Genomic DNA, 70883 nt, shown 5'->3' with positions numbered 1-70883 from the left:
GGTACAACAGCTTTTAAATATGGTTCTCAGTTCAGTCAAATGCTTTTTGTTTTATGGTTTGTAATGCTTGACCATTTTCTTCGCCTAAAGCAAGCTGATAAATTTTTTTAATGAGGTTATCCTACAGTGCTCTCTTTACAGTCACTTCTAGGAGATTGTGCACCAGAGATTGCACGAATGCAAATGACATCAGTTTAAGTTTTATAATATTTAGCATTGACGTAAAACATTCCGCTGGTTTTATTGCAACGATTCTCAAAATCCTTTTTAAGGAGTTCAGGTGGAAAGGAGAAGCTGTTGTTTTTGCTGAAAATCAGGCTGGCTCGAGTGAGTGAACAGAAACATATCTCCATGTCTTGATTTTTCAGTCTGTGTTCTTTGGAATGCATTGGCTGTCACATCAGTCCCATCAGTCCTTCATTGAGATTCTTGTGTTGAATCTATTTTCCAATGGGATGGTGCAGGACTTTGGTGAACTGAATTATCTCAATCTATCGACCAGAGAATTATTTTGTCACACAGTAGGTTAATTTCATCCGTTGTCTTCTAAGAGAAACTTCTAGATTTACGTGTGCATATGTAACAATAGCATCCTTATAAATTCCATTACTAGTCTTTCAATTCTCTCCCAATAATAGTGATCTCTGCTGCTGACAGCCTGATAATCGTATACTGCAGTTGACTGTTGGTGGTGATATATGGTTGACAAGGCATGAACTAAGCTAACCTTAAAGTCATGTGTCTTTACATGAATTCTGGATTGTGATTTTCTTTATCCACCATTCAGAGTCTAATGGTAACCAAAGATTTTTACGAAACATAGTCTGTTCTATATCCTCTAATTAGTTTGGTTATGACAGTTCCGGGTGTGTACTGCCATGTTATTAGTTATCCTTTCTTTATTAAATTTTGTTATACTCAACATCAGTAACTATGTCAGGGCACACATCAGCAGTCAAAATCAAAAGAAGGAGCCACTTGAAAAATATTTAGATTTGAAAATGTGTAGCCAATAGCTGGATCATTATCCAGGCGAGCATAGACTCCGAAATAGCATTATCCCCAGCAACTGAAGCTAGCTTTGTGACTTCACCGTATTGTGATGGTTCTTTTGTTCAATTGTGTTTCACTTGTTTACAGAAGACTCTTACATGAAACTGCATGCAGGTACATCCAAGGGGCTCGAATCTTTGGAGGCTCAAGTATGAATGTTATGTCCGCTGTACCAGTTGATGGGGATCAAATGATCTCTGAGGTTGCAATTGTGGATGATGCCAATAATTCGACGCCAAGTTCTCCCACTTGGCGTGCTCGCGTTGTTGGTCAAGGTTACAAGCAGGTGAAACTTCCTTATAACATCCGTTGTCGTAAGACCTTTGCTGCTCAGTGAAAATTTATTTTCTAATGTTGAAGTAAATGTATTACGGTTCTTTTGTTTTCTCCCTTTGGCTATTTCTGGGTCAGGTATGTGGGCAGGCAGATGTGTGGGGAGATGGAGTCGTACCCGAAGTTGCAGCTCATTTGGAGGGTGCCTTGAACCTCAGTTTTGAGGGCGTTTACCATTCACCAGTGGGATCCGATGATGTCTCGAGACCGTGGTATGGTTCTCCAGCAGTCTTAGAGCAATGGGTAACTCATCTCCTTGACTAATCAATTCATGTGCAGTGAGTAATTCTTGTTCATGTAATGATGAAACGAATTCAGGAGGAAAACAGACCAGAAATCAGCCTTCAGATTATAAAAATCGTCTCTCATTTCGTAATGATTTGTTGTTTGAAAGAGCTGAGTAAAGAAGAATTGGTCAGAAAGCATTTCCAACATCAGCAAATCCAAACATGTAATACGTGAACCTTTGGTACGCTTTGCTCTGGTGTTGATCTTAAGAATTATAACATTCGAACAAGTATGGCATATAGTCCGAAGGCGTGTAAGATAGACTAAAACTGCTCGTCAATTTTAGCCTATCGGAGTCAATGACTTGCGGTCAAAAAGGAGTGACCCCTTCGATCATCTGAAGACGCTGTGGGTTATCAAACTGCACAAAAGTTGAGTACTAAAGTTAACTCAGACTTCGCTGATGACAATGAGACCACTATCCCAATGGAAGTTACTGGGCCAATTTCTCCGAGTTGCTAAGCAAGCGAACATGACTTCCTAGGTATATGGAGGATCTATGGTGTTGGAGTGGAGCACACACTTAAATCAAGCCAAGTACTGATGCTCTTAACCTTATGAAAATTCATTAGGAAAAATAAAATATATATATATATATATATATATATATATTAGAGGTTTTAGAAAAAAAAACCTGTACAAACCCTCAAACCTCAAGCGTTAAAAAAAGAAAAAAAGGTAAAAAAAAATACTAAAATGGGCCCTTATGTATGGGATTATTCTCGCTAAGGCCATAGCGTTTACTTGTCTGTAAATGAGACCATCAAATTTTGGAAAAAAATTTCCTTTCAACCCTCTAAACTAATTGCAGCGGATCACTGGAAACTCTTAATCTTTTTTTTTTCCCCCGGCACAGTTATCCCTTCAACTATTTTTGGCGGAAAATGTTCGCTTTTCTACCACCTGGGGTGGTCGAAATAGGTGGCCGGCCCGGCGGCAATTCTCATTTTTCATTTTTCTTTAATTCATTTCTTATTGATTTTAGTTAATTTAATTTTTATATTGTTCTATTAAATTTACTAGAAGTATTAATGGGAGGGAGGAGATTTTCCTAATTTTATAGTTGAGGGGAAAAATGTTCTCAAAAATTTGTTCATGGGTAAAACTTCTCAAAACTAGGGGTGTAAACGAGTCGAGTCAAGCCTAAGCCTGGCAAGCTCAAGCTCAGCTCGTTTAGTAATCCGTGAGCTGAGACTCGGGCATAGGCCTAAACTTTCGAGCTCGGGCTCAGCCCGCTCCAATAAATGAAGGCTCGAGCTTGTCTCGTTTAGTCTCGTTTGTGGAGCAATAGTTGTCCCATGGGCCTCATATATAATCGTTGAACTATGGGCCTATTATACACACATATACAATAATAAAAAAGCTTGTTTAGTCTCGCAAGCTTTTCGAGCCGAATACCATTAAGCTCAACTCAGCTCGTTTAACTTGTGAGCTCGAGCTCGAGCTTTTCTCAAGCCAAACCTGAACTGTTCGCAAATAGTCTTGTCTCACTTACACTCCTACCCGTAGCCAACAATTTAGGAAGTAAAAGACTATTTTTCCCTTATATTTTGAGAATTTTTTTAATAAGGGCACCAACTATATTTAATAAGTCGGCAACCAATGCCCCGGGAGAGGTCGCTAAAGGCCTTATGACCATCAATGACCTACCGGTGGTTCACCACCGTCCCCTTCCTCAAACCTTTCTAGTGCATTTGGTTTCAGAGTTAAAGTAACTTTGATTTTAATTGTGGAAAATGACAAATGTTATTTAGTGTGTTGAGTTAAAGTTAAAAGTTAAAATTTCTGACTTGAGAAATGTGTATTTTTGTTGTGTAGTGGGTTGAGTTAAAGTTAAAATTAAAATTTTTGTGATTTTAACGCTGTAAACAAACGGGCCATTCATGTCTCTCTTTTTAGAACATAGAAGAAAATGGGAGAAAAAGGGGATGGTGGGTTGCCTTTAACCCTTCACAACGCACCACCCCTCAAGGTGGAATATAGATCTCGATCATACCCAACTTGTTATAAATATAGTAGGTATACTACACAAAAAAAACACAAGTTTTTAATTTTGTCTCAATTTTGGCACAAGTTTTTCATTTTTGCCATAAAAAATCATGGCGTTTCGTTCTTATCTCCATTATGGTACGCCATTAGGCAACCACCATGGTTGCCATCAAATTGCCGACGTGGAGATAATAGAGTTACACAGACTCCACCCAATCAATGAAAAAGTTACATATGTACGAGTATTATTTTTAAAAATGAAAAATTGTCCATCTAGCTTGTTTCTTTTATAAATTTGCCCCGAGTAAATTTCCTCCCTCCTCAACTGCTTGTCTCTCTTATGCCCCCTCTCTCTCTCCCCACTTTTTCCATCCATTCTCTCCCTTCAACCACCCTACTCCACCATACCCACTCCTTAGTGTCCTCTGGCACTACCCGAGTAGAAAGCAGAGCTCCAAATTTTGTGGGTGAGCAGAACTATTGATAGTTTATTCAATCATCATCATAAGATCTTAAAGTTGCAAAGAACCCCAAGAGCCCGAATACTAGCCCTGTTTTGACCAATGTCTTTGGGTCAAATCGAAAATAACAACTAAATTCTCACACCAAGACAGATATTACTTAACCAACCTAAGCAGTTTCTCTTGGTCCTATAGCTTCGAGAAAATCTCATGCACACAAAACAAATCCTTCTTGGGCTCATTGTGCCCTTGATAGAGGAGTGAGTAGTGGTGGAGTTAGGAGGTTATAGGGAGAGAATGGACGGAGAAGGAGGAGAAGAGAGAGAGAGTGGAAGAAGAGAGAGAAGCAATTGAGGAGGGAGGAGATTTAACAAGGGCAAAGTGAATGAAGATGAGTTGACGATCACTAGAATTGGATCCTGAAAATCTAAACAAGGACATGTGAATGAAGATGAATTCGCAATCATCAGAATACTCAAGGTTTTCAAAAAGTATACCTGCATTTCTAGTCATGTGATTAGTGGCAGCTGAATTTAATGATCAAGTTGCATGTGCCATATTTATTATTAAAGTAAATCTGACTCGCGCTACAAATTGTCCTACACCATTTCAAAAAGGAGGCTCACGCTGAACTTTTCATAAAAGTTATTGGAATGAACATTTTTGTGTCTTTGAATTAGTCATGCAAAAACTCAACGTAGATAACATCGGGCACAAAGTCAAGACATATGAGCCTTGCTCCATTACATAGTCCTGACTGTGGCTATAAATTCCAAGTAACATTATAAGTGCACCTATTTTAAACGTCAAGCAAAGGCATGCCTTTTACATATATAGAATTTAAGAAATCTTAATAATATAGATCACTAGTCGCGGTTAATGTTGTCAGATCAACGGGTTGTATAGTCTTAGCTTGAGAGCTTCTATATTATCCTCCCACTCAACTTTTGAATTACACCATTAGTTGGTGCCAATATTGCCCTACTTGCAATGTGTCATGCTTCATATCGCTTCGCAAAAATGTCAAGAAATATCTCATTTATTAACGTATCAATTAATTGCTCTCTTTCCCATGATATAGACATTTCCCCTAGGATCTTTATGAAGTCCCCAGATTCAATGGTCTCAACAATCATCACCCATACGCAATAAAAAATCACAAAATTCACCATCAAATTAAGATTCAGAACAACTTGTCAGTTTCTTATTTCTATTGGTAAGAAGTTTATACATGATTGTAAAATTCATTAGAATATGACTTATTTGATGTTATAAACAACCACAAATTATAAAAATGTGTTTTTGCGCTTGAAGCAACAAGATGCCAAGTGTAAACGTGTGCTTATTGAACTTGATTGGAGTATGAGTAGGGAGATTTGTGCTATGCTAAAGTTATTTTATATTGCAATTGAGCTTTCTCTGGCACCAAGTACCTACTACAAATTTGTATGATCATGGCGGCCTTGGATCAATGGCTTACTTGCGGTATTGATGTTATTGAGTCGATGACTTCCAATATGATGAAGAAATTTGACAAGTATTGGTGTCCTGTGCATGGTGTGTCATGGGGGACGCTATTATTCTCTATCGAAGGTATAAAAGTTAGGGGAATTTACCTAAAATGGCCAATGGTTTACCCGTTTTGTCAAATCTATCATATGTTTTTTTTGTCAAATTTATCCCATGGTTTACTTTTTGCATCAAATCTATCCCGGCGTTATCTTTTTCGTCGACATCTAACGACCGTGCTGACGTGGTGCCCACGTGGCAAGAGTGGCCCACTATCTCTCCACGTGCCACGTCAGCACGACCGTTAGATGTTGACGGAAAAAATAACGCCGGGATAGATTTGATGCAAAAAGTAAACCATGTGATAGATTTGACAAAAAAAGAATATAATAGATTTGGCAAAACGGGTAAACCATGGGCCATTTTAGATAAAAACCCCTAAAAGTTATACCGTTGGATTTCTACTTTTAATAAGCTTTGCCAAGATGAGACTCAATTTGAGGTGGAGAAGATCAAAATTTTGTGTTGTAAGTTAGTCAAGCAATATGAAGAGAAAGAACAATTGAAGGGATGGAAAGACGATCTTGTGAGTTGCGCGATGGAGATTAATGCTGCTGAAGAATCATCATACTCAATTGAATTTGAGCAATTTGCTTCTCAAAGAGGAAAGCTATTAGGCCAGAGTTGGATCAATATCTGAAAGAGGATATCTCACCTCGATCTTCTGATTTTGATGTTTTATTGTAGAAATTGAACAAGGGTAGATATCCTATCTTCATATGATCATAAGCATATTTTAGCTATTTTAATTTCTATGTTTTGCTTCACAGTCTACTTTTAGTACAAGTGGAAGGATTATTGGCTCTTATCGCAGTAAACATCTACAGGCTAAAGCAGGCATCTCGTCAATGTTTATCATAAATTTCATCAAATTATGTTTAGTTTGGTTTTGAGATGAATACGATTGATGGAATGCATATATTATAAGTTCAATGGGAGTAAGTAAATTTGTACGAAAGATTAGAAATAAGAAGATACCCCTATTGCTAAAGGGGACAACTTCAGTTTCAACTAGTGCCCCGAGAATAAAGTTGAACACAAAGAGATGCAGAAAAGTCCCTATGCATCTATAGTAGGGAGTCTGATGTATGCACATGTATGTATGCGTCCAAATATTATGTACATCATTGCTACTTTGAGAGATACCTAAGTAATCCAACATCGAAAAACAACCAAACAGGTTTTACGATATTCACATAGAACAAAGCATTTCATGCTCACTTATAAGAAATAATATAAGCTGGATATCATTAAGTATTTGTGACGCAGCATACACGCAAAAAATCTGTCACAAACTCATTGATTCCGCAGAATACTGAAACTACGACCTTCAATCCCTATTAATTTTTCGAATTCCTAGGAAATTAGCATCCAACTCGAATCGAATTTGAGAATGGACAAAGAGCACGGTAGCTGAAAAATGGGGTATTTACCTAAAATGGCCCATGGTTTGCCCGTTTTGTCAAATCTATCATATGCTTTTTTTTTGTCAAATCTATCCAAAGGTTTACTTTTTGCATCAAATCTATCCCGGCGTTATCTTTTCCATCGACATTTAACGGCTGTGCTGACGTAGCGCCTATGTGGCAAGTGTGGCTCACTATCTCTCCACGTGCCATGTCAGCACGGCCGTTAGATGTTGACGGAAAAGATAACGCCGGGATAGATTTGATACAAAAAGTAAACCATGGGATAAATTTGACAAAAAAAAGCATAGGATAGATTTAACAAAACGGACAAACCATGGGCCATTTTAGGTAAAAACCCCTAAAATTTATTAAGAAAACAACAATTGTTAAACCCTAGGGTTTTACAATGCTTAAATAGGAATTAAAACGCCTAAATTACACGAAAGACATAAACTTTTTCTAAAATTGCAAAAACGCCCAAATAACATAAAAATGCCCGTTTGAGACCCTAAACGATGGAATTCGACCTAAATCTCATCTTTTCACAGCCAAACGTAGTGAGTCGTGCTCCGAAGGCCATTTCCCTCTAAACAAAGTCGTCAGAACATGTTTTTCTCGAGATACCGATTTGCCACGTCTTCTGCCGCATCAATTCGGATTTTGATTTCGCTAAATGCCATGACAATCTAAGATCCATGTCTAGCTATCTGCTGGCTGGGGGAGCCATCTCTTGGAAGAGTACTAAGCGGACGCTTACCACTACTTCAATGATGGAGACAGAGTTCAAAGTTTGTTATTAGGCATCTAACCATGGATTATGACTTTTACATTTCATCATTGGGCTACAAATTATGGATAATGTTGAAAGACTACTAAATTTGTATTGTGACAATAGATCGAAGGTCTTATATTCCAATAACAACTTGAGCTTTTCAGAGTCTAAGTACATAGACATCAAGTTCCTTGTTGGTAAAGAAAGAATTCAAAGTGGTTAGTTATCTATAAAACATATCGGTACAACTTCCATGAGTGCGGATCCGCTCACTAATGGTTTACCTCCCTTGGTCTTTCATAAGCACGTTGTTCATATAAATATTAGCCTTGTGAGGATGTTACAGTTTAGTGGGAGGCTGTACTTTGATGCTATTTAGTTGCAATACTATATTATGGATATTTTCTACTGAATAAAGTTTATACATAATATAATTTATGATTCATTTTACTATGAATTAGTACATTTAATCTCACTAAGGAATATAGAAGGATAGTTGGAAATGGGCATGTTCATATCACATTACATGTAATTTCCATATTGCGTACCCATACTTGATTTATGTCGTTAAATATATTAATATATGTGATCATTGCTGAGTTTAGTTACAATACATGTGTGATGAAGATCGATTGGACTTGTGCTGACACATTCAATGGACTGGATTGTTAGAAATATTCATAAGATAACAATTAAGAGAGCTCAAAAGATAATTTTGTAATATATAACTCCGCGGTGATATATATGTTGGCTCAAGCAGGAGATTATTGAATTTTATTCAATTATATAACCCAACATATCTATTAATAAGTTATGTATTACGTGTTATCCTATTTATTTGTTGACCCAAGTAAGTGATCTATTTAAATTTCAAGTAATGAGCCTTAACGACATCTCACTGGTGTAAGAAGTTGAATGTGCAGATATAGGTAGTTTTTTATTTTATCATGGTCATAATTGAAAATTATACTAATCTCGGGGACTTAAACGCAAATGAGTGGTTATGGTTCGTAAATCAAATGATATATATATATATATATATTAATTGAGGCCCCATCATTCGACACGCTCAAGTCACCTTGCCCCAAGATTTTTGTCTAGGGTTTCAATGTATCGTCTTGGAAGACCACCGACCTGACCATCAATTTCTGCATTGGATTCAAGTACGCTTCCAATTACGTTCTCAACTCGACAATTTTAGTATGTGAGATTCTTGAGTTTTATAATCGTAAAACTTCAGTTAAGAAGTGATTCTCTCCATACAATACAAATGAACAGGCAACTCCACAAATGTGCAAACTCATTGGAGCTTGATCGACAAAGAGGACAAGGGTCATCTTCGCTAGCAAACTTGTGGAGACATTAGCATGTGATTCTCCACTAGTGGATTTTGAGTCTCTCCTGAACTTCAAGGCAACATAATGACTTCCACAATAATGCAGTGTGAGAAGTATCAAATATGTTCCTTGAATCCTACAAATAAAAATGTTTCACGGGATGTTGACCCTAGGTAGTATGAGTCCGCACAAACACATTAGCATTATCGTCCTCATTCGTCAAGTTGAGTCTACCTGGGCCTTTCAATTATTCATTTATTTTTCTTCTATCTCCTTAGTCTCAAACCCTTACTTCGAGGAAATTGCCAGAAGAAGAAGAGGAACAAGATGATGACAACGATGATGAAGAACGAGAAGATTGAGAGGTGTAAAATGGTAGAAGGTAATAAGAGAGGGTCTAAGAGCTTATGTCATTAAAAGCCAAAAATCGACATGAAGAAAGGGAGTGACTTCTTGGACAGTTTTTATGACTTTTTGATTCAGGATTAATTGGAGATTTTTTCGTCATGAGAAAATCTTAAGTAGTCCTTTTTCATAGTAACGTGGCCAGAAGATCAATAAAATTGTTTCATTGAACAAATTCATGGCTCACTACCCATGTGTTTATAAGCCCAATTATATGTTTGTTGCAATTTAAATTGCATTATTTTGACCATTAGCATTTCAAAAGTGTGGCGGATTAACCATTAATGATTATGTCTAGTGCACTTTTGATCAATAACGTCCAACACCAGTTGACCCGACACTATGGTCATATTCTATGGCTCTATAGGCCGAAGGATTAGATTAGCTTAACAATATTAGATAAGGCCGAAAGATGCTACATGATAAATTCTAAACTCTTTTTCTACAGAAATTACATTTAGGGGACCAATCCAACATTGGGTTATTGTAAGGGAGTATGCTCATCTAAAAGTTGAAAGGGGAAGGAAGAGAAATTCAAGAGAGTGCATTGAAGCAAAAGAAAATGAGGTCTTATTTTGAACCGAGAACGACTTCAAGAGCTCAACCAACAATCAAGAGTGTCCTACAAAGCAAGCAAGTCATGGAGAAATGTGATCGTGCTATCTCTAAATGCTTGATTGATGCATCCATACAATTTAATGTTGTCAACTCCATATGTTATTAACAAGTAATTGACGTTATTGTTAGCATGCGCATGGTCTATAGAGGTCAAAATTTGCATGATTTCCGTGATTATCTACTTTCAAAAAATGTTGATATGCTGATTAAATATGTGGAGACTTTTTCATGCCATTTGGAAAGAGACTAGTTGTACCATTATGGCTGATGGATGAACCGATCAGTGTAGAAGGACGTTGATGAACTTTTTGGTTTATTACCCAAAGGGAGGACATTTTCGAAGTCAAATGATGCTTTTGGTGCTTCAAAGACAACGGAGATGTTATACAAAGTGTTTAGAGAAGAGGTCTTGTTCGTGGATTCAAAGAATGTAGCTCACATTGTGACCAATAATGTTGTTAATTATGTAGCTATTGGAGGATATTGTACCAAGAGTTCAAAACTTTTTTTTTTTTGTATCCTTGTGCGGCATATTGCATCATTCTGATTTTCAAGACATCGACATGTTGGATGAGGTAAATGGTGTTGTGACTCATGCTTCCAAGATAATGAAATACATCTTTAACCATTGTTATGCATTGCATTTGATAAGGAAACACACTAATAGAAGAGAGATACTTCGTTCTGCCCCGACTTGATTTGCCACGAATTTTATTACCATACAAAGCATTTTGGCTCAAAAGAATGCTTTAATAGCTATGGTACCATATAAAGAGTGGACCACATCTGCCTATGCAAGGGATTCTAGGAAAAAAAATATGCCGAGCTTATTATTGACTTGACTCTGGGAAAGAATGAGCTTTTGGTTCGTGTCTTGTGCATAGTGGAAAGTGATGATAAGCCTATGGTGGGTTATTTTGATGTAATGCATAAAGGCCGAGCTAAAATTTTGAGAAGATTCCACAGAAGAAAGAAGAGAGTTGAGCCTTATATTCGAATTATTGATTCTCTATAGGATAGGCTTTTTCATAAGAATTTCCGTGCTACAGGTTATTGGATGAATCCGTGGTATCAATATAACTCGGACGAGATAAAGAAGAATAGGCTCACTATTTCTAGTTTATTAGATAAGATAGGAATGTTTGCTTTTGAAAATTCAGAGTAGCTATTCAAGTTAAACAATAAGATGAAGTATTTTAGAAATGTTGAAGGTGATTTTGATTGAGTAAGTGTTGTAGCCAATTGCACTGTAATGGCACTAGGTACATATTTATTATCTCATATTATTTAATGTCTTATTTTATTGAATTTTATGTTAGTTACTCTATCTTAATTAAATTAAATTTCATAATTTCAATTGAATGGTAAATATGCTTTGGAAGTATTGTTCCAAATTTAGAAAAGTTAGCAATTCATGTGTTGAGGCAAACTTATAGTACTTCGGGATGTGAGCGCAATTGGAGCATCTTCAAACGTATGCATTCCAAAAAGAGGAACATATTAGAGCATCAAATGTTGAATAATCTAGTATATGTCCATTATAATTTGAAGTTGCGGAGAAAATATAATTAACTTTCTCTTGTGAATTGTCTTATGGTTTTCTTTATTTTGTTTCTTTAAGTTTTACTATTTCAAGAGGACATTTTTCGATAATACAAAAATTATATGAAAGGTTGAAACTACTATCCCATTGATCATAAAATGTTTGATACTAGCGCTGCTTGGGCGTTTCAGGATGAGCCTCTAGCTTTGTAAAAGTAGTAGTTTGGGAAGATGCGTAATCCAAGTTAGTCAAGTAGAATGTAATATCATTTCAACATAATTATTTGTTATGCTTTACTTTATTTTATCTAAGTAAACACGTTTTTGTGATACAAAGGACTGAATTTGGATGAACTTGATGTTAATAATGATGATGAAATAAATGAGGGTTAAGGAATAAGTATAGACGAAACCCCTACAGATTCTTGCAATGAGAGATCTCTATTCTTGAAGGAGAGCATGCCACGTCATCATTTTTCACAAACCCTCGACTCAATATTGAAGAGTGCCTTTGTGTCCCTACATTAAAAGTACATAATGTTTTTTTTCCAAATATCTATCATTATATTCATGCTCATAAAAAAATAAAAACATTATGGAGGTGTCAACTAAGGTACGAAATTACATGAATGTGCATATAAAAAAGAGCATATTTGGGACATCTACACCTGCCACATCCGAAATAACATTGAATGCTTTTAGTACATAAATTACATTTATTATATTGCGTTTGCTTAAGGAAAATAATTATGAGATACCTTCATAACTAAAATGAAACGTCACAACAAAAGCCCAAATATATCCGATATATAAATTCAAAAATTCAATTTGCAAAATACCCGTGCAATGCGTGGGGAAAATGACTGTAAGTACAAATTAATTTCTAAACAATAAATCACATTCCATCTCATGAGCCCCGGGTGGCTCGGTAGCTCAATATGCTCGGAGAGCTCAGACCCTTTGTGATCCTCTCGGCATCATATCTAAGCTGATGATGCTAGATTTGGCCTCAATGTGGTCGGATTCAGTTTTGCCGGCTCAAAAAGCGGCGGGGAGAGAGTCGTGGTATCATTGAAGGTTGAAGTCTCGTGACAGGGACAGTGGAGGAGTGGCAGTTTGGGTGCCTATTACTTATTAGCAATTCCAATTACATATGCGTAGTAAAGCATGGCCATTCATATCCTATTACAGATGATAAACTCCGTCCGTAATTGCTATAATAATTATGAATAAAAACAAACACTTTAATAAGAATTAACTTAGGGTGTATTCAGTTCTTACGAATAGGTATTACATTACGGACGTATTACATACGTAATATCTATTACTTGTTTATTTTGACCCGTAATCATAATCGCAATTACAGATGGACTTACTTATTCATAATAGACCCCGAAATGTAATGCCCCATCGGCACCTCCCTATATGTAATAGGTTCTATGCATACGTAATAGGAATGAAATGACCATGAACTATCATTCAAAATTTTCAAACAAACCACCTCTCCGCCACCAATCTTCACCGCCGCGACCCCTCATCCATTGATGCCGCAACCAGATTTTCATCTCTAAGGATGGTTGCCCTTGAGCCGATGAAGCCAGATCTAGCATCGGTGAGGCATGATCTGGCCTTCTCGAGCTAGATCAAGCTCGAGAGGCTCATGGAAGGTTTGAACGCCCGGAGACATGCCCAGGGCTACAAGCCCCATGGCTAGGATCGAGCTTGAGTCGCGAACCCAGTCACGAGGCTTGCGAGCCCTTGGTTCGATGAACTTGGGCTCAGGGGCTAGAGAGAGCTCTGGCAAAACTAGTGTCCGTCTCCTTTTTTAATTATGTTGTTAAATTTCAGTTTTTATATTTTTAATAAATATTATATAATTTTTACTTTTAATAAATAAACTGTTAATATTTATTGGGCATTTCCATTTTTTTATTCAAAACCTCTTCGTCAATTCTTTGAACCCAAATTTGAGAATTGTAATAGACATTTCTCATATTACATCCAACCAAACAAATAAGTTTAAATGCAATTTTTATTCTTTTATTTAATAATTTATATTTATATTCTCTAATTATTACATTCACCGTTAATTTCATTACAGTATAAACTTAGCATTAGTAATTGATCGGTAATGGAATTTCCAATACACCCTGGCAGAGAGGATTCTTTAAACAAAGCATCCTTTTGCGCCGAAAATGGGAATCGGAAGTCGGTTGGTCTGGGAAAAGAACACAGGCAGACCGTCCGAGGCTTCAAACTACGGAAGTAAAACCGGTTGGGCCTCCGTTCCCTTATCTTCTTCGTCCTTCCTCCTTTCACCACCACCACCTCTTATCTCTTTCGCCCTGTCTCTCTCCATCATCAATCCCCTCTCTTCATCCTTCTCTCCCCCACCCCCCTCCGTTCCTTTCCTCCCGTTAAAGGGCAACCCTCCTCCGGCCTTCTGGATGAACTGAACATTGCAGCAGCTGCTGCTTCCATTTGCAGAATCGGATGAGAGCAAGCCGGGATTTGTCGTATTAGTGTCGGTCGGTGCTTCCGGGCAAGCAGGAAGATGTCCTGTCTGCTACCGCAGTTCAAGTGTCAACCCGGCACTTTCTGTATCCACTTCAAGGGTGCCCTCTCTACTGCTCCCCATATCACCATCCGTAAGCACTATCTTCTTCTTCTCCTTCTTCATTTGCTGAACCGTCCGTGCCTAGTCTTGCTATGCAATTGAATTAGCTTTCAATTTGAGTTCATCGTTATCGGGTTCTTCCAATTCATTCGGCTTCTGGGTTAGAGTCATTTCTATTCAAGTTGGCTGATAGCGTCCTCTGGCAATGCAAGATAGGGATGGGGGAAAAATTCTCCCTTTTAGAGTGGCATTTGAATTGTAAGGGGCTAGTGGGTCCTCTCTCCATATGGGCAAAGTTTCTGTGTCATACTTGGCTTGTGTGTCATGCTAAAATTACTAATCGTGGTTGCCAGTTCTTCTTATGTTGCCACAGTCGAACTCCAACTGACTTGTTGAGTGTCATTGTTACTGGAGAAGCAAATTTTGCCAATCAATTTGTTAGGTTATGTATGATCTTGCAACTCTCATTTTTCGGATACTAAAAGCAGAAACTGCAGCTTGAAGGGTGACAAATTCATTTTACTCCTGGTGTCGTTCTCACTGCAATTGCCTTTGCTGTCAAGTCCATTAGGTTTTACATCAACTCAAGGCATCGACCTGAATTTGCATATGATCGGTTTATTCTGTCTAAATCTAGTGGCTGCTGTGCATAGACAACATGCGTTGTAAATGCAGTTATCATGGAGACTACCCATTGACCTTAGTATAACATCACAGTCACACTTGCAGGAATTCTTAAATTAATCCACGCATTAGGGAACATTTGTCAAGAGTTTGTTCGTGGTTGCTGGTATTGATGTTGTTTTTCTATTTTCGTCTGGGTTCTAATGAATTTTCCTGAAGAAAAAATGAGGTTCTGTTTAGCGAAAGACCATTATTCTTGGACATTTAAGCTGTGTTAAGAAGGGTACATTGATAATGTCAACAAATATGTTTGTTGCAACTGTTGTATTTTCTATTGTGGGCTTGGAATTTTGCTACATCTGTTTTTCAGTAATTTGGTTGGTGCAATTCTGCAGAGAGAAATAGAGAGCACACTCACTTCCATGCGCAATGTGCTTTGTCCACTTCATCAACAGGCTCATCAACTGTTGTCCTTGATATGGAGAAGTTGAGATTGCCTTCTTTAGAAGTTAATTCAGATCCTTTTGCTTCAAACAGAGCCTGGACATATACTGGAGCAGTTGGCCTACCCCCTGAGGTAAGAGCTTGCTACGCTTTGTTAGAGCAAGTCTGTTGTTCTCTGCCGGAGATGTTTATATGCTATCATTTCAGCCAAAAATCGTTTTTGAGTTGTGGGTCTATTGCTGTTTAGCTGTAGCGATCGTTTGTACAAACTTGAGGAAAATATTCATGCTTGGTTTCTTGTGTCTCTTAGGAAGTACTTTCAATACTCTCTAGCCAACTTGAGGTTGAGAACATGAAATTGGTGTAGCTCTTTAGCTATTATGGCCATCATGACTCTTTCTGCTGATCTAGTCGCAACTTTCTATCAAAACAATCTGCTCGTTGTTAAAAACAAGCTCTTTAGTCTCTGCAGTTATTGAAGTATTTTCTGACTTTATTTAGAAAACATTAAGCTGTGCGCTTTAGCTTAGTTTTTAGGTGTATTCACTTCGAGTGTCCATTTTATTCAGAACTCTTTCTGCAGGCAAATATTGGAGCAGCTTTAGCTACAGAAACACTCTTCGCGAGTGATGAAGCAGTAATAGCAGCAGCTGCTGAAGAAGCAGTTACTCTTGCAAAGGCAGCTTTAAAGTCTGCAAAGGATGCTGCACTGATGGTTAAAAGCATTAGTTCCTCAAAATCTAGAAATGTACTAACAAGTTCATCCAAGTTGGATACTGGTCTATCAAAACGGGCTGAGCTTCAAGAACTAGACCAAGCCCGTTTAGTAAAAGAACTAGTGGAATCTGAAGGTGGTCTTTTTCAGGGTGAAGATCTCGGCAAGTACTCTGTGAAAGAATGTGATGATTTGGAGCCAACAAATGAAGAGCTTGAAGATCTGCAAGAAGAGCTTTTGAAAAGCATAACTGTGAGATCGCATCGCCAAACAGAACGAAAAGCCAGAAGAGCGAGAGCTGCTGAGAAGTCTGCTGCTAATGTTGTTTCTGTAAAAAGTGGTTCTACTAGTAGGAAAAAGCGTGCTTCTTTACAGGATGTTGACTATTTCGATCCACTGCGTTACTTGAGAGGAACCACAAGTAGCTCCAGACTTCTTACTGCCTCAGAAGAACTGGAGCTGTCTGCTGGAATACAGGTATCCTAGTGGCATTTTCGAGAATGTAAAAATCTTAATCTCGTAACTGAAACCCTTGGTCCAAAAAGTAACGAAAATACAAATCTACAAGATGAACTACTGGATTATCTAGAAACAGAATTCCAAAAACTTATGTTTGGACTTGTTTGTGATCCAATGTTTTCAGAAGTGAGCTGCTCTTGTCCTCAATTCTTCATTCAGTTTGTGAGAAAAATGCAATTGGAAGTATGTTTTAGATCGAAGAATATCTATTGGATTTTCTAATCTGGTGCTAGCAATTGTTAATTTCTCACTTATATTTTATCATGTGCATGAAGTAAACCTTAGACAAATGAGAGATTATTTTGGCTTTTGGTGTGTTTAGTAGAATCTTAATTTTCAACAGGACCTGTTGAAGCTAGAGAGGCTGCAGGAGGAGCTTGTAGACCGATGCGGTGGTCAACCCACATTTGCACAGTGGGCCGCTGCAGCAGGGGTTGATCAGAAGACCCTAAGACATCGACTAAATTATGGTGTACTTTGTAAAGATAAAATGATTAAAAGCAACATAAGGCTAGTTATTTCTATTGCAAAAAATTATCAAGGAGCTGGGATGAATCTCCAAGATCTCGTGCAGGTAGAGATTTACATGTTATTGTTTGTTTATTGATTTCTAAGAGCAACCTGTGCAAGATGAGATATTGTTATTGTTGAATTATGGCTTAACTATAGACGTGGAAGGAAAATTTAAGCTGTCAGGGTTTCTTCACTGACTCACAGGAAGGATGTCGTGGTCTTGTGAGAGGTGCAGAAAAATTTGATGCTTTAAAGGGTTTCAAGTTTTCAACCTACGCTCATTGGTGGATCAAGCAAGCAGTTCGAAAATCTCTCTCCGATCAATCCAGGACAATTCGTTTACCAGTGAGTTTTAATTGTATCTTGTTACTCATTTCCTCAATTTCTTATGCCATGTTTGATACGTTGGGACAGTAAAAAATGGAATGGAATCATTATAGAATATTGTCATGGAAATTCAATTCCTCTACCCCTTCATTCATAATCTGACATTGGTGTTGATCACTTCAACTAGAAAGCAAAATAGGTTTACCTAATATTCTTCTTGCATAAATAGGAAACAATAATTTTCGTGATGCTTATTTCACTTTTCATGATGTTTACCCCACTTTTTTGGACCATCAACTATTACATTCTCACATATAATATTCTCCTGGTAACAGTTTCACATGGTCGAAGCAACTTATAAGGTAAAGGAGGCGAGGAAACAATTGTACAGTGAAAATGGAAAACAGCCGGATAATGAGGAAGTTGCTGAGGCAGCAGGGCTCTCTATGAAGAGGCTTAATGCTGTATTGATGACTCCTAAAGCTCCAAGATCTCTTGACCAGAAGATCGGGATTAATCAGAACCTAAAACCATCTGTAAGTTTTCCACATTTGATTTGGTGTTTGGACTGCAACGTCAATTAGCCAAAAAGCATCAGCAGTGCTTGGTCTATTATTTGATCGAATATCTCTCTCATCAGTTTTCAGTCATATGCTTGTCAATTTATGTCTTCACCTTTTGCTGCAACTTAAATTGCAAATATTCCTTTTGACACCTGGTTCTAACCCTCTGCCCCAGGAAGTAATAGCTGATCCCGATGCTGAAACAGCAGAAGATCTGCTGATCAAGCAGTTCATGAGGCAGGACCTTGAGAAGGTCCTCAACAGTCTCAACCCGAGAGAGAAGCAGGTTGTGAGGTGGAGATTCGGCCTTGAGGATGGCAGGATGAAGACTCTGCAAGAGATCGGTGAGATTATGGGTGTAAGCAGAGAGAGGATAAGGCAGATCGAGTCTTGCGCGTTTCGGAAGCTTAAGAACAAGAAGAGGAATAAACATTTGCAGCAATATTTGATTGCACAGTAGGCCCAAGATTCATCCGATTATAGAGGGGTTCGAGAATCAGATAAAGCTTTTCGTTTCATCAGATCCAAAAAGCTTTCTTTGTCCATATTTTGTTGTACACATTTTACGTATTATTAATATCAATGATAACCTTTTCTTTTCCTTTTCGGTGGCAAAATAGGTGCAGTCTGTGTATCCTTGAAGTGACGATTAGCTGGGGAGCGAGAAAATTTATTCAATTAAAGCATAATAATCTATATATTCACCAGCATCTATATTATATATAAATATATATTAACAAAGTCTCGAGCTGGTTGCTAACACTGGCAGCACATGTTTAAGGACTTAAACCGAGCCCTCATGTTGTCACATTATCATTTATATAGTTTAAAGACATTTATATATATATATTTATTAAAAAAATTCTCATATAGAATATATGATGCGTGTGGAATGCAACACATTGATTTTTAGACTCCAAATTAACTCAACTAACTAGTAGATAGGGTAAGTAGAGGTCAATCCACGAGGACTAAGCATGTGAACTGTCTAAATTCGCACTTCTAACTAAAGGGGGAAAATATGCCGAGATCAATTAAGAAGAAAAAACTAATAGGAATAATAAAGCAAATATTCAAACTTTTGGATAAACAATAGATGAGAAACATTCAGTAGAGTTGAGAAATCCACCATATATTTGAGATCAATTATTGACAAAATTCAATTTGCTAGTTTAAAGAAGTTGATTGTGGAATTCACTCAAGCGGCCTAATTCCCTATCTTTCCTTAGTTATTAACTTAATTCGGTTAGCCTTGCAATCAAATCCCAACTAATAAATCAACTCCGGACTGCTCACAAATCCGATTCAATGGAGAAGATCTTGGGTGATCCTACTTCGTCAAGTGGCATAGGGAAGCACCAATTAAATTGCATGAAACAAAAAAATTGGTGTTAATCACTCAAACAATTGCTATAATTATTTTTTTTAAAATAATCTTATTGGTTCTTCCTCACCACGTCAATATGAGATAAGACCATTTAAGATTTTATCTATTCAATATACTATGATGAATTAGAAAGACATTATCAATCCTAACCAACAAACATACTTGGTGTAGTTCATTAAACCTAGATCGTGTATCACCATAATAAAAGACACTAACTTAATCATTCATATCTATATTATTTACTACTTGCGTTAATGCAATTATGGACTTAGAATCATTAACTAGCTTTAGACATCAAATTAAGCTGAATAGTTGGCCATTTACACAATAAAGCCGTCAATCATAAACTTTAAGAATAGCTAAATCATGAATAATCAAACATAACAAATATGAAATTTATTTAGCCCAAATCGAGTCTCATAATCAGAAATTCATGGCTTCAATCAAATTTCTACCTAATAGACGAATTACACACTCATACTCTAGAATGATAACACAAAGAAACTAAAGATAACGAAAAATCCATGCTTGCTCTCTTGTTGATGATGAACAGACTTGAAAGCTCGAGTCTTAGAGTGCGTTTGGATTTAGAGTTGAGTTGAGTTAAGTTTTGGTTTTAATTGGTTTATAATGATTAAGTAATGATTGTGTTGTTGAATTATGAAAAAGTAATGAATAGTTGAGAGAATTTAATATTAAAAAATAAATTAAATGGTTAAAAAAATTTTAAAAATGAAAAAAGTAATGATTGTGATGTTAAATTTAAGATAAGTGGAGTTGAGTTAAAAAATTTTCAAAAAACAAACACACCCTAACTAATCTTCTTCAACTTCGAATTCCATGTAGAAAACCTAGAATGCAGCAATACACTTCTTTTCTCCTTTCCCCTTCTCTCTTCTGATCAACCCCTATTCTCCTACATATATAGTAGCCCAAGAATCCGAAAATCTCTCAAAAATGAAGAGATATGTTTCCGATGTAAGATTCATAGATTCTTCTCTAGAAAGTCGAGATATCTTCAAGATTTCCAAAAATATTATCATCAAATATTCTAAATATCTCTCCTAAACCACGTGGATTAGTTCAAGCGATTCGACAATTAATCCGCTTAGGGAAGGTCTCGGGTTCAAATCTTTGTGAATCCAAAAAATCCACGTTGGGAGAGCTTTATCTCTTAGTGGACTGACCCGGCTTGACTCAATTAGTCGGGGCTCAATTGGGTTTCCGAATATCAGGGTTCACATTGAAAAAGTAAATATCTCTCCTAAAGCTAAAGAGATATCTTCCAAGTATTTTGGCCGAAATAACTGATCTGGGACAGTCTAAACTCAAATTCGTGGATCAGAAAAACTACTCCATAATTAAACTTCAACTTGTCGTATCTTCCACATCCAAACTCCAATCGACGAATTGTTTGAACCGTTGTGCTCTTAACTAAACAAACTTTCTAACCATATGTAATTTGCACCACTTGGTCGAGTTTAACCTGTCCAAAAGCACTAAGAATTTGGAAGCTGCAAAAGATCAATCAAAATGAATCAAAAACTAAAAGCTCTCAAATCCTACCAAAATGCAAATGAACGAGAATTAAACAAAACTAACCAAAAACAAATCATAATCTAACTGTAAATAGAGTAGAACGCAATCAAAAGTGAAAGTTGAGATAATAGATATATGAAATTTCTAGCACTTATCATTACCCTAATTGAATATATTCGTAATTTTTCCTATTTAATTATTAAGGAAAATAGATATATAGTGAAATATACAGCGTATATAGATGCCATTTTATATAGTGGAATACAATATATATATATATATATATATATATATATAGATAGATAGATAGATAGATAGATAGATAGATAGCGTTTGTTATTACATATATTATAGTGGAATATTTTAATGAATAGGAATGGATTTTTTTTGTATTTAGTGGAATAAAATAAATATATATATATATATATATATAGATAGATAGATAGCGTTTGTTATTACATATATTATAGTGTATTTAGTTATTCAGAAAACAATTTGCATGATTTACTAGTATCAAAGAGAACTATTCCGAGGATAAAGGCCAAAGAGTGATCTTTGAACGCAACTACGCATCACCTAATAGTGGTTGGTAGGTTTGGGTATAGCAGGACTTGAACCTGCGACCATTAGGTTAAAAGCCCAATGCTCTACCAACTGAGCTATACACCCAAAAAAAGATTTAGTATTAAATAAGGATTGGTGCGGAAAAGAGGGGGGCCCTCTTCTTCTCATCATATTAAAAGGGCGCGGCTCTGTATGAGGCTCGTACTGCAGAGCAAGCGAAGAAAACTACAGGGCGCGCGTTAGCGCAGCCGTTTTCTTGCAGGAGTGCTAACGCGTGCCTTATTGAAAACTCAAGGAAAGCCTTGATCGATATGATAAAGATGCGCTCAAGCACCCAACCTTTCTCTAAGTTGTTGGTAAGCTTCCAAAGCTCCTTCCTTCAGCTGGTGCGCAGGAGCGCACTTCCCTTTTCCCCAACCTAGGTTAGGGGGTGTAATGAATAGAGATCTCCCGCCAGAAGTCTTCTCTTCCTATCACTTCACTTCGTTCGAGAGATCTGATCTCATCGGACCTCACCGGGCCGCGCGAAGGGGAAGGAAGGGATGGGTAGTCCGGGAACAGCAACGGGAGAGGGCTCGTAGCCCCCCTCTCCCTCTTCCCCACGCCTATTTGTTCCCCGGGCCCCGGAAAGATGCGGAACTCTTTTTTTTTTTAAGAAAAAGATGAATGGATAGGGCCATGATACATTCCGGAATATTGTAAAGGTTAATAGACTCTTTTCGTCCCCTTTTCGATGCCTGCCTTTCTTTCCCATGACGACTAGGAACAGGCAAATCAAAAATTTCACTTCGAATTTCGGACCTCAACATCCTGCTGCTCATGGTGTTTCACGATCAATATTGGAAATGAACGGAGACGAATCTTTGCCATTGGAAATGAAATTAAGCAAAGACTCTTATATCCATACCATAAGGAGTTGATGAGTGTTTTAGCTCGGATCCCTATGGATGGGACCTTTGATCAAGTTGCGCCCTTAGGCTCAAAGGCCACTTTTCTCGGAGGTAGATTGCTTCAATGAATCCCTTGTGTATTAGAATAGAAGGCTAATTGATGTCTCACACTTGCTTGGCAAAGGACCGAGAGATGAGGGCATGAACGAAGCTGCATAGAATAAGAAGACGCTTTGGGACATGGGAAGGGGCAAAGCATTGGCTTTGTTAGTGCCTCTCTTTCTGTATTGGCCTTGGCGCTCCTTCCTTGATGACATCACCCAGCCCCCTTTCGGGCGATTGTAAGCGCCGATGCCTCGCTGCTTTCTGCGCCTCGTTGAGGGCTCTATCGAAGGTATCGATCCCGAGCATAGCATCCGCTTAACGATTCTTGCACCCTTAATTTCTCTGCCATTAGCTAAGGTACTTTGCATTAGACTCTTCTCGAGTTCTATTTGCTTCTCGAAGAGCGTTCCTTCTTTCCCGAAATTACTTCTTTTTTGTGCGGCATACCTTTTTTTTTATTTTATTTAACATGAATACTTTCTTTCAGCATCATTAGCTTAGCGGGTGGCATTTGCCTGCTGAGGCTGGGCGGATTCCATGGCTGCTTATCACTTGATTGAGCTGCTTTTCCTTTTACTATCATCTTAACCTGGTTGGTTAGTTGGAACCAAGTGAATCGCTTTTGTGGTTTAAATGCTGCTAGCCCCAATGCTGCTCGCTTTTATTCCGGTGGATCAATGGGTTGCCGCACCAGCCTCAGATCTCGACCCGGCAGAGATACTGCCTTCTATGTATGCCTTTGCGGGTGATACTAATGATCCTACAGCTCGTATAGTATAGAAAGAGTTTCAATAGCAAAGGCTGGTAGCATAAAGGTCCAACCAATGAATGCTCTTATTTTTTCCTCTTCTCCATAGGGGAATCGATGAGAGATGTGAACAAAGGCTGCGTAGGCACGAGTATCAAAGCTTCAGTCCCAGCCTAAACGCCCCTTATGGTTTCGATACTAGTACCAGCAGCTTCCCTACCACCACCCCATCCTGAAAGAAAGGCTTGCACTAATTATGGTCTACCTTGGTAGATCAGGTCTGCGATCGAAGAGCTCAAGCTCACTCAGTACGTCACAAGATCGGTTCGTTCATCCATTCAAACACGTGAGTGCCTGCCCTCATACCTGCGAATACGAGACAGAACTATAGCAAGCAGCAGGGCAATGCTAATTCTTTCATTGTTGAATAAAATCACCTCTTCTCGTAGATTTTCAGCAACTACCGAAATAGGATAGGGCGAGACCTTAGGCCATAGGATCTGTCTCATCGAAGAAGTTGTCGACCAACTTAGTCTGACTATTCTTCTTTATTTCGCAAGACTCTTACAAGACAAGCCGAAGCTCAAGAAGTAGGGCTATCACAACAAAATCCAATGGCTATGGGGATATTGGTAGAAGCCTTACGCCAACTAAGGACCTCTTCTTTTACTATATATAGATTATCTTTATTTTTCTGCTAGATCCCATAACGCATAAGGCTCCAAAGCGCCTGTCGATAAGCGCAAAGCTGCTCGGGAAGAGCCGCTCACGAGTAGGAAAAGGTTCTCAATCATAGAGCTATCATCGACCAAGTGTTGTCACAAGCCATTGAGAGAATTCATTCACCATTACTCAACTCGGCATTAGCCGCCAAGACTCCTAGGCTATCGCGGAACAATGGACAATGGGAACTCTTATTCGCCGAGACCTGTATGAAGGTCTACCAAACCCAAGGATCCTAAAGTCATGCTAATCCCATTGGGCAGGATCTATGGAAAGGGGAGGAGTCGGTCAATGGAGATCCTATGCTGTTGAGCCCAGTCTGAGCGTATCAGTACCAATCTAGCAACAGTTACTTAGGGCTTTTGAATTAGCTCATGATTAGACTTTTGATGAGCTTTCTATCTAACTTAGATTCAATGATTTCCATCTGTAACTTATCATTTATTCGATGATGCAAAAATTCCTTAAAATCATAGAGCAAGTACATGTATACATCTTGTATTTTCCCATCAGGGTGGGGAATAAGATTCGTTCTCCTAGCCATTTCTTCGTTAAGCAATAAATAACTCATGATCTGATAAGCACTGACAGCAGCATCTTGAGTTATTGGTATCCTATTATATTCTTGAACTCTATCGTAACACAGGACCTTGGCTATGAACTGAAATGGATCACTAGCACCCTTTGCGAAGCTTATTAAACTCTCATCAGAAGCATAGATCAAACTCTGTTTTTCCTTATACCATTGAAGAGCATCATCATAAAGATAGAATTTCTTATACTTATATATATATATATAGATAGATAGATAGATAGCGTTTGTTATTACTTCTAGCGCTTGGACTTGCAAGCGGTAGAAGTTAGTCGCCAGAAACGAACTTCCGGACCGACTACAAGACTACGACTACTATACAAGTCATGAGCGATAGCGAAGCCAAGCCGGATAGGCTTTTTTATGTCGAAAGCCCCAAAACTAGCTATTAACTAGCAGACAACTAACGCAAGCCTACTCAACTAATCTCATAAGTAAAGGCCTGTTCGCATCGCAACTAATAGAAAAAAACAACTACTAGACTAGTAGTTGAATGCTCCTTCTTGTTCGGATCTTAACCGGGTCCGAGCTTGGAAAGCTCTATGCTGTTGGGGAACTCTGCAAGGGTTTTACCACCTTCTGGATTTACTATATTTGAGTCTTTGGAGTACTTTAGGATTATATTCCGATCTAGAGACTATAGTAGTGAATAATGTTCATGTTCCTTATGCTGCAGGTTACTTAGTGGTGAAGCCAGGTGATGATCTAACATCCCTACCTTCCTATTCTATTCAAACCTTTTTCAGTGAAAACAACATTACTTTTTATCCTACCTTTGAAGATAGGAGTGAAAGAATGTTATTTGAATTTTTATCCCATTTGGAAGAATCTGTGAAACAATATAGTAGTTTTCGTCTTCGAACAGTTTATTTCCATAATTTTGCCCGATTTGATGGTATTTTAATTCTTAGGTATTATGTTGATCGTGGTAATAAGTATAAAATCAAAACATTGTTGAGGAATCATAAACTTTACGAGTTGAAAGTTTATCTTGGCGATAAGTTATTATTACGTTTCAGAGATTCTTGCACATTACTGCCTAGCTCTCTTGAAACATTGGGAAAGACATTATGCCCTGAATTAGGATCCAAAGGTTCTATCCCACATGCGGATTTGTCTGTGTCTAATCTTCTGTATCTCGAAATTATTAAATTATGAGAAAAATTTTAAATATACTTGACCTAAATAATTCGGTGTTGGCCTTTATGATTCAATATTAGAGATAAAGCTAATTATAAAATATGTGGTTAAGGTATGTAATCGTTCTATTTTTTTTTTGCTCGTTATACCTCTTCTATTGAGCGTACTTTTGTTAACTAATTAATATATATATATATATATATATATACACAAGAGCCGCATCCGTGTTACTTGCCCGTTATATAAAAAATTATATATATTTTTATATAAGTCATTTAAAAATTTTAATTAAAAAATAATGCAATATAATTAATAAAAAAGGATTAACTTCACCATACAGCATGATATTTTGAAAATCTTCACCAAATAGCACATATCGTCATAATTTTATCAAATCGCATGATATTTTGAAATTTTTACGCGGCATAGCACAAAATGAAATAATTTTACCGCATGGCACAAAATTTCAAAAAAATTTCATGGCATAGCATTCAATGGAAATTTAATATAGTATCAGAGTGGGACTCACACTACGTCAAGTCAAATGTCTCTTTGTTTTGTGACGATAGTCAAAAGTGTACCCGGCTGGCCCGAGTGTGGCCCTAGTGTGGAATTCATGGCTAGTTTAGTTTGTCCTTCCTCGAAAAAGGATGCATGGTTCGTGATCAGTTATTGATGGCGGGTGTTTAAGAACACATGGCATATGAGGGCAGATGTTGAGAGTTATTATCCCGCATTTGGATAATTAAAGAGAAAACCATGGGTTTATACATGGATTGGGTTCACCACTTAACAACTTAAACTTTTAAAGGGAGATGGACTTAAAACCATATAAGTCTAATGAAAATTCAATCGAGCAACCAAGGGTCCTTAAAATCAAATTATCATTATTATTTAGTAGAACTTGAGGACATAAATAACGCATTATGTAACCCCGAGGGGTTTGACCTATTGATTAAGGAGGAGTTCATGTATCCACTCGATCCAAGTCGAAATCCCTTGAAATCACCAGAGGAATTCCTTGGTCTTATAGGGGCACCCGGGGCCACAAGCCGGAATCGTAAACGAAACCAAAACCTTTATTACTGCCTCCTTTCACCCCACCACAAGAAAATTGGCCGAAAGAGGAGCTGGCAACACGGCGCGCCACTGGAACCCAATGGCTCGACTCGAGCCACGCCGGTACAAGCGATCCTGTGGGGGCCAGTTGGTAACCGAATCATTATGCACGAGATACATATTTATCTTTGAATGTAATAAGTGACAGACTGTCATGAAACTAACCGTTTGAAATTTAAACATCAGTAATTACTTTCATTACAATGCAAAATCAGTCACATCTTCGTTGTCCTTTCTTAATTATGTAAACTAATAAATTTTCAATCCTTAAACTACAGTCGGCACTCTAGCGACTCCGCCATCAACCGAGTCATATGCACCTATACTCGTGCCATATTCACCGTCTAGCAGCCAACCATGTTGGTCGACCCAGAGTTGCAGCTCCGGATGATACGATAGTACGTGTGAAGTATTCACTATTCAGTACCCATACGGCCTGCCGCATCCCGAGACGCCAATAAGATCTCGACAAGTGGCACATGAGTGTGGGCCCAGATGGAGGGAGGAAAGAAAAAAGGCCAATGAGAGCTATTCAAGTGGTGGTGAATCAGCGGGGAGTGAATCTTGGGATTTTAGTTGCCGGTCACGTGACCCCAAGATACCCGGCCCAGTAAAAACCAATTAACTACTCGGTCAAATTAATTAAATTTTTCATTAACAAACAAAATCACCTTCCCTTTCTACCACACATAAAAATGAAAATAATTTTTTTTTTCATGAATACCATGAGTTATCCCAATTTATTAGTAAAATTCGTTCAGAGATTTAATGGAGATGTAAAGCATTTACTCAATTATGCCCGTCGGTGCCACGAGTTTCACCTCTTGCCTAATATCTTCCAATACGTGCTGTGGTCAACAGTAATTGATCGGTGTTATATTGGGTAAAATATTAAATTACCTGCTGTCGACTAGTGCTAGTCTCGCGCTTTGTCACACCCCATTTGGATTGTGACCAGTCTAACTCACCGTGACAATACATAGTCAACCTATTGATGAAACCACGCCCTGTGCTGGCCCCTTTGTCGGTTAATAATTCCCAATTTTTAATAATGATAATTATTTTTTGCTAATTAAAATAATATTATTGTTTTACTTGGTAAAAGAAAAAGGAAATTACATTTTTTTTTACAGCACGAAGTAACATGGCAAGCAACATTGAATTTGCCGCCATATTCAATCGGCTTTTGTACGGTCTCCTGGTCTTTTCTGCTCTCCCGGTTCCGAACACCAATAAGTGCGAATCTCACGCTCCCCCACCATGCCCGTCCCCTCTACGCGCCCCCCAAAACTTAACGGCTCTCTTTGTTAAACGGTAATTAAAATAAATCAATCGATCAATTCCCTTTTCTGTTTTACGATGGTGAAACCGCGAGTAAAGCCGAGATCAATTCTCACTCGAACATTAACACGACATAAGCTATAGCACTACACGTACACGTACGGTCTCTCCAAATGACATGCAATTTATCATTGTACACATCTCATAGTTAACTAATTTTCTTGATATACTGTGAAATACTGAATTATGTACTCCTTTGCTAGAAGACCCTATGACCTCATGGCAACAATCAAATATCTATGAAGCATTTTACTTAATTCGATATATATTATTGAATGCATCATACCTGTTAATTTTTTTTAAAGGATTGGTTATTCATCTTAATTTTTGTGCAATTATTAATAGAAAGAACAGTGAAATTCGGTTTACTGCCTCTCGTACGTAACGTTATTTTATTAGTTTTCGTAGTTTTCAGGGAAAAAACGCAGAGGAGAACTAGCCTATATATATATGGATCAGTGAATGACAAATATTAAAAACGTTGCTGCAAATTTCTTGGACCCTGCCCCATAGAGCCCAACACCAACACAAGATTATCTTAAATTATAATTGTATAGCAATAATATAGACGCATACGTATAATGCAACAAAAAATTTAATAAACCTGAAAAAGGTATATCAACTTGTTGAGATAAATATCAAATACATCTCCCAATTTGACCTGCCTATACGTCTTTCTACATATACAAATATGATGTGTGCGTGTGTTTGCATGTTTTGATAATTGTGTCTGCGCTTTTAATTTCAAAAATGTCCATGAGAAAAGATACATCATTTAATTGATTTCCCATTAGTGCCATATGTTATTCTTTTTTTTCGGTGGATTAATTTGATATTATTTTCTTATGTGCTATATAATTATATATTACCAATTAGACATTCAAATCCATGCATAAAAAGCAATTTATTTATGTTAATCAGAAGCCACACTTTTGGTAATTTATTTGTGTTTATACCAAACTATTTGTTTTTGGTTACCAAGGAGACCATGAGATTGATAAAAAGAAATTAAAAATTTAATAAAGGTACCCAAAACCTCTAAAATTATTAGCAAAATGGAACAAAAAAAATTTATTAAGCAAAAACGCTAGCACTACACCTCTTTTTGTTATATGTTTAGTTTTAACTAGTTAATATCCGCGGATTGCACGGAAAACTTTTGTCAATCTTCGCATGACGAAAAATAAATACTTACACATATGGCATATAAACAAATGCAGATAGAAAGAAAAGACATATTCAAAACATATCGAGGAGATTTTTTCAATTACCAAAAAAATTTTAAAATTTTCAAAAAATTTAATAATATATTATTACATGATATATAATATGAATAAATAATCAAAGTACATTGAATATAATACAATCAAAATATTGTAAATGTTCATTGAATTGAAATTAAAAAGTCAATTCAACGTCGAATCGAGAGTTTTGTATTTGGGTTCCATGGTGCATTCTCTTTTCACTTGTCGGCGATTTATTTTCCTTTTTGTAAAATACATACCTCTTTTTCAGTAATTTATCATAAACTAATATTCAGGTTTAATATAAAATAATAACAACAAAATTTTTGACCTGAAATAAGCCAGAGGGGCTTCATGTAGAAGCAAGAGATGTTTGTTCGATCCATCTTCTCTTCTCTGCCATGCATGCACGTGTAATTAAAGTTTCATTGATCTTTTTGGTTCCATTCAAAAGGCCAAATTAATTCCTTTTGAATCGATAAAGTTTATTTAAAACAGTCTTCCTCTGCAAGCAATAACACTTGTGCACATATCTGCGCAGCTTTTTTTTTTTTTTTTTTCCAGCTAGTTTCTTCATCACGCCTAGTGCTGCCATTGATAAATCGATTTACTGTCGTTCATTAACGACTTACTAACTCAGAGAAATTAAGAAAAGTATCATCAACCGGTTCATATGTACGCCGACTTGATTTACAGTTCACTTCATATATATTTTTTATGCATTGTTTTCTCATCAGAAGATAAAAGTTATACCGTACAAAGCAAGCGGACATGGATTTATCTTAGTAGTTATCATCCTAAGCAAGTGGTAGGTCGTTAACAGGCCAGGCCAACTTGTGAATATATATTTTTGTGAATCGAACGTGTGCATGGTGTAATTGATGGTCGTACTAGCTAGATGCTTAGTAGATGATCTATAAAATTCAGAGCTAGCTAAAATTTAACATTATCAAGTTACATATATATACGAACCAAACAGCTTTATCACAGGTATGTGTATATATATATATATATATATATATTTGTATATGTATATGTATGTTTGTGTTGTACAAACGGTATCTGGAGCATACATGAAAATGCGCAATTATGTTAACCCTTTACGTCTCGAACAGAGCATGCAGATATATATAATTAATTATAACTTGATTAATTAATTAGATTATTTATATTTATTTAGCTTTGAACATAAGTCTGAGCTGATAAAAATAAAACCGGCGGTAGAGTTAAAAGGGCTGTTTAAAAAACCGGCCCGTGTGGAGTTTTGTCCGGAGACTCGACGACAGCCGGTCACCGATCTCAGCCGTTGCGGGCCCCCACCCCGCCCGCTCACTGACACTCCACTGTACCGGTCACCGGCGCCGTTCACTCCCATTCACTGATTAACATGAAAATATCTTCCATGAAATTAAAAAAATCTGGTGCAACTTCGATTCTCGTACATATCATATATTTAGCCGGTCTTATTATTATTATTATTATTATTATTATTATCTTATTATTATTGTTTTCATCAATGGATATAACCACGTATAATAATGGTTTTTATTTGGGAATAGAATAATTGAACATTCAATAAATAAAATTTTCACTGAGTCTATTAGCCGTTTTCGACGTCTCTGTCCAACCAAAATATGTTTTAAGTTGATGTGCATTGAAATACAACTATATATCATGTCAAAAATATTATTCTTTCAATATAATACAGAAAAAAAGGTATTTCAGTAATTGAATTGGCATTGCCCATTCTCGATACTTTAATAGTTCGATGAATTGTTTGCTAATTAATGGTCGATTGTGTACTAAGTTGGGCTATGATTCCGACCTTAATCGAATAGCTATGATGGAAGAATTTCTAAATGAGGTTTGAGAAATAAAAATCCCAATACGTATAACAATAATAATATTAATAGAACATCTTTCGATTGTCTTGCTGTGTTGCAATAGCATCATGCCCCAAGGCATCTCATGGGCCGGGCCCTTAGGAGTCCAAGCCCACGACAGGATTGATAAGACCCGAACCATTTTCTCGGACCCGACTCCGCTTCTATTTTGGGCACGTTTCCCGTCATCGAAGAGTCTCATTCATCGTCATCGCCCCGAGTTCCAACTCGCCCTGTCAGACCACCGTCGTTTGTTTTGAGCTCCGAACTCGCTCCGTCACCGGCGATGGACTACCGGTTCAGATCGCAGAGGCGAGTCCAGATCGACGAGCCCCAGGCTCCTCCCAAGTTCGACGACGCCGGAGACGAGCCCCCGGAGGACGATGAGGAGGAGCACAGCCTTAGGTTAAGGCCGTCAGATAGCAATGTCAGCGATGATCAGGAGCCTTTCATGGGTTTCAAGGTCCGCAGGAAGGCGTCCCTTCACCGGGAATACAGGGGAGACTACCTTGACGTGCCCTCGCATCCGTCCCTGATGAAAATTCTGCAGAAACAAGGTTCGGTTTGAGCTTCTTGGTTCGATTTAATGGCGGCTTTTAGGAATTGATCGTTTGCTTTTCCATTTATGTGTGGCATTTAGCTGTAGTTGACGAATCAATTTCAGAAATTCAGGCTGTGAATGTTTAGGTCAATTATGCTCCTATGATTTCTATTCAGCTAGTTTAGTGTCTGGATTTGGAGGATGAGTGATTGCCACATTAATGAAACTTTCGCAAAGCCTTGATCCTGAATTGTCGATGTGTGTAGCATTTGTGAACAACATCTGCTTCTTCAATATCATCTCAATTTCGTATCAGTGACATTCTTATTATTGATGCAAAATCCTCTTCCAGAACGATGAAATTCCGCCCTCTGAGCTACTAAAAGGCGGCATTTTTCCAATTTCTATTGCCAATTCATCCTTGATAGATGCATTTGTCATATGCTGTTGAACCTCTATCTTGTTCGACCAAGAGTTTCCTTCACATCTCCAGTTTAGACTGGTAGCATGAGTTGAATTCTTATAATAATTTTCTTTATTTTGGGGTTCTTTGTATGACAAAATATGAGCATCAACAGCTCTTTACTCAATCTGTCAACTTTATCGCTTTATGTTCTTTTCGAGGTTGGATCGTACGCTTATGTTTGTAGATGGCAACAGCTTTTATGATATATTAGATTTAGATGGCAAACTGGTTTCCACGAGATTTGGATGCATCTAGTTTTCTTCTTAAAAATTTATGCACTAGCTCTAAGTTTCTTTTTTTATTGCCAATGTTACCTCAAGCAAAAAAACGGGTTGGTAGTTGCTACTTTGACCTTTCTTTCAGCATAGGTAACCCACAGGATAAATCATATGAATAAGATGAGTTGTAAACATTATCTTCTTAGAGTTGCTTGTGGGTATAGTAATCCAGATAATTTTTGCATTTGATTTGATTGAGTACATATGCTGTAATGTCGATTTATCCAATGCGTCTTCTGCTGAATTGGCTTTTAACTTGAATATCATGTGGACATACTTAATTTTGACTCCACCTGCATATCCTATATGTAATGCTTATATATATTCCATTTCCTGGACTCTGCAGGAGATAAGCAAGTTCTCTTTGCTGACAAAGTCCTGAAGTTCACTGGTTCTGGGAAAATGAAATGGCGTATCCTACTCATTACCGATTTTGCAATTTATATTATTGACCCCGAGACTGATGCCCTCAAGCGGCGAATAGCTCTGGCAGCTGTAGAGAAGATGTGTTTGAGTGAATTAAGTGACAACTTCTTTGCAATCATAGTCCCCACGGAGTACGACTTACTCATGGCAAGTACTCGAAAGACAGAGATTGTAACTGTATTGGTCGAGGCCACAAAATCCGACTACGAACTCGAGGTGAACTTTTCCAAAAGGTACAAGAACTCGGACCTATTTCTCTTTTACATAATGTTTCTTCTGTTCATATGCCCAAGTACTGCTCTTACTGGATCGAGTTCCTTTCCAGGTTTGAGTATAATGCAGCTGCTGAATTGGTCAAGGAAGTCCAGTTCGAGGAGGTCGAAGGTATTTAATTATGTTCATTGATTGTCAAGACGAACTGGAGTTTCAGTATTCACTATTGTTACTCACACTATTTATCCATTCATATTCAGGAGGCGTGAAGACAAGAATCTTGAGGAAGTAAATCTCTTTGTATACTTGGATACTGTTTACGTCTATACCCTACTGGGAATTCGATGATCTATAGATGATTGGGAACACACTTTCAGTGACCATATTTCGAATATGCCCATTTCATTATTGTGTCTAGACTTGTGGATTCGCTTCCTTTGTCTTTACTTTTCATTTTTTGAGGGGAGAGTGTATTTAAAGGTGTGAGAGGTAGATTTTCGTAGTATTGTCGACCAACTGTTCCACGAAATACATTTCGTGATAATTTGATTTACATAATCGATGTAAATTGTTTCTGAGCAGCTGATTCTTCCTTTGTTGTTTGGAATGTTGAGCGAAAGTTATAGAACTTTTGTAAGTAAAGGAGAATGGGAATCATGTTACTTTATCGATACAATCAGCCACGGGGAATGAGATTAGATCATTGTCGAGCAAGGGAGAACTTTGCTCGAGGATTTTAAAACTAACGGTAGAGAATATGCTTTCAGTTTTTATGCCTGCGGGAAATGAAATGGACTTTTCTGATCGACAGACGGCTGATCTTTACTTTTCGCTTGATAAACGGTCTCCACCATTTCAAGGACTTCTGCCATTTTCGGTCTCTCCTCTGGTGTGGTAGCAACACAAGCCAACCCTATCTTGAGCATCCCTATCATTTCGTCCTCTATGTTAGGGCACCTCAGAAGCTCCAGATCGAAGACCTCCGCACTCCACTCCTCTCGAACCACCGACTGCACCCATCTAACCAGGTGGACCTTTGCGGCGTGTGTCGGCGACTTTCCAGTCAGAAGCTCCAGCAGAAGAACCCCGAAGCTGTACACATCCGATTCCTGGCATGCATTTTGAGCATCTAACATTTCAGGAGCTCGATACCCTGCTGCTCGCAGTGATGCTGGCATCATCGGGTTCATCAATGTTGTAAGCCCTATGTCTGAAACACACCCGAATCCTTGGGTGTTTAAGAAGATGTTAGAAGCCTTCAGGTTACCGTGCACCAGTCTTTTGCCATTGTGTGCGTGGATATATGCTAAACCTCTGGCTGCACCAACTGCTATCTTTACTCGGCGTTCCCAACTCAGCCGGCTTTGTCGACCTGCTATTTTGCCTGCAATGGTAGACCTTACTGACTGAATGAAAGCAAGACCAGAAAGCAAAAATGGACTAAAAGAGCGGGAGATGAGATTATGTATACCGTGTAGAATTGAAGATACGCTTCCTTCGCTGAAATAATCATAAACTAACATCTTCTCATCCCTGGAGCAGTAGTAAGCCCTCAAGGGGGCAATATTCTCATGACGGAGCGTTCCAACTGTCTCCATGAGCAGCTCGAACTTGGCTGCAGCGACACTGAGTTCCGCCACCCACTTAATCGCTACCTCATTCCCGTCCTTGAGAACTGCCTTATATGTATGTCCAAATGTGCCTTTCCCGAGCACCTCGGCCGGCAGCTTCAGCAGGTGCTTGAAGCGCAAGGAATAACTGAAACCGGCAAAAGACATGATCTTGTCATCCCTTGTTGGATTCTGCTTAATCGGCTTCTTCCCAGAAGAGCCTCCCTTTGAATCCAATGAGGTTTCATAGTCAACCCCGTTGCTTGAGCAACAAGTAATCACCAAGAGGGAGGTTACAGCAAATCCAACCGCACAAGCACCCAGAGCAATCCCTAACAGTGCCGGTTCACCAAGTTCTTCGATCTTTATGCGATGGTCAGAATCTGATGCCTCCAATGCCAGATTGTTTCCCAGAAATGCCCAGCTCGGGAACCTCTGGAGCGACTTTGGCATGGTTCCATTGAGCTTATTGTTGGCTAAACTTATCCACTTCAAGTTAGGCAGGTTGAGATCAGGAATCTCACCTGAGAGTGAGTTGTTGGCTAGATTCAGAGCCGCGATATGAGTCAACTTCGAAATAGAATCGGGAATGCTCCCACTGAATCCATTATTGGATAGATCGAGAACCGTGAGGTTCTCCCAGACAGAGAAGTCTGAGGGCAGCGGGCCTGACAAGAAATTAAACCGGAGGCTCAGGACCTGAATGCTGAAGAGGCGGGTGAGTGTGTTGGGCGGGATTGGTCCACGGAGTCCTCTTCCAGGAAGTCGTAGAGATACTACCCGAGACCGGTCATCTGAGCAGGTCACCCCGGTCCAAGCCTCGCAGACGGGAGTGTCCTGTCTCCAGTTAAGGGCACGGGCGTGACGCGTTCCCAAAAGGAAGTCGAGCAGGGCACGCTTGTCTTCATCCAGGTCGGCGAGAACCGGAGGGAAAGCCAGTTCTCGGGACAGGAACAGAATCGCAGAAATGATCAATAGGAGGTTCTTGCCTCTAGTTCTTCCCATGTCCCGTGCTTCCAAATGCTGATGAAACTGATAACCCCTTCAATGTCGAAGAGTAAAAAGCTGTTGGTGGGAATGTAAGCGTTGAATTGAAGTGAGGAAAAGATGAGCTGTTGTTCCTTGCAGAAGCAGCATCAAAAGTTCAAACTTTACATGGCGAAGCGAAAGCTGCTTTAAATATATATCTTAAGAAAACTTTAATAGCAAGATCAGAGTGGCGCAGCGGAAGCGTGGTGGGCCCATAACCCACAGGTCCCAGGATCGAAACCTGGCTCTGATAATATACAGAGTGGCTTCCGACTTTTTCTTTTTTAAAAAAATTTCCCCCTATATAAACGGCGCCGTTTATGGATCCGCGATATATTTTAATTGAAATAAAAGAGATATTATATTTTAATTGAACGAGAAAAAGAGGGGATGATAATCGAGAAATGAAAGGGGAAGAAGAAGAAGAGATGAGCGATGATGACGAAACCCTAATCGTCCCCAAAATCTCGCAGGGCGCGCGTTAGCGCGCCGTTTTCTTGCAGGAGTGCTAACGCGCGGCTTATTGAAAACTCAAGGAAAGCCTTGATCGATATGATAAAGATGCGCTCAAGCACCCAACCTTTCTCTAAGATGTTGGTAAGCTTCCAAAGCTCCTTCCTTCAGCTGGTGCGCAGGAGCGCACTTCCCTTTTCCCCAACCTAGGTTAGGGGGTGTAATGAATAGAGATCTCCCGCCAGAAGTCTTCTCTTCCTATCACTTCACTTCGTTCGAGAGATCTGATCTCATCGGACCTCACCGGGCCGCGCGAAGGGGAAGGAAGGGATGGGTAGTCCGGGAACAGCAACGGGAGAGGGCTCGTAGCCCCCCTCTCCCTCTTCCCCACGCCTATTTGTTCCCCGGGCCCCGGAAAGATGCGGAACTCTTTTTTTTTTTTTAAGAAAAAGATGAATGGATAGGGCCATGATACATTCCGGAATATTGTAAAGGTTAATAGACTCTTTTCGTCCCCTTTTCGATGCCTGCCTTTCTTTCCCATGACGACTAGGAACAGGCAAATCAAAAATTTCACTTCGAATTTCGGACCTCAACATCCTGCTGCTCATGGTGTTTCACGATCAGTATTGGAAATGAACGGAGACGAATCTTTGCCATTGGAAATGAAATTAAGCAAAGACTCTTATATCCCTACCATAAGGAGTTGATGAGTGTTTTAGCTCGGATCCCTATGGATGGGACCTTTGATCAAGTTGCGCCCTTAGGCTCAAAGGCCACTTTTCTCGGAGGTAGATTGCTTCAATGAATCCCTTGTGTATTAGAATAGAAGGCTAATTGATGTCTCACACTTGCTTGGCAAAGGACCGAGAGATGAGGGCATGAACGAAGCTGCATAGAATAAGAAGACGCTTTGGGACATGGGAAGGGGCAAAGCATTGGCTTTGTTAGTGCCTCTCTTTCTGTATTGGCCTTGGCGCTCCTTCCTTGATGACATCACCCAGCCCCCTTTCGGGCGATTGTAAGCGCCGATGCCTCGCTGCTTTCTGCGCCTCGTTGAGGGCTCTATCGAAGGTATCGATCCCGAGCATAGCATCCGCTTAACGATTCTTGCACCCTTAATTTCTCTGCCATTAGCTAAGGTACTTTGCATTAGACTCTTCTCGAGTTCTATTTGCTTCTCGAAGAGCGTTCCTTCTTTCCCGAAATTACTTCTTTTTTGTGCGGCATACCTTTTTTTTATTTTATTTAACATGAATACTTTCTTTCAGCATCATTAGCTTAGCGGGTGGCATTTGCCTGCTGAGGCTGGGCGGATTCCATGGCTGCTTATCACTTGATTGAGCTGCTTTTCCTTTTACTATCATCTTAACCTGGTTGGTTAGTTGGAACCAAGTGAATCGCTTTTGTGGTTTAAATGCTGCTAGCCCCAATGCTGCTCGCTTTTATTCCGGTGGATCAATGGGTTGCCGCACCAGCCTCAGATCTCGACCCGGCAGAGATACTGCCTTCTATGTATGCCTTTGCGGGTGATACTAATGATCCTACAGCTCGTATAGTATAGAAAGAGTTTCAATAGCAAAGGCTGGTAGCATAAAGGTCCAACCAATGAATGCTCTTATTTTTTCCTCTTCTCCATAGGGGAATCGATGAGAGATGTGAACAAAGGCTGCGTAGGCACGAGTATCAAAGCTTCAGTCCCAGCCTAAACGCCCCTTATGGTTTCGATACTAGTACCAGCAGCTTCCCTACCACCACCCCATCCTGAAAGAAAGGCTTGCACTAATTATGGTCTACCTTGGTAGATCAGGTCTGCGATCGAAGAGCTCAAGCTCACTCAGTACGTCACAAGATCGGTTCGTTCATCCATTCAAACACGTGAGTGCCTGCCCTCATACCTGCGAATACGAGACAGAACTATAGCAAGCAGCAGGGCAATGCTAATTCTTTCATTGTTGAATAAAATCACCTCTTCTCGTAGATTTTCAGCAACTACCGAAATAGGATAGGGCGAGACCTTAGGCCATAGGATCTGTCTCATCGAAGAAGTTGTCGACCAACTTAGTCTGACTATTCTTCTTTATTTCGCAAGACTCTTACAAGACAAGCCGAAGCTCAAGAAGTAGGGCTATCACAACAAAATCCAATGGCTATGGGGATATTTGTAGAAGCCTTACGCCAACTAAGGACCTCTTCTTTTACTATATATAGATTATCTTTATTTTTCTGCTAGATCCCATAACGCATAAGGCTCCAAAGCGCCTGTCGATAAGCGCAAAGCTGCTCGGGAAGAGCCGCTCACGAGTAGGAAAAGGTTCTCAATCATAGAGCTATCATCGACCAAGTGTTGTCACAAGCCATTGAGAGAATTCATTCACCATTACTCAACTCGGCATTAGCCGCCAAGACTCCTAGGCTATCGCGGAACAATGGACAATGGGAACTCTTATTCGCCGAGACCTGTATGAAGGTCTACCAAACCCAAGGATCCTAAAGTCATGCTAATCCCATTGGGCAGGATCTATGGAAAGGGGAGGAGTCGGTCAATGGAGATCCTATGCTGTTGAGCCCAGTCTGAGCGTATCAGTACCAATCTAGCAACAGTTACTTAGGGCTTTTGAATTAGCTCATGATTAGACTTTTGATGAGCTTTCTATCTAACTTAGATTCAATGATTTCCATCTGTAACTTATCATTTATTCGATGATGCAAAAATTCCTTAAAATCATAGAGCAAGTACATGTATACATCTTGTATTTTCCCATCAGGGTGGGGAATAAGATTCGTTCTCCTAGCCATTTCTTCGTTAAGCAATAAATAACTCATGATCTGATAAGCACTGGCAGCAGCATCTTGAGTTATTGGTATCCTATTATATTCTTGAACTCTATCGTAACACGGGACCTTGGCTATGAACTGAAATGGATCACTAGCACCCTTTGCGAAGCTTATTAAACTCTCATCAGAAGCATAGATCAAACTCTGTTTTTCCTTATACCATTGAAGAGCATCATCATAAAGATAGAATTTCTTATACTTATATATATATATAGATAGATAGATAGATAGCGTTTGTTATTACTTCTAGCGCTTGGACTTGCAAGCGGTAGAAGTTAGTCGCCAGAAACGAACTTCCGGACTGACTACAAGACTACGACTACTATACAAGTCATGAGCGATAGCGAAGCCAAGCCGGATAGGCTTTTTTATGTCGAAAGCCCCAAAACTAGCTATTAACTAGCAGACAACTAACGCAAGCCTACTCAACTAATCTCATAAGTAAAGGCCTGTTCGCATCGCAACTAATAGAAAAAAACAACTACTAGACTAGTAGTTGAATGCTCCTTCTTGTTCGGATCTTAACCGGGTCCGAGCTTGGAAAGCTCTATGCTGTTGGGGAACTCTGCAAGGGTTTTACCACCTTCTGGATTTACTATATTTGAGTCTTTGGAGTACTTTAGGATTATATTCCGATCTAGAGACTATAGTAGTGAATAATGTTCATGTTCCTTATGCTGCAGGTTACTTAGTGGTGAAGCCAGGTGATGATCTAACATCCCTACCTTCCTATTCTATTCAAACCTTTTTCAGTGAAAACAACATTACTTTTTATCCTACCTTTGAAGATAGGAGTGAAAGAATGTTATTTGAATTTTTATCCCATTTGGAAGAATCTGTGAAACAATATAGTAGTTTTTGTCTTCGAACAGTTTATTTCCATAATTTTGCCCGATTTGATGGTATTTTAATTCTTAGGTATTATGTTGATCGTGGTAATAAGTATAAAATCAAAACATTGTTGAGGAATCATAAACTTTACGAGTTGAAAGTTTATCTTGGCGATAAGTTATTATTACGTTTCAGAGATTCTTGCACATTACTGCCTAGCTCTCTTGAAACATTGGGAAAGACATTATGCCCTGAATTAGGATCCAAAGGTTCTATCCCACATGCGGATTTGTCTGTGTCTAATCTTCTGTATCTCGAAATTATTAAATTATGAGAAAAATTTTAAATATACTTGACCTAAATAATTCGGTGTTGGCCTTTATGATTCAATATTAGAGATAAAGCTAATTATAAAATATGTGGTTAAGGTATGTAATCGTTCTATTTTTTTTTTGCTCGTTATACCTCTTCTATTGAGCGTACTTTTGTTAACTAATTAATATATATATATATATATATATATATATATATATACACAAGAGCCGCATCCGTGTTACTTGCCCGTTATATAAAAAATTATATATATTTTTATATAAGTCATTTAAAAATTTTAATTAAAAAATAATGCAATATAATTAATAAAAAAGGATTAACACCATACAGCATGATATTTTGAAAATCTTCACCAAATAGCACATATCGTCATAATTTTATCAAATCGCATGATATTTTGAAATTTTTACGCGGCATAGCACGAAATGAAATAATTTTACCGCATGGCACAAAATTTCAAAAAAATTTCATGGCATAGCATTCAATGGAAATTTAATATAGTATCAGAGTGGGACTCACACTACGTCAAGTCAAATGTCTCTTTGTTTTGTGACGATAGTCAAAAGTGTACTCGGCTGGCCCGAGTGTGGCCCTAGTGTGGAATTCATGGCTAGTTTAGTTTGTCCTTCCTCGAAAAAGGATGCATGGTTCGTGATCAATTATTGATGGCGGGTGTTTAAGAACACATGGCATATGAGGGCAGATGTTGAGAGTTATTATCCCGCATTTGGATAATTAAAGAGAAAACCATGGGTTTATACATGGATTGGGTTCACCACTTAACAACTTAAACTTTTAAAGGGAGATGGACTTAAAACCATATAAGTCTAATGAAAATTCAATCGAGCAACCAAGGGTCCTTAAAATCAAATTATCATTATTATTTAGTAGAACTTGAGGACATAAATAACGCATTATGTAACCCCGAGGGGTTTGACCTATTGATTAAGGAGGAGTTCATGTATCCACTCGATCCAAGTCGAAATCCCTTGAAATCACCAGAGGACCTTTGGCGTGATTACCCGTTCTGTACTCTGCCAGGAGTCTACGGAGTCTTGAGAATTAGTCTGACGAAGCTCGGATACCTCGGTTTGGGGGAAAAACAAATAACGGATTAGGTCTAATAGTCGGCTAACTAATCATGTTTTTTTATTATATGACTAAATTGACAAATATGTGCTTATTCTTGAATCATCGTATAAAAATCGGTCTCTTGCTAAATAAACTAATAATGCACAAATAGGCTTCAATTTGTATTGGTGTTGACGATGTCAGTGGTTGCTTCAGCGAAGTTCCCGTGACTTGAAACAGTCAGTGAAGTCGAGTTCAAAGGTTGAAGTTCTGGACCGATCCTTCGGCACCCAAGTCAGAGAGGATACTGGAGAGGAAAAACAATGATGGGAAAGTGTAGAAGCTCAAAACAGTGTTAATTATTTAGCGAAGGGTAGGACTAGGGTATTTGTAAACTTACATAGGGAAGTGGTCTAGTCGGTCAGCTCAACTACCCTAGCCGAATATGTTTAAGTTGTTGGTTAATGGTTGCACTTGCAATCTTTCTGGCAAGTCCGTGGCCTGATAAATTGGTAGACAGTGTAGTCATTTGTTAATTACTTTGGGTAGTGTTCATGGTGGGGCTGGATCATTTGAAATAAAAACAAAAAACAAAACAAAAAGTTGCGTCTATTTCATTTCATGGTCACCATTTCATTAAACAAGCGACTATTTGGCATTGTCTTGTTCCAAGTCAGAAAGGCTTTACTCATATGTCTAGTCTTCTTCATCATTTATTCTATTGGATAAATCAAGTATGAATTGTGATAGGACCTAGATTTGGACGCAATATCATATGTTTTATAATTGGATAAATTTCAAGCACTCTTCCTATAGGTTCGAAATTTTCAACTACCCCCAAAACCGACATCTCCTTTAAAATAAACCACTTATCACCCCCCCTACGTTTGCTAACGTAGCAATTGATTCAGCAAACACGAGTCTTTAAACTGACCTGGCATTTATTATTTTTAAAAATAAACAAAATATTCAAAATTAAAAAAGTAAGTTTTTAAATAAAAGGAATCAAGCCGAAAGGGGACGCGGACGAGGTCGAAGGTCGGAGATTACCCCTACAGACGACGTCGCCGAAGTCCTCTCGGGCTTCCGAAGACCTTGTCCGGCGGAGCGGTGGCTGGAAGAGCAGTGTTCAGAGGGGAGCCCCCAAGTGGGACCCGCTCCCCCACTATTTCTTTCAGTTTGATGGATCAGCTGCAGGGGTGGCTGGCCACCAACGTGGATTCCTACCACCCTGCTCCCATTAGCTGCTCTTTTTTTTTTCTCCTTTAAATTTTTACTTTTAAAAGCTTTTTATATAATTATTTTATTTTTAAAAAATATAATAAGTGCCACATTAGCTTAAGGTCTCACATTGTGCTGAATCAATTGTCACGTCAATAAAATGAGAAGTAGTAAGTAGCTAATTTTAAAAGAAGATAACTTCGCTAATAATTTTTGAAATTATAAGAGGTAAACATGAATTTTATCAATGAGACATATTATACACAATTGTTCGACCATTGCTAATCTGAGATGCTAACCATCTGATCATAAACAAATACTAGTCCATCATGTTAATTCACGGAAAGTATGCTTTTTTTGTTTTATCAAAGTGCAATGCATAGCTGATATCAAAAAGTCTAATAGCCAAACTAATTCAGATTTATTAGGAAAAAAAAAGATCCAAAAATGATTATATTAATCAGATACTTATGAAAACCTTTTGAGACTAAAATAAAGAGAAATGCGAGGATATATTGGTTGGTATATTGGCAAAAAAAAATTCAAAAATAAGTTGTTTCCTAATTTAAAATCATGTAGTTAATTGTAGCAAATATATACTAGTTGTGGAGGCCGTGCATTGCGGGGATAAAATTTGATAATTTTTTAAAATAATTTTATAATATAGTGTTTTAAAAATTTATGTATATTAATATATATCATTATAATTGATATTTTCTTTAATATTATTATTTATGAGATTAAATAATAACTTTGATCATAAAAGATTATGAAATAATTCTTATTAAAAATGACAAGTTGAAATTAGTATGTTAGTGTATAAATTATAAAATGCGAAAAAAATTGAAAAACTCACGTTTTAAAAATTGAAGAGCTTACGTCTACCTTAACAAAACAATAGACATGTTTGGTCTTGAACATTGTCGATATTTGTATGGTGTTATATTGTATTAAAAATTGAGCTTTTGAAAAAAAATATTTTTATAAATTTGTTCTAAGATCAAATTAATACAGCCAAAAGGATAAAATTAATTCATCTTCTATTATTCTTTTCAATTAATACGCCGAAGTATATAACTAATATATCTATATATACACGCCATGATGATTAAAATTCCAAGCAAAAACTATCAAGCATAATTAAAACAGAGAGACATGATTAATAGAGCATAAACATCTCTCAGTTCGATTGCCTTCCTCAACTATATACATACGGTGAGCAGCTAAAGTTATTATATATATATGCAATTAGAGTTGGAAAGATAAATAATGATGAACTTCAATTAATTAATGTTGAGTCAAGAATAAATTAATTTAATTATGAAATTAGCACACGGAAAATTATAAACCAATCAATATATAAATATGGCAGAATTAATATATATATATATATATATATATGGTTTCACCCAAAAGAAATTAATATATATATTTATATATATGTATATGTAGCCAGCATGCAAGTCAATGAGATGCAAATTGATTAAATGGTAATTTTGGATCATGCGATGCTAAGCCATGCTACGCTAAGATCATATCAGATTAACGTAGAATGAAAATAATTTTAAAAGAATTCCACCGAATATGAACCATGGTTCTCGTGCATAAGAGATGTATCTGTGATTTTCTCATAGGTTTTGCAGGTCGATGGAAGTAGAACGTTTCACTAGTAAGAAGCAAAAAGCACGGGAGACTCGGTGATGCAAACCTTCGATCATAAACCTTCAGCACACCTCGATTTAAAAGGAGTATACTGGATTTATATGTAGAGAATTATGGATATCTATTATCTAAATTGGGATTTCACATATATTTATTTGATCCATAGAACTCAACACTTTAGGAAGTAAATCTGATTCTGTCAAATTGATGACTGTCTAGTAAAGAATTTCAAAATATTCTGTTGGTAATTTTATAATAAAATATAATTATTTTCTGAAGATTTTGTTCGGAAGATTTTATTGATAATTATATAACATAAATTAATAAAATTAAAATTTTCAACTCAAAAATCCGAGAAAATTCCTTTCAAAAACGGATCGTTCTTAGACCATCTGATCCAGTCCACCTCATATCTTGCTTATATATTTATATACATAAAATTATGTAGTTAATTATGTTAACTTTTTATAAAAAAATATATAATTCAAGCCACTCCCACTTCGTAAACCTCAAGTTCATTGTAAAGTGTCCCTTCACAATTCTGCATTAAAATATATACACAAATCTCAAGTCAGATTATATTTTTTCATTTTTATCCCATCTCTTTTTTCTCACATGTTTTAGTCAACTTAAATTTTATCATTTTTATTATTTTTTTCTCTCACCAAGCCGGCGCAAGCCGCGCAACAAGCTAGATAGAAAGACTAGTTCTTAATTATAATGACCTTGAATCAGTAATTGGCCACATATAAACTGACGAAAAAGTATATATTAACCTACTAGTATTGCTCGCACATGTATGTCAGTCCAATATTCTTCTTTTTTTCTATCATTTTGCACCCTATACTTTGCATATATTTCTATATGAGTCCATTTCCTTTTTCTTCATCTGATTCCATCTTATACTTTTGATTGATTTTCTGTTTTCTTTTTCTCAACCTTTGATATTTTCCTTTTTTTCATCTTCCTATTGAATTTTCTTTTAGAAAAATTCAAAATTTAATCCTTGATTTAAGTCGCTTTTTTATTTTGTCCTAATTCTATCGGCTTTTTTAACGATATTAACAGCATTCTACATTTTATTCCCTTGGGGTTATTTTTCAAGTTTTCATTCTCATAACGGGAAAAAGATATTTTTAGTTCTATAAATTTGGCTTTTAGTCAATTTTTGGTCCTATAAATTTTAAAATTGCCAAATCAGTCCTATATGTTTGATTCCGCACTTTTGAAACTTATATCACCAAAATTGAAGGCCCAATTAATAGGACCAAAAATGTCTTTTTCCCCTCATAAACACTAAAATACTTTTTCTTGAAATAAATAATTCTTCAAAAAAATTAAATCTTAAAATATAAAATTAAAAATGAGTGATACTAGAAAAGGAGGCGTGGTGATAGGAGTATAATAGTAGAAACCACTATCCAATGAGGTCACCGACAACCTTTCATTTCGTCCCCATTTCTCTTCGCGAAGAGAGTGCGGGGAGCAGTCGGAGTAGGAACTTGTCGAAGCAGTGGGACCTAAATTCAGTACAAATGTCTCAAAAATGTAATCCCCGACCTCGCTTGGAAAATTGCTGATTAGACCACAATGCCAACCAAAATTGTCAACAACTTTGCCATGGAGCAATGCTATTGGGCACTCGAGGCTGGCCACTATTGCTCCAGACGAGGTCGCAGGGAGGCTCCATTAAGATGGTGTTGGCCATCACTCAATGTAAAGAGAGGAAGGATAGATCTGGGAAAGGATTGGAGTAGTGGGAGATCGATGTTTGCGATGCACCATGCATTAATCATGCTGGAAGTGTTACATATTTATTCATGTCAATTTGATTATGACCCTCCCAAACAATAAGCATGCCATTAGTGTGAATGTTGATAGACTCAAACATTAGGAGCACATCTTTTAAGGGATCATATCACTTTCTTGTAACGTCAACATATGACATCAAAATTATAATTAAAACTTATACCTGAAAAATAAATAATTTAAATAATTATTTCGTCTCAAATTTTAAACCGTTACAAATGAAACTCATGGATGACTTAGAAGAGATAAGTGACAAGGAAATTAAAGAGACCTGAAAAATTTTACTGACTAGAATTAAAACTAAAACTCTTATACTAGACGGAGTACAATGTCACTGCACTAGTTTCCCTTTCTTGGAATAATAACACCGCTTTCGTTAGCCAAATCGTTTTAAGCAACGGTAGATATAGGAGTCGCCATAATAAGGTCAACTAACGCACATAAATCCAAAGAATGGGATCACCTACTCATTGTTTTGTAGTTCTCCATCTTCAGACTCTTCTCCCTTGTTAAGTCAATATAATACACATCAGAAGGATCTATACAGAGACCAACACAGAGATTGGGAGAGAGATGGGAAATGGTGGAGGGCCATCTCCACTGGTGCCATCTCTAGTTGTAGGTACACTAGGTTTGGTCATCTTTGGTCCGACTTTGCTGTCCCTCCTCGAGGTTGTGCCCCGGTCCTTCTGTCCTCAGAGGAAGATGATGAAGGCAGAGGAGGCGTTGGGTTTTCCCTCACTATGGCTCTGCTCTGCGTCTCGTTGCTACTCATCATTCAACTCTTCTCTTGGCTCTTCCCGTCTCGTGGCACCCCTTTGTCATATCCACAATATGGCTCAGGCGATGATCATGATGATGGGTTCGGCTTAGGATCTCTTCTTCTACTATTGCTCTTCTTCGTGTTGTACAGTGTGGTCTAACCAGCTGGTAGTAGCCCGACTCAGAGTTCGCTCTCCAGGTATTTAGGATTCGAACCAACTTTCTGCACTTTCTTCTCTACTGTTTTGGCAAGCTCCATTATAGTCCAACCATTTTCTCAGGCTCTATCGTGACGAAATTCAAACAGGCAACATAGGTTCCTAGAACATAATATCAGTCCATCTACTAATCCTGTTCTTGCATTTTATGCATCATTTTCTCATAAAAATTGGTGGGCAATCATGCAGGCCAGTCGAGTCGTCTATGTATGTAGCGGACAATACCAAAATCGACGTCACCTCTCAAAAGTTGCATTAAGGCCATGTGGTGCGTGTCTAGCCAGAATCGTCCTAGCACGAAAACCTTAAAATACAGAGAGTTGGGGTTAGGGAGCCTTGCCTAAAGCCAGCAGGCAAGCGACAGGCACTGCAAAATCTCGATCTCGTCTATTATTCATAGTTTAAGACGGGATTAAAATGCAAATTTGACCATCGGTTTACTCATCTAAATTTCTTGGATGTGTTCCTCATTCTATCAGATAGAACGTCCATCTCCCTTTCAAAAGAATATACTAACTATAAGCCACTCCTCACCAAATGGCACAAGGAAAACTAACTTAAATTTAACATACAACAAAGTAAAACAAGAGCAAACCCAAGCAAACAAGCAGCCCTAATTCTTCGGAATGTTCTTCCCCACAATCTTGGCAGGAGTTATCCTCAAGAGATTTCCAGGCTTCCCAGGGACGGCACCTTTGACCATCACAACATTGAGGTCCTTATCGATTTTGACAATCTTGAGCTTTCTGATCTTTCTCTTGCTCCCTCCCATCCGCCCAGGCATCTTCTTGCCCTTGTACACGCGTCCTGGTGTCGTTCCTGCACCAATGGAGCCCAACTGCCTGTGGCTCTTTGAACCGTGGGTCATGGGTCCCCTTTTAAAGTTGTGCCGCTTAATACCACCTGGTAGACAGAGTCTAAAGATCAGATTTCGGAACCTCTTGTAGGCAATTCACTAGCTACTGCATCAATTGCTATTCAATCTATATTTGAATCACTTCAAAGGATCATTATGATACTTAGGATCTCAACATCAACCATTTTATACAAACCGAAACTTAGCAAATTCACCCTCGATTATAGGATAAATAAGATGCCTATAAAACCACTATTATCCCCACCCACAAATAAAAATTTTGTTGAGCTCCACTGTCAGTGTCTACAGGATCTGCCCTCCTACATGCCTTATAAATAGACAGACGCCATATAAAATGCTTCAATACCTATTCAACAATAAGAATCAAGCATCTCTGTTTCTTCTATATGTTGAATCGCGTAGCCATAAGAAGCCTAAGATAACTCACATCCCACATATCGTCGAAAACTTATTCTTGACAGGTCTATAAAAATACAGTTATCTCCCACTAAATCTAAAAGTTAATTTCCTCTTGCAAAGAATTCATTTCAAAACTCCATCGTCTGAGAGAGCACTCCCATCGAAGGAATCCTTTCTTTCTTTTATCCCAAACATTTGAAAGCAACACCAACCACAATCCTAGCAATTGCACAGAAGCAAAACCAACTCTGGTGCAGTGTTTGGGGAGAAGAAGAAAAGAAACCACGAACTTGTGAGATGTGCTATCTACCATGACTCCATAACTACAACTGGAGCACCAAATCTGGCTCTCATATAAACAAAAGAACAGAGGATTTTTTACTAGCAATTGCAACTTGCTTTTTTCTCCCATCTTGTAGAGGCTTTGCAACTTAACTTTGGTTAGCAATGTCCATAATTGCAAAGAATCTGGAAAACAAAAATGCACGACCGACGTAGCTCCACCACTTCTCTTACCTATACTCTTCTTGGAATGGATATACAATGCCAGAACTATGAGTTGAAATGGATGTACTTAAAGGAGGCCCAATAACCACAGGGACAACATCACAGTTTCCTGAGGTTTAGCAGTCCAGAAAGCATAACAAAGGACTAATCCTGTGATACTTTTTTGAGACAACACTTTGAAGTAACCGTCAAACAAATGCCTCATGATTCCTCCTGTTTCTTTAGAGTTCTCGAAACCAAACCTCTTCTCACAAAAGAAAGAGTTCCCTGCCCCAAAAAATAGCTAAATAAGCCACTGAACTCTCCTATCAAAAGGGGCCTTTAGCTTCCTTTTGCAGCCGGCCTTTTCCTATTCAGATTAAGAGGCGGGATAGATTTCAAGAACTTGCAAGTGACCCAGCAAAGCTCAAATCACAGACTCAATATAACCAATAATCCCTGATGCAATATTACTGAACAGAGGAGCATCTCTCACTCGCAGAAGACATCACTTCTTCTACTACCCTTCTTCATGGTTAGGCATTCAATTTAACTCCAAGTCTCAGCGAGATACACTGCCTAATTTCTCAACACATTCATAAATAAATTCAGAGCACCCACATTCGATAGGAGAAGACAGGGAGGGAGGCACAAACCCTGAAAGCCCTTCCCAATGGTGGTCCCCGACACATCGACGAGGTCACCCTCCTGAAAGATCTCATCGACCACGAGCCTCTGGTTCGGGTCGAACCCGTCGACTGACTGAAGCCGGAACTCCTGCAAGTGCCTCATGGGGATAGCTCCGACCTTCTGGAGGTGGCCCATCTCGGGCTTAGTGAGCTTCTTGTCCCTGACCCTCCTGTACCCGACCTGGACAGCCTCGTACCCGTCGGTGGCCTGAGTCTTCACCTGGGTCACAATGTTCCCTTCCCGGAAGCCTACAACCGTCACAGGGACGACCTTGCCGTCGGACTCGAAGTAGCTCATCATGCCGAGCTTCGTGCCCATCACGCCGATTCCCGCCTCCATGGACATGACTACGACGAGGGCTCCCCTGCCGTGGGGTGCGGCGAGCTTGGGTAATTGGAGGGAGAGTTTGGGGGACTTGGGGAGGAAGGAGGAGGAGAATTTGGGAATGGGCTGCCGAAGAAGGGCAGAGGACAAGCCGCAGCTACAGAGCTGGCTTACAGAGAGTTGTGCGGCGATGCCCATTTTGGAGAATTGGAGAAGATGAACGGAGGGGGAGGGAGGGGGACGGAGAGAGAGAGAGAGAGTATGGGAATTGTGCTGCTTTGCTTTTGCAGCGCGGTGCGACAATGGAGGATTTCAATCTTCTTCTTCTTCTTTATTCATCTTCTTCTTCTGCTGTTTTGTGGATTTCTTATCCATTTGCCTAATCCGGTTAAGGTCATTTGGCAATTGGCAGCAGGAACGCTCGCTTGCCCCGACCCAGCGCTTACGGATATCTACATTCTGCTCCTCAATCTTTGTATATCTTTGCATTTTGCTCCAAGTACCTTTTTCTAAAATAAATTATGCGAAACGCTACTCTCATAATTTCGAGAGATCAAACAAGTACTTTTTTCGAGACTCGAACTTGTACTCTCCTCCGTACAAGATTTGAAATTGTTTACCACGCAGCTAATTTTTTGTTTGTTGCTCCCATTATTTTGCTTGCTAGAGTTCTATTTTTTACTGGTCTATTGGTAGGGCAGAACAAAAAAAATAGAATTGTGATTTCTCAACTGTAATGGGGAAAATGACACTTTATGTTGTATCATTTTAGTTACTCGAGATTTTTAGAATAGACATGCTTTAACCACTCGAGATATTAGACTGTTGACTTGAATGGAAAATAGTCACATGACTCTCGTGCACTTTTAATAAGGACAAACGTGACTATATTACGCCCATTTCTCCTGTCGAGGGCTACCCTAAATTGTCCCTACCTAGCAATCTTTTCATCAATTCTTTTCCCTAAAAGGCTGAATTGGGGTCAAAACCTCAATCTTGTTTCCTCCATATTTGTGCAGACCTCTATAATGCTACAATTGGGTTCAATGGATGATTATTCAGCCGGAGGCCCTCTACAAAATACTACTTTCCTTATATGAAACTTTATTCTCCTTTTATGAAACGGTATTTCATACAAAATATCAGTCAACTTATTCGTGCATGCAGTCGACTAATTATTTTGTATGAAACATTATTCTTCTTATACGAAATATTATTCTCCAAGTACGAAAATATTTCGTATGGGGCACAGCGACTGAATATTCAACTATTGGATCCAAAAATTTCCCTACAATAATAGATGAAAGAAAGAGATAACAGATGAAAGGAGCCAATAACACATGAATGAATGAGGAAAAAAAAAAAAAAAGAGGGTCCGTAACTCTTGAAATGGAGCTGTTTTGTGGAGTGGAAACGCTTGCAACCATTGATAGGAAGCAGGAATGAAAGAAACGGATGCAGTCACGCTGGAACTAGGGGTGTGCACGGGTACCGGGTATACCCGGAACCGGTTGGAACCTACCCTAACGGGTAGGGTCTGGGTAGCTCGTATTGAAAATAGGGTAGGTTCCGGGTATTAAAATTAGGAACCTGTGAAAATCGATTCCGGTTCCGGTTCCTGTCTACAGGGTACCCGGAACCGGTTATTTAAAAAAAAAAAAAAAAAAAGAGGAAAGGGTAAAGTTACTATCTCCTCTAATGAATCAAAACATAGGTACTTTGTTACGTGAGATCGTATTATGGATGTTCAATTTTGTCGATGGATTGATGAGACATATTATTATTTCATTGTTGTGGATTAATCTAAATTTTGTTGATAATCTATTTGGCATGATTACTGATTATGTATGTGATATTTTCGATTTTATTTAGCGAAAGAAAAAAATTTACAGGTTCCAACAGAGTACCCGGAACCTGTGGTATAATACAGGTTCCGGGTAGGGTCCGGTTCCATGATTCAACAGGGTAGGGTCCGGTTTCAAAATCTTGAAACCTGTCCCTTACAGGGTAGGGTCCGGGTATTATGAAAAATACAGGGTACCCGGAACCGATCACCCCTAGCTGGAACCGAAGAATGAGATCAGAGATTAGAGAAAAAAAAAGTATAAAGAAATAGAATGATTTCTCTGCGCCTGTCTAAAATGCATGTGAGATTCATGGGACCATTTACTATCAAAATTAATTTTTTCATTATCAGGTGGTCAAAATGAGTCTATTTTAAAATCTTGAATGGCTAAAATAACACAAAGTAAATGTTAATGGCCAAATAGATACCTAACGCAAATGTTCCTGATCGTACATTGCATGTGTTTGTTTTCATATATCGTTATATCAATTACATTGTAATTATTTACATTTCAAACACCAACTTTCCTATGAAAATAATAATTTTCAAATAATAATCTTCAATAATATTTTTGTTCTAAATTAGAGTACGTTATTTATTATAACAATAATTTGCAACTAATCATCTTAATTAATATACATAGTATATCTATACTATTATATAAAGAAAACCTTTGGTGTCCCCTAGAAGTTATTATTTGCACAATTTTACGAAATTACCTTCATTATCTTTTATTATATTGGAAGAAAGTAAAATTGTAAAAGCAATCAATAAATGCAGCGATAAAAATATTCAAATTTTATTATCACGCACAAGTAAGATATTCCACATTCCTACCCTCGAGAGGAAATAATAGGAAAATGGGGAAACATAAGGAGAGAAAAGAGAAGAAAGTTGTGATAAGTTACAGTTTTATCTCTATATTTGATTCACCCGCGCTACAAGCAGCGTAATATGAAATTTTAAGTGATACCAAATAGAAAAAACCTTAAGTTATTAAAGGAGGTCGAAGCCTAGAAGAATAAAACTGGAAGAGCTTTTATAGTGTGTTTGGTTTCAAAATTAAACTAATTTTAATTTTGATTGTGGAAAAAAACAAATGATTGTGTAGTGTGTTCAGTTAAAGTTAAAGTTAAAATTTTTTACTTGAAAAATGTGTATTTTTGTTGTGTAGTGTGTTGAGTTAAAGTTAAAATTAAAATTTTTGTAATTTTAATTGCGAAACTAAATGGAGCATTAGAGTTTTACTTTTGTTTAATGTGCTTTTCTCATGAAATATTTGTTGTGCTTAAAATATATACGGCAAGTCTCATAAGAAAAGGGAAAAAAGAAAAAAGAAAAAAGGAAACTCCTGCGTGTGCGACTGAAGGGAGAAAGCAGCGGAGAGAACAAAGGAGAGGGGTGAAGTGGAGGGACACGTGTAATCAAGTGGAGGAGAGATTAGAAAGAGGTGTGTGCTTAAAATTTGATTAAAGTTATTATTTAATTCTGATATTTAATGGTTAATTTTGCTTTCCTTCAATTGAGTGCAAGATAATAGGGATAATTATGTAAAATTCAACCAGAAGTAACTCATAGAGGACATCAGGTCCTCCCATCATATAGTAGAACAGATGTAGCGATGGAATGTGTTAAGAAAATGAATGGATGGAAAACAAAATCCAATAGTTTTCGCTCCTTGTAAATTGGCGGATATAAATTAGGCATGCTTGATACGAAATAGACCTATTGAACCGACGATGGAACAAATAAATGAATTGTTTAACTAGACATTTACGACAATTAATATATACTTAATGGCGGGGACCCAAAGAGTTAATCGATCATGAGCTAAATATTGGACATGCTTCAAACGAATATGTTGAGCAAACATGAACAAATTAACTGCATGAACACTTTTTTCTCATTTTATCATCTTTCTTACATTCATTTTCCTTTATAACTAATTTTTAAGCATCTATTAATTAAATTCAAACAACTAAAACATAAGTTAGTCATACCTTCCACTCGCGCCGGATCTTTTATCATCTTTAAATCAGAAATCATACGTCCCTAAATTGTATATATCAATTGTGCATTTCAAATGAAGTTACTCCTAACCAACAACGGAAAGTTGTGAAATTACTTTTACCATCTCGTTGTAATAAAACAAAGCGTTTTTGTCAACCATACGATGTTGTGGAGCGATCCAAGGAGCGAATATCACCCATGCGTCTACAATTGAAAGGACCAATATGGCCCCAACCTGCGAAGGCTGAAACTCTCATGGTTGGAAGAATGACTCATATCCTCAATTTAGAATTATAACGTGATCGCGATCTTAAGAGCGTCTCCCACTCTCAATATGGCAATATTTGTCATTTCTTTATATTGCTAGTTAATTGCAATATAACTCAATACGGTGATTCATTATATTCATCGTACATTAGTTTTTTCATCTTCCATGAGTGCATGTCCATTCCAAAAGCGAGGAGACAATGCGATATTATACCATTTGTCACGCTTCTATTGATAGTCAAACGAAAAGTCACTTGATGAAAGGCTTCCTCCATCCAACGTGGTATATCCCTATATATTGGCCTAACTTTTACTATTGTATATAGATTGATTTGAATTCATTTCAAGCAGTGATGATGACTAATGCTCGCGACTAATGTTCACGAATAATATTGTTCGCGACTAATGTTCGAACTATCGTGCTTAACCGCGAATATATCAGAAAAATTGAATAATTAACATAAACACTGACTCCATCAGTGTAAAATTACTAAATGACTATTATAGTTTACAGAATTCAATATTCCCAAGCCCAAGCTAAAAAAGCACACTTCTAGTTTTGCTTTGTTACAAATGCATAGAGAATATGCGAATTCGGAATATTGAGATTACCGAATCAAATGGAAGTAAATTTAAAATCACTAGACCATTACCTTGGTGGTGTTTGGAGTACATAGAATAGGATAATCTATATACAAAGGAATTTGAAATCTAAAATCATGCTCGTAATCAGTGTTATTAAAATCGAGCCAGACCGATTGTTCGGACCAGTTCGATCGAAGATCGATGCCCTGTCTGGTCCAGTTGTATTCGGATCGGAAATGCATAGTCAAGCTAGTGAGCCCGTCGAATCGGCCAATTTTCCACCGGACCCACAAAACCCAAACGAACAGGCCTAAAGGTCCTCTTGTTGAAGAAAATTTAATTGTTATTGTAGGAATTTGAACCCATGGTCCGACCGTAAATTGATGCTCTGTCCGATCTAGTTCTACTCAGTATTGGAAATGCATAATAAGGCTGATGAACCGGTTGAACCAGCCGGTTTTCCACCGGACCACAGAATCCAAATGAACTGGCCCATAGATCCTTTTTTAAAAGAAAAATTGTTGTTGTATGGATTTGAACCGTGACATGGGTCCATCAACCAATGGAACCATTGTATCTTCTTGTCTTTTAATCTCATTATTATTCCTTTTCTTAGAGTAAGAGCCATTTGCACCAAAATACCTATGTCTTACGAGTTCATGATTATAGCATTTCAAAGGAACAACGAAGTAACAAGAGACACATGGAGCCTGGGTGAAATTTCTTATTTTGCTATTCTTATATTAACTTATGACAATCGTGTATATATTATTATTTATCATACACTTTTAATAATATATATGTATTATTTAATTTTAAATTAAACATGCGGTCCAACCCATCAAACCCTCGATCAAACCTGTGAATCCATAAACTCATACCTCGATCGATTCATCATGGGGTCCGGTTTTAATAACATTGCTCGTAATAATCAATTAAATTGAATTCTAGCCTAATCTTATTCATTTGGCCTCATTTCAAATTCAAACCAAATAATATTGTATGTTTAATTTAATCTAATTCTTGTATTTTTGTGATTCAAACGATTAAATATAATTGAATATTTCTCAAATGAATTGAATTTTAATATGGTCATCAGATTCTCCGATTCCATGAAAAGAATTCAAAGAACTCCTCAGGATTGTTTTCCATCCGAAAACAACATTGTTCCTATCGTTGCACCAAAAGTTACATTTGAGAAGATTTGCTAAAAAGAGGCATTTTAGTAAGCCATGGTTGGTCAGCTTTCGCAAGCCGTCCTTTGCAAGCTTACTCAGCTGCCCCTTTGATCATTCCCTTTGTTTGTGATCACCACCACAGGCTTCAAAAGATACAACTTTTCTGATGAACAAATGGAAATATTACCTTGGGAATTTATGGCAATATCATTTTTACATGTGATCTCAACCAGGAAGAATCAATCTAAACCAATTAGGCAAGTATTCTTTTGACTTTTGGGTTATTTTTCAAACGGGCAACTAACTTTTTCAGTAGTACGACGTCAAATGATAGAAAACTCATTGATAACAAATACTGCCATGAGGCATGCATCTAACGAGCCACCTAGTTTGTCACTCGATCAGTTTTTATTGCATTTTGTAAAATTCACTCATAAACAATTGAGACATCTTCAACTCAAAATTTTGAACTAATAGGATGTTTCTTTTTCACTAACCTACACATGCCACGTGCCCTTGAAATACCCGCTCTTATCTATTGATCACGAGCCAGGCATCCTCTTCCATGCTCAAGTAAGAGGGACAAATTAAACTAACCATAATTTCCACTCTCGAAGTTGACTAACATGATGCGTATTTTTTGCTACCTCAAAACTGGATTGAGTCAATCTCGAGCCTGAAAAATATGAGGCGCACTTTTGAGTACCTCGAAACTTGACCTAGCGTGATGTGAGCTAACACTGACATATTATCCACTCTGATACCATATGAGATTTTCACTAAGCCTATCAACGATTGCTCCCCATCTCCAACCCAAAAACTCAACTTGATAGGATAGTGAATCTAATCAGCTTAGAAACCTATGTTTTTCTCATTGATTTTTCGATGTGGAATTCTAGCTCTTTACGCATTTCATCTCCATCAAAGCGTTAGAAGACAATGGAAAGTGTAACGACCCAACTCAATCTACGGGACTAACCTAGCGACTTGTCAAGAAGTCCAACCACCGGCCCAAAAGATTAAGCCCAAATTGCTAGTAATTCCATAGATTGGTTCTTATTAATCACTAATCCCTTTTCTTATTAATGGGGGATTAGGTTGGGGTGTTACAATATTTCTCACACAAAAGCTTAACATCACCATCAAGCTAGACCCAAGACACTTCACCAGGCAGGTAGGATTTTAGAGGTGGCTCCTGCAATTTAAAAGGTGGCTCCCACCATGGTCCATCGGTTGTAGCACTTTATTCGCGTAGCACTCAGTTCCCACACTTCCGACTAGTGCACTACTCTAATATCACTGTAACGACCCGACCTAATCTACAGGACTGGACTAGCAACTTGTTAAGGAGCCCAACTACCACGCCAAAAACTTAAGCCCAAGTTGCTAGTAATCTCATAGATTGATCTTTGTTAACTACTCACTAATCCATTTCCCATCAACGTGGGATTGGGTTGGGGTGTTACAGGAAGTGGCTAAATCCTCGATAATCATTTGACATGACACACTCTACACATATAGAGTGGTAGCCTATTAGACCCAACCGCCTTTCAATTCTATAGACTTGTAGGACGGGGTGCTACACGCTGATACAGTGAGGCGGGCTGGTGCTCGGAGCAATTGCTCCTTGAGACAATGCTCTGACAAATCCAGCACTCACGGGAGACACCCTCTCACGTCCAGGTCCTGTGTGGAGGCCAAGAGAAGTCGTGCACGATCGTGATGAAACGAATGGTAGTAAAACAACTAAGAATCACGCATCAAATAGATACAAGGGCCTTGATAAGTTTTTGCTGAACCGAGGGTGTCTAGACTTCACCTAATTAATCTCCGAGACTCTATGAACCTCCAGTTACAAACGGAGCGAGTAATCACATCAAAATCACTCCAGTGGTTTCAAGGGATTTTGAACCTAGGATCGGATGAATATAGGAGCTCCTCCGCTAAGCTCCTTTAAGATTAGCCACTTCTCACTGCCTTCTAACGCTTCGATGGTGATGAAAAAAAAAAAACACCTTCTATATCACGGATCTTGGACCGACACCAACCCCTTTTCTCGTAAGCCTTGGGCCTTGGACGTGGTCTTTTCGCGGAAAGAGAAAAGCGTTACATTATATCATGGTCCTTTGGGAAGCTTTAAAGGATCACAAAAATGCAGAGAACATCAGTTTCTTCAATTTCTGCAAACGATTCCTTGGATTCTCCGATTCAACAGAAAACGATTTATAAGAGTCTTCAGCCAGTTTTCCAAAAACAACATTGTTCCTGTCAAACTAAAAAGATTGGCTTATCTGTCTTGTCCTAGTTTTCTCCGTAATCAGTTCCTTAACTCATCAAACTTCTCTGCTTACTATGGCAATTCCTAGGAAACACGGAAGGAAAAGAGAATTCCCTTCCGCTGATCGGAGAGGCCCGACCCAAGAGCTCTGCAAATAATGCAATGCCAACCCCACCGCTGATCCTCCGGTCCGCCTCTGAACCGGACATCTGCGTTCGTTCCGGAACCATCCCAAACCCGAACTGCTCCTACTGGTCAGCCCCAGCCCCAAAAACGTTATGGAGGAGAATGAGCAAGAAGCTCGCCTCAATCAGAAAAATAAGGAAAGAGCACTCCAACTGCTCCGACTTGACCGAGGAGAACCTCCAGGAGCACAATATAAGACAGGAGATCATCCACAGGAGCTCAAAGTGTAGCCCTTACTATAAAGGACTTCTCGCTTTGGATATGGATAGTTCAGTAGACATAGGGACATCCAGTCCCGGGCAAGAGAGCCATTCCACGACAGTCCACACCTCAAGCACCTCCGTCTCGAGTTTCATCGTCAAGATGCGGAGCTTTGGCTCAAGTAAGACGAGGGGAGTCCCTGGCTCATCAACCCCGACGTCAGCCCAACTGGAAACTACTCTGCTGACGAGGGAGATAAGTGCGGACAAAAGGACATTAAAGGACTCGAGCGGCAGAATTCTAAAGGCCAAAGAGAAGCCATTGAGGGAGAGAGTATCAGAAGCTGATCAGGAACCCGGTGCTGTGCAGAACATTCGGAAGCCAAGCAATCCCAGAGCTGCCACCAAATCTAGGAGGGCCACATCAAGAGACGAGCAGCACCACTCCTCGAGCAAAGTTACGATTCGAGTTGATGATCGAGATTCATCTGATCGATCAATGACAGGGACGGAGTTCGTTTGGGCCTCTAAGTACCGGCCGAAAGCTCTCAAGGACTTCATATGCAATAGAGATATTGCGCTGTCGTTGCAGGGCCAGGTGACAATTTCTCGCCACATTTTCATTTTATTGTGGCTTTTTCCTTTTCTTTTTCTTATAGTTTTCTTTTTTTATAAATAAGGGATAGGAGAAGAGAAATTAAACTCATTCATCGTAATCAAATCCAGAACCTGATAGGTTTTGAGTCGAAACCTAATATCAATTGACTAATTCCTTCAAGATTTTATATTAACTAATTAATACATGTGCGTTGCGCCGTAACAATTTATCAATTTTTTATTAATAAATATGACATAATAAATATATATAAATATAAGATATGGATCGAATAAAAATTGAAAATTATGTTGATAAATAAATATTAATCATATTCTTATAAAAATGCGAATAACATAGATAGATGGGGTACATCTTTCTCCAATCCCCAAGGCGAGGTGACCTCGCCTGAGGCGGCAACAATAGACATAATAAATATATATAAATATAAAATATGTATCAATGAAAAATTGAAAATTATGTTGGCAAATAAATATTAACCATATTCTTATAAAAATGTGAATAACATAGATAGATTGGGGGGAGCCCCTTCCGATCTGCTCCCTGCGCGTTCGACCTTTGCCACAAATATACATATAAAATTAGTTTTCATTCCCGTACATTGAGCATGCAAATTGTTATTATATATATATATATAAAGTGCGAGACTAGATCATGAGAAATTTTATTAAAACAAGCACATAGAGTAATTGGTTAGAGTCTACCTCCCTAACGGCGGTGGAACGATTATTTTTCGACTGGGCAAACCGCGAAGCTGCGGCAGCGCAATCTCCTCTGGTCAGTAGCAGAGAGAGAGAGGGATGGAAGAGAGGGTGTGCATTTTAATATATAAAATATAAAAATTAGGATTTTAGTACGAATGATCGGTTCCGGATACCATGTATTTTTCACGATACCCGTACTCTACCCTGTAAAGGATAGGTTCCAAGATTTTGGAACCGGACCTTACCCTATTGAATCCTGGAACCGAAACCTGTATTATATCACAAGTTTCGGGTAACCTGTTGAAACCTGTAAATTTTTTCTCGCTAAATAAAATCGAAAATATCACATGCATAATTAGTAATCACGCCAAATAAAATATCAATATAGATTTAAATTAATCTACAATAACAAAAAATAATATGTCTCATCAAACATATTTTTTGCCTTTATTTTCCCTTTGCGAATGGTACTAAACAGATTTTTTCCTTTTGCATTTTAGCAGCAAAACTATCAGATTTCATGAGAAAGAACTATGTTGCCTTTGATGCTTGTGCTTTTCCCCTATTATAAGAGACAGTAACTTTACTATTTCCTGTTTAATTTTTTTTAATAAATATCCGGTTCTGGTTTTTGGTACCTTGTAGACAGGAACCAAAACCGGAATCGATTTTCACCGATTCCTGATTTTAATATCCGGACGCAACCCTATTTTCAATACGAGTTACCCGGACGATACCCTAACGGGTAGGTTCCGAACGATTCCGGGTATACCCGGTACCTGTGCACAACCCTAGATTTTAGAATTAAAAAAATGAAAAGAGGATCACAAAACATAAAGAGTAAAGAAATCAGCCCCCTTCAAAAGAGGACGATGCCCCAAATCCAAAATCAAAATGCCGAAATCAAAATACATTTCCTTATCTTCCTGAGCTGACTTCATAGCTTAAAGCCTTAAACACCTCTCTCCCCCTCTCTCTTCTCTCTCTCTCTCTATCTCTCACCAAATCTAGAGCAAAAATACCATTTCCAGTTTCAATAAGCTGCAAGAAATAGAGAGGAGGCGCAAGAAACAAAATTGCAGAAGGGAATGAGCCAGAGGGAAGCAGCACCGACATTCATGTTTCAAACAACGTGTTGCATTTAGTGGACCAAACCAACACATCACAAACCGCAAATAGGTGGGCAGAATACAACTCAACCAAAATTTTCATTCACATAACAAACAGCTTTCAAATGACAGAAGTTTGATTATATTTAACCTCTCCGACACAGTAATCCTTAAATCATCTGATTGATTCTTCTTCAATTCATTAATCTTCAAGTTCTGGTTGACTCCTTGCTTCCATGCATTCCGCTCCAATCTTGCTTTCCCGCCCCCTCGACGAGTGAGATTGTCCATCATCGGAAGAATTTTCAGTAACCAACTACGGGTTTGGAGATTTTTGGGTTTTTGTTCTTTGAATTTGGCGTTTTTGGGTTGGAGCTGCAGAACTTCGATGGGGATTTAGGATTCCAGCTTCAGAACTTTGATGTGGAGATTATGGGGCTTAAGAGCTCTCATCGAATCCTTTTTTTTTATTAAAAAAAAAGGATAAGCGCTCTCCGCATAAGCGCTTCGTTAACGGTCATTCACAAAATGAACTAAAGTTGTCTAATGAACAAAACGTATAGAACTGATTCGAAACCTTTTAAACTTGTAGGATCGAAATTGAGTGAAGATCAAATTTATAAGATCAAAAATATCTTTTTTTTTTCTAAATTTTATTTATAATCGTATCATTTAAACTTATTTTAGAATATTATATAATATAAATTTTTGATAAGAGCATACCTATTTTATAGTCTTATTTGCTATTTCTTTGGTTATAGAGTAAAATAATGTTTTAGTCCCTAACGACGCTTGAGGACCTAAATTTTTTTGTTACCACTTAGCTCCAATAACGCTCATTTCGTCTAACAATTAAGTCTGATTGCCAAAGGATTGGATGGAAAAGTGACGTGGATGCTTGGAGCTAATGGCATCCAAACTATTATTTTTTAATAGGGTTGCACAAAAATAACGTCGTTTCACTTCTTTGAGAATTTTTGTATTTACATTACACCTCAATTGGAAGAGGTCAGCTGGGGGTGGTCTCCATTGGCCATTGCCCCCTCAGGTGAGGTCACCAGGGGAACAGAGGCACCAACGCCTTTCGGCGGCCACGCCAAAAGGCACAAGGGGGAAGAAGCACTTGGGTCGTTCACCTTGAAAATTTTTTCATTTTCTCAAGTGCTGACTCGCTAAAAGTTCGAGGTCAAAGTGTTAACCTACTCTTAATTATACTTATTAAAATGCATTTGTTACTATTTGGTAGGCAATTTTACTATATACAATGACTTTTTATTTCAGCTACTAGAAGCCGCAAACTCATCATTGTAAAAAAAAAATTTAAAAAAATCATATTGTTGGTTTACTTTCTTGAAAATTTATGCTAAACTTTCATTATGAATTTGAGTAAATTACTCCATATATCACGGTCTTTTGAAATTTTCACGAGACAACACATCTATATACTATTTTACCATATAACACAATGTCAACTTTTTGTAAAAATGTGAGTGAAAATTGACGTGTCACCATTTTTTTTTTGGCACCCTTGAACTCGTGAAAGGTGAAATCGTGCTAGGTGATATCAATTCAAGAATGGTGCTACGGCACACAAAAAAGATTAAAAAAACTACCTTGTGTAATTTTCCAAATAGAAGTCTGCATTTGGCCAGCACCTGCACCTGCGGGATGTCATATTAGCTTCACCTTTAAATTTTTATAGAAAGCTGAAGTTATATGGTGAAAATTTTCAAATTTTTTATGCTATTTGGTGAAAGTAGAGTAAATTGTGGCCCGTAAAAAAAGTAAAAAAACTCTATTATACGAGTGCAATTTTTACCATTGAACGTTGAGCGTGTTAATTTTACAATTGAGGATAAATAAAGTTACTTGATAATTTCAAATTTCAGCAACAAGATTATGTTTCCTGGAAAATCATTTGGTTCGGAGACAAGAATATCTTATATTCCAAAATAATATTAAAACACTTTCTAAACTACCAACATAGGAACTTAAATTATAAGAGTGCATCGTATAAATAACGTATACAGAGAAAGTACAATTATACACGTTATGTACTATCGTTATCCCTTTATTAGGTTTTCTACTCTCATATCCATGGATTTCTATTATAATATATATAGAGAGAGAAATATTTCAGCTACTTAATTATACGTGCGAGTTTTAAAAAAAAATTGTATTATATTCTTCTATACATTGAAATCTATATATTTATCCTTATGGACACTTCTCATCAAATTTTTTACAAGACAAAAATTAGATTAGGACCCCGTTGATATTTCAATGCAAGAGTCTCTCAAAACAGTGATGTTGCTGACTTTTCATGAAACTGTGGATAGTGTCGTGGAATTTATCCAAAGTAATAAAAGGATAATTCTACCCAAAAAAAAAAAAGTGATTCTACCCAAAAGAAAAAAGAAGGGAAAGATATGTACCTTCCATAATGAATTTCATACCTTTTGGCTTGAGTAGTGAAAATCTTATTACGGATTGATGAAGAACTTTTTTTTTATTTTTTCTTTTTTGAAAGAACAGATAAAAGATGGGAACTGTGGACATTTCATATTTGAAGGACAACCGGGAGTGGGAAAGAGAACGATGATCTGGGCCATGCTTCGTGAGGTTTTTGGTCCTGACAAAATCCAGGTAATTCCATAAATGCCCCCTCTACTCTTTCTTCGTCTTCATCTTCGTCTTCTTCATTCGGGTTAACTTCTGATGGTTATGCTAATTTGATCTGTTCCTTCGATTTTCAGGCGAGGGAGGAAAGAAAGGTTTTCGACTTAGGGGTATTTCCTTGTTCATTTTCAGTCTTCCCCCATGAATGCTTGCTTGCGTTTTTTTTCTTTCTTTTTTTTTTTTTTGATTTATTATTAAAAAGTAATTGATGTAAGTGATGCTTTGACGAAATTTCATAAAATAACTAATGCAATAAAAAAAATATAGAAGATAATCATCAGAATATACAATTCTGGTTGTGGTTTTGTCATTCTTTAGCTTTTTGTGCAGAACTCTGCAAGTGATTATATGCTAATTAAGACACTTGCAAGTGATGTGCTTCTTAGTAGATTCGATATACATTGAGACTTACTATGGTTGATGCTCTGATGAACCGTGACTTTGATGTTGAGGGAGTTCTAGTTATCACTGATTGTGTGGTTGAGCATCCCGAATCAAACATGCCGACAATGTCATTGTCGTAATTGACTGCATTCAACATGGGAACCATTTCATTGGCCAACTTCATCTTTGTCGTTCTCGATGCTCCCTCGTATCAGTATTTTAGTAAGGATGCTGCAATCTGTATTATGCTTGAAGTATGCACTACATCTCGTCTCCACAGGGGGACTCCAGAGGCAGCATTGAAGTTTCCGTCAGGGAATCAACCCAACATGTCGAAGTGAGCGTCTCCAAACTAAAAGGTTACGAGAAACATATCATCGTCGAGCTAATCAAGGAGACGCAAAGCAAGTCCTCCAACAAAGCACCAGACGATTGTAGAGGTAACTAAATTCTTCTTCCCGTCTAACTTATCCTTTCCATATTAAAAGGCCCTAAACAAATGATTGTATTACGCATCGTTGAATTGACATACGGGGTTCTGCAGCAATGATCTTATACGAAGCAGATAGGCTATCAACTGATGCACTGTTATACATAAGGTGGTTATTGGAGAAGCACAAGAACACAAAGGTTTTCTTCTGCTGCAGTGATGTCTCGAAGCTTCAACCGATTAAACCGTTGTGCTCTGTCCTGAAGTTGCTTCCGCCTTCAAGAGATGAGGTACGAAATGGATCTTATGTGATCAAAGTAATACTCCCGACAGTCCTATCTGTATACATCATATTACCACCTTATCACGATTCAATGTTTTCTTTATCTACCGTAGACTCGTCCCTATTTAATATGATGCTAATGGTGTAATTTCCATTGATGTTTACAATGTTCGATAGATCATTCAAGTCCTGGAATTTATAGCTAAGCAAGAAGGCATACATCTGCCTTATCGACTTGCAGAGAAGATCGCTGACAGCTCGAAAAACAATCTCCGACAAGCCATTCGCTCATTTGAGGCTACTTGGCAGAAAACGTAAGGAATATAAAGGAAAGTTCAGCCCATCTTTCAGTGTGATATGCACTGGAAAGTAATTAAGAAATAAGAACATCTGCTCGATTTGCAGCAATAGGCTCATGGAAGATCAAGTGATTCTGACTGGGTGGGAAGACGATATTGCAATGATCGCCAAGAAAATAACACAAGAGCAAAGCTCGAAGCAGTGAGTAGCTTTTCCAAATGTCGTTGTTTCGGACAGTGTTAATGGAGACGAGGACACAAAAGCCCACTCTTGTTCTTCATTCATTTCACAGGTTATACAAGATCAGGGGGAAACTTCAACTTCTTTCCGAGCATAATGTATCTCCAGAGTTCATTTTTGAGGTCAGTTCACCTTGTTCCGCGACCTATACCACTTTACTGATCATTCTCTGATAAAATGTCCATTCTGACTCTCCTCCAGTTTCTGGTACAAGAACTGAAGAAGCACTTGGATGAGCAGCTGCAAGACCGGGTCGATTGCTTGTTCAAGGAATATAAGGTACGGTTTCCCATATACTCATCCATCTTCTAATCCGCTAGTTTCTTGATATCGAAGAAAGCTATTCCTAACCCTCGGTGCTCTTTCCCCTTAATTTTTTGGCCTTCAGGGTGATGATGGAAGACAATTTGAAAGCAACAAGCCAAACTGGCCTCGAAATCCAAAAGAGGAAGCGAGTAAAAGATGCAATAGCTCAATGAAGCGAAACTTTCAGGATTTCATGGGAGTCGAAGGTGAAAGTGTCCCATGGATGCATTTTGCAGCAGAATTCTCCTTTTCCTCTTCTCCTATTTTACACATTCTTGTTTCGTTATTGTCTCGTTCCAGAATTCATTGCCCGATTCATGAGCTGCTACAAACATTCGGTCTCCAACAAGAACGAAAACTCGACTACCTTGCAGTCCATGGGCTATTCGCAAACACTTGACCAATCATGTTGTTGGGGAGAAGATCAAAAGAAGAGCTAAGCATCAAATAAGTGTGGTCGTAGATCATCGCATAGTAAAGTTATTTTTCAGTGTATGTTTGTCGATGTATGTTTGTGAGGGTGTAATAGCTACCCGTAGACGAGTAAGGGGGACCTACTTGTTTTTCTTTACCCTCCTTATTGATAAGTCGTCTGAATAAGATAATATTGTTTGTGAGAACATTAGTGAAGATCTAAACTTCAGGGGTTGGTTATGATAAGAGATGAATATCTACAGCAAGAACACGATGCCCATTGGATTGCCAAATACCGGGCTTGACTGGATTAATCAGAGCAAATTGGATTTATAGATACTAAGGTGCACTCCGAAAAAAAGAATATGATGGGCCCGATCAGGTACCCTCGAGACGCTAGGTTGTTGAATACAATTCTCTCAATTTCTTGAGTTTTAAAATTTTTAGGGAAAAGTACAAAAACTCTATTGTGGTTTGAGGTCGGGATAAATTGCACCATGTATTTTTGTTATGGACAATTAGCCCCTCTGTTGTGTACTACGTTAGCCATAAGAGATTACGACGTTAGTTTTTTTTTTCATTTTTAGTCCTCAATCTTTAGCCTTTTAATCATTTTGGTTCTAAATCTTTTTTTTATCATTACTACCCTCAACTATTCATTTTTTTTCATTTTAGTCCTAGAAATAAAATCGAAAAGGAATGAGGGGTTGGCGGCCCCGACCCCTCCTTCTAGGTCACCAGCGTCCTCCGTGGGTACCAGCGACGTCGATGGAGAGGTCGAAGTCGCCGATTGACATCGCCTCTCCATCGAGGTCACCGACATCCTCTGTGGATATCGGCGACCTCAGTGGAGGAGTCAGGGTTGTCGATTGGCGGCCCCAACCCCCAAATCAACCGGGGACTCCGAGTCGGAGTTCCCGATCGATTCGTGGGCTGGGACCGCCAATCAACGACCCCAACCCCTCCACCGAGATCGTCGGCATCCTCCGTGAGTACCGGCAACCTCGGTGGAGGGGGTTAGGGTCGCCAATTGGCGGCCCCAACCCCCGAATCAACCGGGGACTTGAGTCGGAGTTCTCGATCAATTTGCAGGCTCGACGACTCCCAACCCCTCCACCGAGGTCGCCAATACCCACAGAGGACGCCAGCGACCTCGGTGGAGGGGTCGGGATTGCAGATTGTCAGCCTCGACCCCTCCTTCCCTTTCGATTTTCTTTTTATGAATAAAATGAAAAAAAAATGGAAAGTTAAGAATAGACATGATAAAAGAAAAAAGATTTAGAACCAAAATGATTAAAAGGCTAAAGATTAATGACTAAAAATGAAAAAAAAAATTGTAACCCCTATGGCTAACGGAGTACACTACATTGGGGCTAATTGTCCCTAACAAAAACACATGATGCAATTTGTCCCAACCCTAAATTACAATGGGATTTTTGTATTTTTCCCAAGTTTTTATTATAATTTTTAATAAAAAATTTTAAAAGATATTTTATGATAAGATCCAAATAAAATGGATTTTTTTAATTTCTTTATGAGATAGAATTAGTTACATAACATTTAATAAATGACAAATTTTGAGTTTATTCACAAATGATTTTGAGCTTCTCATTTTTAATATTGAATGTTAAAAATATTGGAATTTTATGAATTTTATAATACTGATCACTAAATGGAATTTTCTAGATTTTTTATTTTTAAAATTTTTACAATAATTTTTAATAAGAATATTTTTTGGTTTTAAAATATACATAATGATAAGATTCGATGAGACAATTTTTTTAAATCAATTAACATAGATCATATATATCTATTTTTTTTAAAATCAATTAATATCGATCATATACATCTAATATAGTCTATTTTTATTGATTGTAAATTACGATTTATAACAATTTAATCACGCAAATAACATATTAAAAATTGATAAAAAGGAACAATTTAATATTCTTATTTAATTTTTTATTTGAAGAAATTTATTTTCATCAAAATAGTGCTTGTTGTTCAAGGTTATTAAATTGCGGCTATGTTAAATTAATATTATGGACTAATTAATTTTTTTTGGGAATTTTTATGGTTTAATACTTTAATTAATGTCATGAGTTAGTAAATGTTAACCATATAATAAATGAAAATAGAATTATTCTTAAGAGATATGTCAAGGGTCACGCAATGAGGAGATGAGGATTTCAATTTGTGACAAATTTCAAGCGACAAGGATTTCAATTTCTGACAAATTTCGAACGATGATGTTGACGTCATGCAAGAAACGATACAAAATTAATAGTTGTATTTTTTGTGCAATTTTCAAAAGGAAAAAGTACAAAAATTTCTCTTGTGGTTTGAACTTGAGACAAATAAGATCATGCGGTTCTTCTATAAACAAATAACACCCTATTGTTCACTTCATGAAACATAATGAACTTCACCATTAATTTTTTCATCACTTTTGGTTCTCAAATTTTTTTATCATTATTACCCTCAAACTTTTAATATTTTTGCAATTTGATCTTGAAATTCAAGGAAAAAAAGGGAAGGGGGGAAGGAAGGACTTAGGCCACCAGTCGACGACCCTGACCCCACCACGAAGGTTGCCGACATCCATAGAGGACGCCAGAAACCTCGAGGGTGGGGTCGAGGTCTCCGATTGTTGGCCCTAGCCCCCGAATCAACCGGGATCTCGAGTTTGAGATCCCGATCGATTCGGGGGCTGGGCCGCCAATCTGCGGCCCCGACCCCAAGTCCATGGTAGCCGGCATCCTGTGCGACCTCGATGGTGGGGTTGGGATCACCGACCGACAGCCCTGACCCCTTCCCCTTTTTTTTGAATTTTAAGATCAAATTTTAAAAAGAAATTGAAAGTCTCAAGGTAATATAGCAAAAAGAAAAATTTAAGGACCAAAAGTGACTAAAAAATTAAATGTGATGTCCATTATGTCTCATAAAGTGAACCACAGAATGTTACTTGTTTTTCGAAAAATCACAGGATCTAATTTGTCTCAAGCTTAAACTACAAGAGGAGTTTTTGTACTTTTTTCTTTTTAAAAGGCCATTTTAGATATGATACAAAGGGTAAAAGTTCTTCTTCTTCTTTTTTGCAGCAAGCCTTTTATATTTATGACTTTAGCTACTCCCTTATATTTATAACTTTTAATCTCGGGAACAATAAAGAGGTGGCAAAAGAGGAAAGGGCAGATAATAATTTTCTATGTGATTTCATCTTATATGTAATGTTCAAATAGAGAATGAATCATTGTGTTGCTTTCTCGATCTAGAACGGCTTCAGCAGTCTCGACCGATTATCAACGTTCTGATTAATATAATTGTGACAATCAGAGGAAATTATCAAGCTAGTGTACAGTATTCGAAAAGGGAATTTCCAACAGAGCACTGAAATGCGACAACTAAGAGCGAGTGGTACAACTCGGCCTACATATTGACCGTGAATTCAATTGGTAAGACCCTACCTCAGCCTGCTCAATGCGCATCTATTTCGATCTTGACCTTGGGGCCAGTACCACGTGGTTTTTCACTCCTTTGAATCTCAAATCTGATAGTAAATACTTGCCAAATCTGATAGTAAATACATGCCATAAACAAGTCTGATTACGGAGGTCGTCGACACCACTATAAACCACCAAGGAATGGATAGATGTCTTTACCCATCAGTTGCTGAGTCATACACCAGGAAGCCTACTAATGCCCAATCCAAGACTGACTAGACTTTTTAGGGTAGGTATTGAACACCAACTCTGCCCCGCCGGCAGTCATATCTTAATTAAGCAGGGATAAAACCATTTCGACTTACTGATGGTTGATTGTCCAATATAACCACTCCTAGACGGAACAATTATTTGCACTTTTAACCTAGATGATTCGTTTCTTTTTACTGATTTTCAAGTTTACTAGGAGTTCAATGTCCACTTAACGGGAGTCAGCAACAAAGTAATCGAGTCATCACGTTAACCCTTTTATTCACTCCCAACAATATTTTTTGCGCAAATCTAGAGAACCATATGGGCACTTCGACTCTAGCAGTAGTAACGATGCAAACTTTCACTAGAGGCTCAGACAAATCAAGGACTCCACTGTACAATGATTCATAATCAATGAGAAATATATCATAAGCAAAATTACAAAACTGCAAAATCTGTAATCTATAGTGTACCTTCTTATTGAACAGCTAGTCTCTGGAGATGGTCCAAGAAGACCCCGAAGCTAACGTCATCCGTGAATATAATGTCCCCTCCTGGAGCTGGTGCGTCAGAGTTATACGTGGCTGAAGGATTCAGTTTCGCCAAAAGAAAACGAGCCTGCCACCACCACGGTAGATGAAGATGATCAGATTTTGCCAAAACTTGATTAATAATTTACCAATAGTAATATACAGTTGGATTAGAGGTCCATGCATGGAAAGGTATCATTGAACAGCTGGTACTTAGAACCACTGAATTTTCCAATCCTTGCTTTCAAGGAAGGAGAGAAAACGAAAAAGCATAGTTATTGTATAATCATAACAACTGCCAAAAGTTGTAATTGCAGAAATATGTGCATGCGATTACTTCACCACTTTAGCTGGTCAAGAATATCAATCGGATCGATGGTTTGAGTCTATCAATATAAGTCCAATTTTGCCATCAGTGATATCAATGGGATGGATAGCCAAGTACACCAATATCGCAGTTTTTTCCTATTTTCTCGTCAGTGATGATCCCACAATAATAAAAATAGAGGTTATGTCCTATGAAACCAAATAAGAATCATATCATGCGTGTGTTGCATCTCATAAAATCTTGTGCCAAGCCTCATCTCAGTCATTTTAACGGGTCCAAGGAGACATTCAGCAAAATTCAGTTCAGTGGAATTGGTTCAGTACACTCTTGATTATTGCAGATCAAAGAACAGATCTAAACAGGAATCAACTAAGAAATTTCTGTAATTCACTTAAAGTGCTTTAA

The 70883-nt window shown here is 38.0% G+C and overlaps 7 protein-coding genes, 1 long non-coding RNA gene and 2 other non-coding genes across 13 annotated transcripts in view; 6 read left to right on the top strand and 4 right to left on the bottom strand.

Annotated features, from left to right (window-relative positions):
- LOC116215732 overlaps positions 1 to 1763 on the top strand; it is a 4132-nt gene extending 2369 nt beyond the window's left edge. For both annotated transcript variants that reach the window (XM_031551568.1, XM_031551569.1), the window contains exons 6-7: positions 1168 to 1339; positions 1465 to 1763. In XM_031551568.1, coding sequence (XP_031407428.1) covers positions 1168 to 1339; positions 1465 to 1650 — 358 coding nt within the window. In that variant the 3' untranslated portion in view covers positions 1651 to 1763. The remainder of the gene's footprint in view (positions 1 to 1167; positions 1340 to 1464) is intronic.
- A 12217-nt stretch (positions 1764 to 13980) lies between these two features.
- LOC116214917 (RNA polymerase sigma factor sigB) lies at positions 13981 to 18715 on the top strand. Of its 2 annotated transcripts, XM_031550418.1 has the most exons (8): positions 13982 to 14424; positions 15413 to 15594; positions 16045 to 16209; positions 16327 to 16653; positions 17039 to 17269; positions 17413 to 17553; positions 17871 to 18071; positions 18274 to 18715. In XM_031550418.1, exons 1-8 carry the CDS (start codon positions 14331 to 14333, stop codon positions 18556 to 18558), a joined length of 1626 nt encoding a protein of 541 aa, XP_031406278.1. In that variant the 5' UTR covers positions 13982 to 14330; the 3' UTR covers positions 18559 to 18715. The 2 variants fall into 2 exon arrangements, with proteins under 2 accessions (XP_031406277.1, XP_031406278.1); XM_031550417.1 differs by having other exon boundaries at positions 13981 to 14424; positions 16045 to 16653.
- Positions 18716 to 21620: 2905 nt separating this feature from the next.
- Positions 21621 to 21693, bottom strand: TRNAK-UUU. The gene has a single exon. It is a non-coding gene; the product is annotated as a tRNA-Lys (tRNA).
- A 9869-nt stretch (positions 21694 to 31562) lies between these two features.
- LOC116215475 (myosin heavy chain IB-like) lies at positions 31563 to 33878 on the top strand. Its single transcript, XM_031551194.1, has 4 exons — positions 31563 to 31930; positions 33005 to 33317; positions 33410 to 33468; positions 33558 to 33878. Exons 1-4 carry the CDS (start codon positions 31660 to 31662, stop codon positions 33587 to 33589), a joined length of 675 nt encoding a protein of 224 aa, XP_031407054.1. The 5' UTR covers positions 31563 to 31659; the 3' UTR covers positions 33590 to 33878.
- A 57-nt stretch (positions 33879 to 33935) lies between these two features.
- On the bottom strand, positions 33936 to 36049 carry LOC116215474 (probable inactive receptor kinase At4g23740). The gene is made up of 2 exons (XM_031551193.1): positions 34769 to 36049; positions 33936 to 34681 (listed from the first exon to the last, which is right to left on the bottom strand). The coding sequence occupies exons 1-2, from the start codon at positions 35910 to 35912 to the stop codon at positions 34068 to 34070; spliced, it is 1758 nt and encodes a 585-aa protein (XP_031407053.1). The 5' UTR covers positions 35913 to 36049; the 3' UTR covers positions 33936 to 34067.
- A 68-nt stretch (positions 36050 to 36117) lies between these two features.
- Positions 36118 to 36189, top strand: TRNAM-CAU. The gene has a single exon. It is a non-coding gene; the product is annotated as a tRNA-Met (tRNA).
- A 10458-nt stretch (positions 36190 to 46647) lies between these two features.
- On the top strand, positions 46648 to 47745 carry LOC116214952. Its single transcript, XR_004158385.1, has 2 exons — positions 46648 to 47115; positions 47324 to 47745. It is a non-coding gene; the product is annotated as an uncharacterized LOC116214952 (long non-coding RNA).
- On the bottom strand, positions 47498 to 50286 carry LOC116214951 (50S ribosomal protein L3, chloroplastic). Its single transcript, XM_031550483.1, has 2 exons — positions 49553 to 50286; positions 47498 to 48037 (listed from the first exon to the last, which is right to left on the bottom strand). Exons 1-2 carry the CDS (start codon positions 50106 to 50108, stop codon positions 47748 to 47750), a joined length of 846 nt encoding a protein of 281 aa, XP_031406343.1. The 5' UTR covers positions 50109 to 50286; the 3' UTR covers positions 47498 to 47747.
- Positions 50287 to 58074: 7788 nt separating this feature from the next.
- On the top strand, positions 58075 to 66411 carry LOC116213375 (replication factor C subunit 3-like). 2 transcript variants are annotated; one of them, XM_031548263.1, is made up of 11 exons: positions 58075 to 59058; positions 63425 to 63535; positions 63646 to 63678; positions 64233 to 64392; positions 64497 to 64672; positions 64843 to 64979; positions 65071 to 65166; positions 65258 to 65327; positions 65407 to 65484; positions 65594 to 65717; positions 65812 to 66411. In XM_031548263.1, the coding sequence occupies exons 1-11, from the start codon at positions 58237 to 58239 to the stop codon at positions 65949 to 65951; spliced, it is 1947 nt and encodes a 648-aa protein (XP_031404123.1). In that variant the 5' UTR covers positions 58075 to 58236; the 3' UTR covers positions 65952 to 66411. The 2 variants fall into 2 exon arrangements, with proteins under 2 accessions (XP_031404123.1, XP_031404122.1); XM_031548262.1 differs by having other exon boundaries at positions 65594 to 66411.
- Positions 66412 to 69871: 3460 nt separating this feature from the next.
- Positions 69872 to 70883, bottom strand: part of LOC116213473 (protein transport protein SEC23) — a 12200-nt gene continuing 11188 nt past the window's right edge. Inside the window, exon 12 of the mRNA XM_031548433.1 lies at positions 69872 to 70238. Within this exon, the coding sequence (XP_031404293.1) occupies positions 70098 to 70238 (141 nt within the window). The 3' untranslated portion in view covers positions 69872 to 70097. The remainder of the gene's footprint in view (positions 70239 to 70883) is intronic.

This window comes from Punica granatum, chromosome 7 (assembly GCF_007655135.1).
Source record: "Punica granatum isolate Tunisia-2019 chromosome 7, ASM765513v2, whole genome shotgun sequence".
In the NCBI taxonomy this organism is placed as follows: Eukaryota; Viridiplantae; Streptophyta; class Magnoliopsida; order Myrtales; family Lythraceae; genus Punica; species Punica granatum.
The sequence above is the reverse complement of the archived record's forward strand: the minus strand, read 5'-3'. Positions and strand labels throughout refer to the sequence as shown.

Bases quoted from the DNA above. Each gene is read 5' to 3' on its own strand.
- LOC116214917 (XM_031550417.1), top strand. From the start codon at position 14,331: ATGTCCTGTCTGCTACCGCAGTTCAAGTGTCAACCCGGCACTTTCTGT. The intron at 16,654-17,038 runs GTATCCTAGTGG...AATTTTCAACAG, and splicing joins AGCTGTCTGCTGGAATACAG to GACCTGTTGAAGCTAGAGAG. The intron at 18,072-18,273 runs GTAAGTTTTCCA...CCTCTGCCCCAG, and splicing joins ATCAGAACCTAAAACCATCT to GAAGTAATAGCTGATCCCGA.
- LOC116215475 (XM_031551194.1), top strand. From the start codon at position 31,660: ATGGACTACCGGTTCAGATCGCAGAGGCGAGTCCAGATCGACGAGCCC. The intron at 31,931-33,004 runs GTTCGGTTTGAG...TGGACTCTGCAG, and splicing joins GAAAATTCTGCAGAAACAAG to GAGATAAGCAAGTTCTCTTT. The intron at 33,469-33,557 runs GTATTTAATTAT...ATTCATATTCAG, and splicing joins CCAGTTCGAGGAGGTCGAAG to GAGGCGTGAAGACAAGAATC.
- LOC116215474 (XM_031551193.1), bottom strand. From the start codon at position 35,912: ATGGGAAGAACTAGAGGCAAGAACCTCCTATTGATCATTTCTGCGATT. The intron at 34,682-34,768 runs GTATACATAATC...CTACCATTGCAG, and splicing joins CGTATCTTCAATTCTACACG to GCAAAATAGCAGGTCGACAA.
- LOC116214951 (XM_031550483.1), bottom strand. From the start codon at position 50,108: ATGGGCATCGCCGCACAACTCTCTGTAAGCCAGCTCTGTAGCTGCGGC. The intron at 48,038-49,552 runs GTTTGTGCCTCC...TCTGTCTACCAG, and splicing joins CATTGGGAAGGGCTTTCAGG to GTGGTATTAAGCGGCACAAC.
- LOC116213375 (XM_031548262.1), top strand. From the start codon at position 58,237: ATGCCAACCCCACCGCTGATCCTCCGGTCCGCCTCTGAACCGGACATC. The intron at 63,679-64,232 runs GTATTTCCTTGT...TCGTCTCCACAG, and splicing joins GAAAGGTTTTCGACTTAGGG to GGGGACTCCAGAGGCAGCAT. The intron at 65,167-65,257 runs GTGAGTAGCTTT...TTCATTTCACAG, and splicing joins CAAGAGCAAAGCTCGAAGCA to GTTATACAAGATCAGGGGGA.